The 68953-nt window shown below is 56.0% G+C and overlaps 2 protein-coding genes across 4 annotated transcripts; one reads left to right on the top strand and one right to left on the bottom strand.

The window, feature by feature from the left end:
* Positions 1-13871: 13871 nt before the first annotated feature.
* PRKCD (protein kinase C delta) lies at positions 13872-27234 on the top strand. Its single transcript, XM_081106084.1, has 17 exons — positions 13872-13994; positions 15118-15317; positions 16607-16667; positions 16832-16994; positions 17089-17120; positions 18193-18278; positions 18539-18668; positions 19274-19374; positions 19933-20029; positions 20224-20324; positions 20440-20613; positions 20803-20894; positions 21478-21540; positions 22980-23118; positions 23282-23470; positions 24019-24147; positions 26548-27234. Exons 1-17 carry the CDS (start codon positions 13880-13882, stop codon positions 26704-26706), a joined length of 2031 nt encoding a protein of 676 aa, XP_080962210.1. The 5' UTR covers positions 13872-13879; the 3' UTR covers positions 26707-27234.
* Positions 27235-41281: 14047 nt separating this feature from the next.
* On the bottom strand, positions 41282-67650 carry TKT (transketolase). 3 transcript variants are annotated; one of them, XM_081106099.1, is made up of 15 exons: positions 67481-67650; positions 67074-67202; positions 56524-56641; positions 55390-55503; positions 54486-54583; positions 50455-50646; positions 49405-49523; positions 48002-48195; positions 47094-47258; positions 45598-45754; positions 45341-45471; positions 44620-44703; positions 44421-44514; positions 42360-42482; positions 41282-41545 (listed from the first exon to the last, which is right to left on the bottom strand). In XM_081106099.1, exons 2-15 carry the CDS (start codon positions 67178-67180, stop codon positions 41370-41372), a joined length of 1872 nt encoding a protein of 623 aa, XP_080962225.1. In that variant the 5' UTR covers positions 67181-67202; positions 67481-67650; the 3' UTR covers positions 41282-41369. The 3 variants fall into 3 exon arrangements, with proteins under 3 accessions (XP_080962225.1, XP_080962224.1, XP_080962226.1); XM_081106098.1 differs by lacking the exon at positions 67481-67650 and having other exon boundaries at positions 67074-67301; XM_081106100.1 differs by lacking the exons at positions 67074-67202; positions 67481-67650 and adding an exon at positions 66220-66939.
* Between the last annotated feature and the right edge of the window lie 1303 nt (positions 67651-68953).

The raw sequence follows: 68953 nt of genomic DNA, 5'->3' as shown, positions 1-68953 counted from the left end.
CTTACAAAGCTAGACATTCTTTTCTTTGCGGCCAGCCTTGCCTCCTTCAGTTCCCATTGTAAGGAAGACAGCCCTGTGAACTTACCCATTGGGTGTCAGAGCCCAGTGAGCGGGATTCTGGGGCATGGTGGGAGATACTGAGGGCACAGAACCCAGGGAGTGACAGTGGGGAGGGGTGGCAAAGGTGGTCTTTTCTCCAGGAGTCCTTTCTGATCATTTCCCCATTCCCACGCCTCTGGCTGTCAAGCACCTACAAGTCTTGGGGGTCAATAGACAAGTGGGCCTTACTAGGGGGTGGGGTGCAGGGGTGGGAGTGGGGGGCTGAATGAAAACAGGGTCTCCACTAGGTCTTCTGTTTATTCGACCTACCTGCAAACCTGGTGGGGAGAAGGTGATGTGCTCTTGGCTGCTGGGCCTGTGCTATCTGAGTTCAGGGGCCCCTCCCCTCTGAGCACCTAGCCTCATTCCCTAAGAAGTGAAGTTAATTAGCCTTGGAGCCAGCCCACTTTCTTAAAAAAAAAAAAATATATATATATATATATATATATTTTTATATATATATATATTTTTAATTGATTTTTAGAAAGAGAGAAAGGGAGACGGTGAGAGAGAAACATCAATGGGAGAGCAAAATATCAATCTGCTGCCTCCTGCAGGTACCTCACTGGGATCAAGCCCGAAACCCAGGCATGTGCCCTGCCCAGAATCACACTGCCAACCCTTTGTGCACAGGACGAAGCTCAACCAACTGAAACACACCAGCCAGGGCAGAGCCAGCCCACTTTCAACTCTAAAATATTCCCGGCCTAGCCCTAGCTGGTTTGGCTCAGTGGCTAGAGCGTCAGCCTGTAGTCTGAAGGGTCCCGAGTTTGAATCCGGTCAAGGACATGTGCCTGCATTGCAGGCTCAACCCCCAGTAGGGGGCATGTAGGAGGCAGCCAATCAATGATTCTCTCTCATCGTTGATGTTTCTATCTCCCTCTCCCTTCCTCTCTGAAATCAATGAAAAAATATTTTTTAAAAATAATAAAGAAATAAAATAAAATATTACTGACCTAGTTGGCATAGACCAGCCGTGGGCAAACTACGGCCCGCGGGCTGGATCCAGCCCGTTTGAAATGAATAAAACTAAAAAAAAAAAAGACCGTACCCTTTTATGTAATGATGTTTACTTTGAATTTATATTAGTTCACACAAACACTCCATCCATGCTTTTGTTCCGGTCCTCCGGTCCAGTTTAAGAACCCATTGTGGCCCTCGAGGCAAAAAGTTTGCCCACCCCTGGCATAGACATATACTCACAAAAATTGAGGCTGCACTTGGCACCCATGCCCACAAGTGCCTGCACATGCACGTGCGCATGTGTACACAGGTGTTCACATGCACTCACCCACAGGCATGCTCCGACATGCACACAGATGCTCACCCAGTCACCATGCACTCAGATGCCTGCCCACACACCACACTGTGCCCATTCCGGGTCAGGAAGGGGGGATCCTTGGTCAGAGTCACAGCCCAGCTTGTATCTGGCACTGAGAGTGAGGTTTGAGGGCGGCTGTGACCACAGGTGCTCCAAGGGCGGGAACACAATGGAAGGTGGGCTCTGCCCAGGCATTCACGAGCTATCCTGCCCAGCTGGCCCAGTCCTCCAGGCTGATTAGGGCTTGGCAATGGAGTTGGAGCCAGGGTGTGGGGGAAGGGCCATGTCAGCTGTGCCGGCACCGTTTGTGGCTGCTGCCACAGAGGAGGAAGTGGGCTGCCTGTGGTCATTGGGCCACGGTGCTCACAGGCTGGGGGGGGGGGGGGGGTCCCACTGTTCTTCAGGGTCCCACAGCGTGCATGCCTGGTGGAAGTGGCGGGCGGGAATGCAGAAAGGGTCCTTCTCTTGGGCGGTCTGTGCACTTTCCAAGGACTGGGGCCCAGGGGACAGGCCCGTCTATCCGAGGGGTTTCCGGAGGCTCACTTCCTCTGGGCTGCCCAGGATGTGGTTTCATAGCAGGACTGACCAGCCTTCCATCTGAGGCTTGCCCTGCGGCCTTGCCTGTGAGGGAAACAGCATTTGGCCAGTGGATTAGGCCGACTGACCAGGCTTTCCAGTGCCAAGGCTGGCCAGGCCTTGATGGAGGCTCGGGGAGCCCTCTGCCATGAAACCCTCCACAATCCTGGCTTCAAGGCAAGGCTCGGAGCGTTCGGTCCGCAGGCACAGCCCCTGCGTGTGAGTGGCCATGGCTGGGCTGCATCTCTGGGATGAGGTGGCTCCAAGCAGTTGTATGAATGAACCCGGGCAAGTGGCTTTGATGCCCAGTGCCTCAGTTTCCCCCTCTGACAAATGAGAGAATGATAGCCTTTGCCTTTGTGGGGTTGTGCCAGAAACAGCAGATAATGCATGCAAAGTAGCCAGCACTGTGCCTGGCACATTGTTAGTAGCTATGTAAAGCACTTAGCACCCGGTTCATGTAACTGTTCACGACACAGCGAGTGGTGCTTGCTGGGGTTATTATTTCAGATGGCCTGGGCACTGGCCCAGTGTCACAGGGCCAGGTGGCTGAGAAGCCAGGCCCCTGGCTCCCTTACGCCCCCTGGACTCTGCCTTCAGAGGCCATGCTGGAGTGGGAGGGTTCGGTGGGTTCGGTAGGTTCTGTGTCCTCCGAGAAGAGGAGCTCCAGGGTGAAGCAGCTGTGCCCACTCAGGGGCCCAGCCCCCTCCTGCTCTGCTCCCCCTCGCTCTCTTTCAAAGAGAGAAAAATAGATCTCATGACAAATAGAGGGGAAAGGCAGTTGGAAGCTGCCTGCTGCCCCCTCAGGCCTTCCCCCTCCCCACTTCCCCGCTTACCTCATCCCCCTCCCCACTCCGCCCAGGACATTGGGCTTGGTGAAGCTGAGGCTGGCAATGAGGGGGTGGATGGTGAGCCCTCCTGCCAGCCTGCCTACACTTCAGACCCCTGGAGTCAGTCTTTGGACTGGGGATGGAGGCGGACATCTGGGGCTGATGGCAGCTAGAGGAGTGGGGAGAGCTAGAAATACCCGCCACACACACATCCTTGACAAATGCCAGTGGATGGCAGGACCCTGCCTGTCTCTCAGAGAAGGTTGAGCTGAGCTTTGGCCTTTGCTATTTGGGACCTCAGGTGTGGGAGTGGTAATGAAGGTGGGGTAGTTGGCAGGTGCTGGGAGGCTAGAGGGCTGGAGATTGGCATTTCCCCGGGCTAAGAGTGTGAGGGCATCCTGAAGGTTTAGGAGCAAGACCTCTGCAGGCATCAGACAGACCTGGGTTCAAATTCTTGCTGGATATGCACTGGCTGTGTACTTTTGAGCCAGGGACTGGACTGCAGTGAGCCTCAGTTGCCTCATCTGTGAAATGGGTCATTGTGACCAGGGCAGAGGAGTAAAGGAAGGCAGTGGCTGAGGAGGTCAGGGAGGTAATGAAGGAGGTTGGGTGGGGCAGGACAGGAAGCGGAGTCTGGGTTTATCAGATGGGGAAATGGGGAACACTGGAGGCTTAGACAGGGGGTGATGAGATCTTAAAAGACCCACCTAATTACTGAGGCAGAAGACTGTGGGGGCCAGACCAGAGGATGGAGAGCAGTGAACAGGCAGGTGCAGGGCCTGGGGCGGTGGGGGTGCAAAGATGGGGGCATCAGGCGGAGAGAAGAATGGACTTCAGGATTGACTGCAGAGGCAGAAATGATGGTGTGGCTGTGTAGGGAGGAAGGGGAGGAGGAAAATGACCCCCAGGTGTCTGGCCTGAACTACTGGGCAAGCACTGGTGCTGCTGGGAGATGGGGGGCACTTGGGTGGGGAACACCAGTAGGTCTGTTTGGGATGTATTTGAGAACCTCTAGATCAGTGGTTCTCCACCTTCCTAATGCCGTGACCCTTTAATACAGTTCCTCATGTTGTGACATCCAACCATAAAGTTATTTTCGTGGCTGCTTCATAACTGTAATTTTGCTACTGTTATGAATCGTAATGTAAATATCTGATATGCAGGATGTATTTTCATTGTTACGAATGGAACATAATTAAAGCATAGCGATTAATCACAAAAACAATATGTGATTATATATGTGTTTTCCGATGGTCTGAGGCGACCCCTGTGAAAGGGTCGTTCGACCCCCAAAGGGGTTGTGACCCACAGGTTGAGAACCGCTGCTCTAGAGCGTGGTGAGGTCAGGGAGGCAGGTGGTTCAGGAAGGTCTGGGCTGAAAGCCAGGAGGTAGCATGCACAGCCCAGGCTGGGGAGGAGAGGGCTCAGCGGGCCTTTGGTGGAGGCTCTGGGTCCAGGTCCAGGTGACTGTCCTTTGAAGGTCCCTGCCAAGGTGCCCGGGAGGGCAGGCTTGTGGTGGCTGAGCTGCCGTTTTCACAACAGCCCCGGAAGCTTTGGATCATGTCTGTGGCTGTGTTGGGTAAACAGGTGCAGTGGAGCAGCCAGTCGGCAAGGCCCCAGGCTGGCTCAGATGTCTGCTTGCGGTGGGCGGTGGGTGTTGGGGGCTGGTGGGTGGCGGGGAGAGAGGAGGATTGCAGGATCTTGTCGTATCAGGGCTGGAGGAAGCTTAGAAGTATTCATTGTCAAGATAGGGAAACTGAGGCCCTGAGAGGGACAGCAGCTGGCCTGGGGCCTGCCAGTGGACTTGGGCTTCCTTTGCCCAGCCCAGTCTCTTCCCAGAGCCGCAGACAAAGCAGGTCACTGCAGGGCTGGGTGGCTTGAGGGAGCCCCTTTACCCCCGGATCCAAAGAAGTTTGGAGGCTCCTGGGAATGGGGCTAGGAGCTGCACTCAGCACAGCCTCCTAGGCTGGATCATTCCCTTTTACAGATGACGCCAGAGCGCCATGGCCAAGCTCTCGGGGCACCCAGGGCAGACCAGATCTGAGCTAGACCTGCCCAGCCCACACCCAGGCCCCCACCTGCCATGGGACGGCACACCACAGTCCTGCCTTTCTCCAGCTTTCTTCTGATCCCTAAAGTGCGGGGGCATCATCTGGGCCCACTCCCCTTGTGGGGATTGACGACAAAAGCCTTAGGGGGCCATCTCCCCTTCTCCCAAACACAAAGATGATTGTCAACAATCAGGAAAATCATGGCACCTCTGTGGGTGCAGAGAGAAGGGCTGAGGGATAGACTCGGGGCCTGTCCCTGTGGGGGCTGGTGGAGGAGCCGTTCCCTCCCCCACCACGTGCACATGCCCTTGCCCCACTGGAGGCCAGATGGACAGTGCTGGGGCTAGAGAACCAGAGGGTCCCTCTCTGTCTCTCCCGGGAGCGGCCCTGTTGGCTTTGTGGCTTTGGGTAAATTGCTCCACCTCTCTTGGTCAGTTTCTGCCCGGTGAAGGTCATGTGTGGGGTGCCTGGCATAGCCATCCCACCTGCACAGGTTCAAGCCCTCCCCTTCTGTGTGCCAGGCCTGTGACTGCCTCATCCTCATCCTCATCCTCCAGCCTCTGCTGACTTCCCCTCAGACAGGGGGCAAGAAGGCGATGAGCCTGACCTTCCCACTCCTTCCCTGACCCTCCCACTCCTTCCCTGACCCACTTTGGACTTTGTTCTGGGTCACCAGGGACTTCCTCCGCCTCCCTCAGTGGGGAAGCCCAGCCTGCCCGACACCCAGCTGCCCTCCCTTCTCCCTCATCTCCCAGCCACTGTGCCCCAGGAGCTGCCTTAAGAAAAGCTACGTTTGGACTTTCCTGGGGCCAGATCCTAGTCAGACAAGTGTGGGTCTCTTCAAGGCTTGTGCTTATCTTTGAGCATGTGGGTCTCTCTGTGCGATAAATGCAGGAGTGTGGTAATGCCCTGTGTGGTCTGCCTGGGCCTGGATGTCTGTGAGTCGGGTGTGTTTCTCAGCGTGTGTGTCACTTGAGTTGTCAAAGGCGTGTGTATATGCCTGTGGCTGCAGCTGTCCGTGTGCGTGTCCAACTGCAGGCAGGCTCCTCGTGTGTAACTGTGTTTGGGTTGGTGGGTGTGCCATGTGTGCCATGTGTGTGGTTATTCTGGGAGAGGACCTGACCTGCCCCCACCCTGGCTCCTCACAGAGGCCCCCTTGTCCTCAGTCCTGCCATGAAGGGCCCTTTCTTCCTCCGTCAGAGGTACTCAGGGGTTTCTCCCTGTGGCGGAGCCAAGGGCGTCCCCAATCCTACGGCTAGCTGGGGGACTCAAAACCTGTGCCTGGTGTGGGCGATGCCCCTGAGGAGGTCCCCCCACACACACACACACATGCTGGCAAGAGCAGGTGTGAGCCGATGCCAGCCAGGGTTCCAAGTCCTGCTTCGCAGACTCTTCCAGACCCTCTGGCTGGGCAGGCCCATGGCACCTCTGCTCATCCTCAGACTGAAGCTCTCCTTGACCCCCCAGCCAACAGGACCTCCAGCTCCCATGCTGCCCCAGCCCTTCTCCCTCCCTTCATCCTGCTCACTGCCTGAGCAGTGGTCATAGCCTCCTCTAAGTACATATTTATGTGACTGTCCCCACCAAGCTGTGAGGTCTATGGGTCTGGCATGTCTTGTCATTCTGGTGAGGAGAGCTGGGACGACCTGGGGCTGGGGTGGGCTGCCCCCCATCATGTGCAGATTTCACCTGCATGTGTTTTCTGGGAAAGAGGGCCCAGGTCTTTCATTGGCTCTTAAGGTATAGTCACCCCTTTTGCCACTGCAAGTTTCAGTCACGCTGCCCACGCCTCTCCACGGAGTCCCCTCTAATTCCAGTGGGCTGGGCCCACAGTGGACTTTTTGAATGTCCCTGGGACAGTTAGGTGTTCTCTACGGGCTGAGAAGGGTGAGCTAGAGGCAGAGACACTGCCCAGACAACAGACCCAAGTCCTCTGCAGCAGCAGGATCCCAGACACCTGCACAGGGTCCCTGCTGGGATGCGTGGGTGGGTGTCGGGGGGAGTAGGGGATGGGCATGGTGCCAGGGGGCACCTGGCTTCTTGGGAAGTGGGGAAGGATCCAGGGCTTCTTTTAGAACTGTCTGGAAGGATACATAGGGATGCAGGGGTACATTCTGAGGGGACTGCATATGCAAAATCAGGGAGGCTTGAAAGTGGGGCACAGGCTGAGGCAGTGGCTTTCTCCAAGGTCAGCGGGAGCCAGGAGCTCCCAAGCTGTGGGGAGAATGAATGGAAAGGTGCCAGGAGTGGTGGCAGGGAGGAGGGGTCTCTGGGGAAAGGGAGGAGAGTCTAGACCAGCGGTCGGCAAACTGCGGCTCGCGAGCCACATGCGGCTCTTTGGCCCCTTGAGTGTGGCTCTTCCACAAAATACCACGTGCGGGTGCGCACGTACAGTGCGATTGAAACTTTGTGGCCCATGCGCAGAAGTCAGTTTTCGGCCTGGGCCAGTCTATTTTGAAGAAGTACTGTTGATATTTTGGCTCTGTTGACTAATGAGTTTGCCGACCACTGGTAGGCCATTAGCAGTTCTGTTTTGATTGAGTTATTGTAGTTTTCCATTGGCCTTAACTACAAGGCTCAGAGAGATGCCCTAAGGCAGTGGTTTTCAACCTTGGCTGCACATTAGAATCACCTGGGAATCTTTTTAAAATCCTGATTTCTGGGCTTCATCCTCCGGAAATTCTCTTTCTTTGTTACTAATGTTGTAGCCCCACCCCATAACAAAGAAACAGGATTTCCGGAGGGTGAGGCCCAGAAATCAGGATTTTAAAAAGATTCCCAGGTGATTCTAGAACCACTGCCCTAAGGCTGTGGTCGGCAAACTGCGGTTCGGGAGCCACATGCGGCTCTTTGGCCCCTTGAGTATGGCTCTTCCTAAGCCTTAGGAGTACCCTAATTAAGTTAATAACAATGTACCTTCCTATATAGTTTAAGTTTAAAAAGTTTGGCTCTCAAAAGAAATTTCAATCGCTGTACTGTTGATATTTGGCTCTGTTGACTAATGAGTTTGCCGACCACTGGTCTAGACAGTGGCTGGTGTAGGTGGGGTGAGGGAGCGGATGAGAAGGAGCCTTGGGGATGAGGCCCCTGTCCTGGGGAGGAGCAGGTGTGGGGAGCACCCCTTGCTGTGGGACCGTAGCTGGTCCTCCTCCCAGGACAGGACTGGGCACATAGAGGCTGGCGTAGAGGCCCTGGTGGGGGCCTTGGAAGGTCTTGCTTACCCTTCCTCCCCACCCCCTGCTCTTCTCGCTGGGCCCACTTCCTGGGTTGTGAAACCCTTGTGGCCTCCTCACTTGCTTCCGTAGGGGAAGGCCGCCTGGGGAGGCCGTCCTCCCAGCCAGGCTGCTACCCGCCTGCCCAGCTTGGCAGCTTCCGCCACACCCGGCCCCTGCCCTGTTGCAACTCTGCCAGGGCCAGCCCCGCTCCCTGCTGCTGATCACACTGCCGCTCACTCCTCTTTCCTTCCACCGCCTGGGCCTCGTGTGACTCCCACCCCCCCACCCCCGCCCCCTCCTTCATTCAACCTTCAAGGCCTTTGTGGGCTGGACTGCGCAGGTCCAAGCAGGGTCTGCGTCTCTAGGAGGGCCTAGTCCAGTGGTGACGAACCTATGACACGTGTGTCAGAGGTGACGCGCGAACTCATTTTTTTGGTTGATTTTTCTTGTTAAGTGGCATTTAAATATATAAAATAAATATCAAAAATATAAATCTTTGTTTTACTATGGTTGCAAATATCAAAAAAATTTCTATCTGTGACGCGGCACCAGAGTTAAGTTAGGGTTTTTCAAAATGCTGACACGCCGAGCTCAAAAGGTTCGCCATCACTGGCCTAGTCTGACACCACCGCCACCCAGTCTTGGTGGTGCTTTCTGTGGGCAGGCAGCAGGCGCCGCCCCAAGGCTGGGCAGGGGAGGGCTGCTTTAGAGGGGCATCTCTGCTCCTCAGGGGTCTGTTTAAGGGAGCAGAGCTCAGACCCCCAGGGGGCCTCAGCTGATGTCTCCTCACCCTGGTTTACTGGAGCTCTGCCGGCCACCTCTCACTTGCCTGGCACACTTTCTAAGGGACCCTCCCTCCAGGTTCACACACTCCAAAAGCCTGGCCAAGGCCTTTCTTCTCAGGCCCCCTCTGCTCCTCTGTCCAGTGGGTATCACCCTGTGGCCTGTGAGGCAGAATCAAATGCCAGGGAAGGGCCGGGGCGGAGGGGCGAGGTCAGCTCTGCGGGCCGGGGGACCCTCATTGTCTTTGGTTTCCCCGTCTATACGTTCACATCAGTCTCTCAAGGCCCATCTCTTGGAGATAGTTTGGCTTGCTGGGTTTTATTTTTCCCCTTTAACAAAGTCATTATCAAACAATTTACACACAATTGTAGAACAGTTAGAAAATGCATTCCTGTTCCTGGTGGTGCCACCCCTCAGGCTATGTTCCCTCCACGCCTCCTTTGCTGGAACACACTCATGTGCACGCATGTGGATGTGTAACATGCATATTTGTCCTCTGTGTCCTGGGCGCTCCAACCAGTCAGCCCGACTCTGGTCAGCTCGATGCCAGCCTTACCCACTGCCCCAGACTGGCTGGAGCAGGTTTCCATCGCCCTGAGGAGGTGCCCTGCTCTGGCCTGGCCTAGCACCACCTCTTCTCTCTGGTGCTGGTCTATGCCAGGGTGAGGAGCCTTTTCCCCCCGGGACTGGAATCCAGTATTGCCAAGCCTCCCCTGTTTTGAAAACGGGAAGCTGACCCAAGCAGCTGGGGCAGGAGGGAAGGCAGCAGTTCAGGGTCTGTACCACCTCATTGTATAGAAGGGGGTGTCCTCCAGGTCAGCCTAGGACCGGCCCGCAGGGGGCTGGGTGGATAGACTCTGGTCAAGCACAGGTACCTGTGCCGTCTTCACCTCTCTGTTTTCTGTCCTCATGAGTGTGCTGTGTGTGCTGCCCCTGGCCCACGTATTTCTCCACTTCTGCCCCCTTTCTCCCTTCATCTCCTCTTTCTGACATGGCACACTGGGAAGAAGGTGGCAGGCCTGGCTTCAAGTCCTCCTTCCACCATTTCCTGTCTATGTGATCTGAGGCAAATCACTTAGCCTCGCTGAGCCTGTCTTTTCATCAGTAAAATACCCATCCTCTGGACCTGCACAGGGATAGAAGATGCGGATGCCATTACCCGGCCTCAGAAAAGGACAGTCCTTATAAGTGGGGGCTCTGATATTGGCACCCAGACGCTTTGACTCCAAGTCCAGTGCTCTCTGCTTCATTGGGCTGCCTTCACTTTAGGTTAGAGAAGCAGCAGCATAGAGACTCAGAGCCCACAGGCAGCCGGGAAAGGCCTGGCTGGCCTCTGCTGGCTCCAAGGAGATGGTCCCCACGGAGCCCTGTGCGGGGTCCAGCCCCTGCCACCTCCATGGCCCTGCAGAGCGGTGATGAGGCTGAGCCAGTGGCCTTCCTCTGGGGCCTGTGAGCCTGGGCCTATTTGCATGGGGCTATAAATAGTTGGCACACCTTGCTTTTGTGCCGTTATTTTACCTCCTGGCCTTCCCACCAGTGTTCAGACGCCCTGTGAGGTAGGTGGGCGACCCTGGCTCCACTGTGCAGTGGGGGACTGGTGTGCAGGGCCCCAGTGCCCCTCAGCGTCACACAGCGATGGAAGGAGATACCGGCTCATGGGGTCTCTCTCCCTCCTGGGGTCCGGGGAGTAAAGTTGGGGTAGAGGAGGTGGTAGAGCCTGGCAGGACCCATGCTCTGGTTTTAGACCTAGGAAGTTTGGGCGAGGTGACCTAAGCATAGGGTTACTGCCAACGAGGCCCAGGAGGTCTCCCTCCATGTGGCACTGTGGCCTGGTGGTACAGGTTTGGGGCCAGGGCCCACTGTGGTTGTGGTTTTCCCCTGGTGGCTTCTAGCTAACTGTGAGCCAGCAGCTGCTCTGAGTGTGGCTGCAGAGAGCTAGAGGCTCAGCCCGGGCTCTGACACCCCCATTCTCTCCTCCGTGTAACTGGGTGGTCTCCGTGGACAGCTCCTGGCGGGCCACCTGGAGGCCCGGGAGTCATGGAGTCTGTGGGCCATCTGGGCTCGGCCCCACGGGGAGGCAGTGGGAGGAGGAGCCGCCAGCAGGTGTTTGGCACACTCCCTGCTTCAGGGCGAGCAGCTCCGTGTTCCTGGAGACTTGGCTGCCCTGCCTGAGAAGTGGGCTCAGTTATCAGGACTGTCTTCCCAGGCTGGCGGGTGGGTGGAATAGACGCAGTGGGGGATGTGAGTGCTTCATGCACTGAGAAGGGAGGTGCACGGGTGAGAAATGGGTGCTGCAGGCAAGAAGTAGTGGTAGCGTTAAAAAGACCCCCACCTGAGGCCCGTGGGGTTGATGTTGGCTCTTGTCCTACACAAGTTCTTGTCAGGATGGCCCTGCACTAAGGGACCCTCCTCATCTGGGAACGGGGCTGAGCCTCAAGGTGGCCAAGAACCCTGCATGGAGTCCCACAGCCAGGGCAGCAGTGGTGTTAGGGTGTTGCCACCAGGCAGCTTGACCATTATTTTGCCCCAGGGCCTGCCCTGGCCTCCTCTCCCCCAAGAGCCAAACCCCCTTGTCCCTGCCCACCTCCTACTCAACCCTCATTCCCTGAGTCACTTAGAAAGTCCAGTGTTGCCCTAGCTGGGTCTCCAGGTTATTGCTCCAGTTGTATTGTCCCAGCTGGGTCTCCAGGTTATTGTCCCAGCTGGGTCTCCAGGTTATTGTTCCAGTTGTATTGTCCCAGCTGGGTCTCCAGGTTATTGTCCCAGCTGGGTCTCCAGGTTATTGCTCCAGTTGTATTGTCCCAGCTGGGTCTCCAGGTTATTGTCCCAGCTGGGTCTCCAGGTTATTGCTCCAGTTGTATTGTCCCAGCTGGGTCTCCAGGTTATTGTCCCAGCTGGGTCTTCAGGTTATTGTCCCAGCTGGGTCTCCAGGTTATTGTCCCAGCTGGGTCTCCAGGTTATTGTCCCAGCTGGGTCTCCAGGTTATTGCTCCAGTTGTATTGTCCCAGCTGGGTCTCCAGGTTATTGTCCCAGCTGGGTCTCCAGGTTATTGTCCCAGCTGGGTCTCCAGGTTATTGCTCCAGTTGTATTGTCCCAGCTGGGTCTCCAGGTTATTGCCCCAGCTAGTCCTGGAGGTTGTCTTGTGAGGAAGCATGAGGCTGAGCCATGTTTGGTGGGCTCAGACCCAGGGAAGTGGGTACAGTCATGTAGCAGTGTATGCTGTGCAGGGAGGGCCCTGCTGGTTATTCTGGACTCTCAGGGAGCACTCACCTGGCTGCTCCACGCATTGGACGCTGGGGCAGGCAAGGTGGCAGGAGGGGCATGATGTTTTTTCTGCCTGGGGGTTTGGGACCCTCACCCAGACTCCTACACCCACTCCCAGCCAGACCCATGCAGCTCACTCTTTACATCAACATTACCTGAGTGCCCACCACCTGCCACCCACTCCACGTCCTCGCAGGCACACACATCTCCACAGCTGTGCAGCCACACCACACGCACCCTCACACACACTAACTCGCACACTCATGCGTGCTCAGCCCACAGCTGGCTCTCTCCCCTTCTACTGGGAGGTCATGGTGGCTGGCCTGGCTGGACTCAGGATGAATGAAGGCTTTGGGGCCTGTGCTCAGATGTGAGTTCACACCCCCCCCCTCTCACTCCCTCTGAGTAGGAGCCAGGCCCAGGCAGGGGACATGATGGCGTCTGCTCTTTACCCCCACCCCACCCCACCCCCGCCCCCACCCCCACCCCGCCAGCCCCTCCTCTCTGCGCTGGCTGCTGGCCTCAGAGGACTGGCCAGGCTATTGGGCTGGGCTGCAGGCTGAGGTCAGTGTTTCCTGTGAGCTCATCTGGCTGGGAGCTCCCAGCAGACCCGCTGCTGCTCTGGCTGCCTATGGAGGAGCCAAGGGAGCCATCCCGGGGCAGGGTGGCTGCTGCATGTGTGCACATACATGTGCATGGGTAGGGGTCAGTGTCTGAGTCCGCCACTCTGCGGCCTGAGTTCAGGATGGAGTAGGAGGACATATATGTCTGTGCACATACATGAGTGAGTGTTCCTTCAGCCAGGGCTGGGGAGCACCCTCCCCTGTGGTGCCTAAACCCCGAGCCAGTGTCCAGGTAGGTGTGTGAGTGTGAAAGCGCGGGTTGCGCATGTGAGCACCCCTCATGACAGCCCGGAAGACCCTCAGGGTCATCTCCTGAAGTGACCCCTGATCTGAGGAATGTGAGGAATGGAGGATCGTGGGGCCAACTTGTGTGGTTTACAAAGCAAACTCAGCATTACATTGAACATTGAAATAGTTGTATATTTAGGAGATAATTTGTTTGAAAGTGCAGGCAGACTTCCGGGAAGGCAAGAGGCCCCTGACCCCCAGGGGCTCCGGTTCAGAAGGGTCAGGCACAGTGCTGTGGGCGGGGCCTTTCACTGCCCCGGCCTCTGAACGAAGTGGGCGCTTCATCAGTGGAACTCCAACTTCAGGTTCTGGCTTGGCCTCACAGTGACTGTTTCCCCATTTGAAAAGTGGATGTGGTCGTTTTGGCGCTGCCTGTCTTCCTGGGTATTTAGGAGCAAAAAATTTTGAAAACCAAGAAGGGCTGTGTGAGGAAGGGGCACTGTCCTTCACATCTTGGCCAGCACATGCTGGGTACCAGGCACATGGCAGTAGATGTGTTCAGCTGGCTATTAAAGGAGGCATTGAATGACTTTACCAATGGTTTTGGAGAGGCGGTAAGGAGGTCCCCGCCTGGAGTGGGGGTCCCAACCAAGGGGGCTGTGCCAGCAGCTTTTGCCTGCTGTCCCACTTCTAGTTTTACCAGGGATGCCACAAATCTTGACTTCCATAAAACTTCTCAGCTTTAACGTTTTAAGCGCCATGTGGACCACACTCAGTGCTATGAGAGCTCTGGGGGGAGTGGATATCTGACCAGGGCTGCTCCCGCTGGCCCTGCCCTGCTGGCCTGCCTCACCCATTCTTTCTACACAACCCCATCACAGGCCCCAGCATGGCACCGTTCCTGCGCATCGCCTTCAACACCTATGAGCTGGGCTCCCTGCCGGCCGCGGACGAGGCAAGCCAGCCCTTCTGTGCTGTGAAGATGAAGGAGGCACTCAGCACAGGTAGGGCTGAAGGCTGGACCCTGGAGAGGTGCAGCAGCCAGTGGAGCTGGGAATCTGGGCCTAGTGGGAGGCAATGGCGAGGCCCAGCCTTGTGCCCCCAGAACCTCTGAGGGATCCTTCCTCATCCTCATCCTCATCTCCCTGCCCAGCCCAGCTATGGATGCAGGACAGCGGAGGCCACCAAGTACCTGTGGGGCCTCCGGCACTGGCTGCATGGAGCCCTCATTGGGCTCGAGGCTCTGGCTCCTCCTCACCCAACAGTTTCCACATGTCCATGTGCCAGGCCCTGTGCTGGGCACCGAGGACATCACAGGGCTCCAGGGATGGCCTAGCTCTGCCCTCGTGGGGCTTTCCTTCAGATGGGGAGCCAGACGATGAGTCCTGTGAAAGGGAAGCTGAGAGTAGGCACAGTCCCAGGCTGGAGTCGGGGACGTGGTCCTGGGAGAGAAGACCATTCCTTCTGGCGTCTGCCTTCATCTGGTGAGCCCTGGCTCATCGTTTAGGTCTCAGCTGAGCTGTCTTTTCTTCCAGGAGCCTTCCCACCCCTTAGGCCGGGGCAGGCCCCCTACACGGGCGGGTCTGGAACCGGCCTTACCCACTCCAATTCCATGACAGCTATGATTTAACATTTACTAGAGGCATGAGCTGGCCCATGTCTCTGCCTGCGACTGAGGCGCCAGGAGGGCAGGCACCAGGTGTAACTTTTCGTTCTGCCATGCTCCTTGCCTCCAATATAGTGGCTGGCATGTGGCAGCTCTCAGCATGTGTTCACTGAGTAAGTGCGTAGGGAAGGGGACATCTAGGTAGGACTGGAGGACGAGGGTCCCAGGAAGAGGGAACAGCAGGAAACAAAGGCCTGGCGATGGGACCTGGCAGGACGCCCAGGAGGAGCTGCCAGAGTTCTGTGTCCTGGCGTGTGTTGTGAGAGGAGGAGGCTGGTGAGGTGAGCAGAGCACAGTCGTGCAGGCTGAGCAATGGGACTCAGTCCCAAGGACACTGGGCAGCCACATGGGCCATCGGGAGAGAGCCAGGCGGATTCTATCGGGCTGAAGAGTCCGGCAAGTCTGGGACGGGAGGGACCGCGGGGCCCTTGCCTCATGTGATTGGCGTGGCCCCACTGCAGAGCGCGGGAAGACGCTGGTGCAGAAGAAGCCCACCATGTACCCCGAGTGGAAGTCCACGTTCGATGCCCACATCTACGAGGGCCGCGTCATCCAGATCGTGCTGATGCGGGCAGCTGAGGATCCCATTTCCGAGGTGACAGTGGGCGTGTCCGTGCTGGCCGAGCGCTGCAAGAAGAACAATGGCAAGGCCGAGTTCTGGGTGAGGGGCGCGTGAGCTGCGGTCCTGTATGCATGCGTGTGTGTATGTGTGCGTGCGTGCGTGCGCACACGGGGAGTGAGCATGGCTGCTGGGTGCAGCTTTGCAGCCAAAACAGCTGAGTTCGAATCCCAGCACTGCAATTTACCAAATCCTGGCTTTTCTGTAAAAAGGAGGAGCTGCTAAAAGACCCTACCTCAGTATTGGTGGCTCAGATGAAACGAGCAGCTGGATGTAAAGGGCTGATTGCAGAGCCGGCACAGGGTGGGTGCTGACGCGAGCCAGCCTTGTTATTGAAACGACCTTTTTCCCTTTTGATTCTGTGAAGGTAGGATGTGCCCATAGTAAAGCATGCCATCTGAAGGTAAAAGTGAGTCTGGCCCTAGCCCTGGCACCAGGCTCCCTTCTCAGAGGCACCCGTTGTTCCCAGTGCTGTTTGGAATCTTTGCAGATATTCCAGGCCCAGGCAGGCACTCGGGAACAGCAGTTATGGTCTTCAACAGCGAGAAGGGGAAGGCTGAGGGTCCACCGCTCACCTGCCAAACCAGGACTCTGCACACACATGTGGCCCTTGTGGCCACCGGTGCCAGCATTGGCAGAGAAGCTCCGCCCCCCAGGGTCACATGTGGTCCCCTGCCGCCAAGATGTCCCCGCTAGAAAAAGACCTGTGACCATCAGCCTCCAGGAAGGGCTGAAGGCATTGGGCCAAGCGAGTTGACTCAGGGCTGCACTGACCCTTGGCTAGTCAGGCAGCGGCACTTACTGAGCTCTCTGTCCACTACCCCGAGGGACAATGCCAGTCACCAGGCCTGGGTTCTGGGGAGGGGAGGGTCCTGCCCTTAGAACCAGCCAGTCTGTTGAGGAGACGGACATGCAGAAGCCCTGACAGACAGAAAGCCAGCACGTGTGAAAGTGGGCGGGTGTCGGTGCCTCTGCTTGTGCTAGGGGACGTGGGCTTGGGTTCTCATATCCTTGTGAAGGGGCAGTGGTGTTGAGGGTGGGGAGTTTCCCTTCCCACTCTGTTCCCAGGCCAGGCGGCCAGGCTGGGTGTGGGGTGGATCCTTTCACTTCCCCAAATGTAATAATACCCTGAGTCGGGGGTGGGGGCGGGGCTCAGGGGCGGGGCCTGTCCCTGCCCACACCAGGCAGACAGGTGCCCTGCTAGGCGGCCAGGACTCCCTTGGCCTTGGGGGACCAACCATGGGGGCGGGTTCTGAGTCGGGCTTGGCCCGGGCCCGCCCGCCCTCATTGATCCCCCACCCCCACCCCCACCCCCACCCTCACCCCTGCAGCTGGACCTGCAACCCCAGGCCAAGGTGTTGATGTCTGTGCAGTATTTCCTGGAAGACGGAGGTAAGACCTGCCCTACCTGGGCTGGGGATGTAGGTTCAGAGGCCAGAGCCAGGACAGAGGTGTAGAGAAGCAGCCCCCACCACCGATCTGTCCATGGCCACCTGGGAGGGACTGCGGGTTGTCCCCTGTGGCTGTGGCTGACCTCACCATTCCATGGCCCCCAGATTGCAAGCAGTCTATGCGGGGTGAAGACGAGTCCACGTTCCCAACAATGAACCGCCGTGGAGCCATTAAACAGGCCAAGATTCACTACATCAAGAACCACGAGTTCATCGCCACCTTCTTCGGGCAGCCTACCTTCTGTTCTGTGTGCAAAGAATTTGTTTGGTGAGGGCTGGCTGTGCCCACCAGGGGGCTGGAGGAAGGGAGGGCCACACCCAGAACCCCCCCTTCTCACCCTGCCTGGGGATTTGCCTTTCAGGGGTCTCAACAAGCAAGGCTACAAATGTAGGCGTAAGTGTCTCCACAATCTGGTTTGTATGTACACGTGTGTGCATGTGTGCCTGGCAGTGCCTGGGTGTGGTCACAGGAGAGCCTGTGTCTCCAGTGTGTGCACGTGGGAACGATAGCTCTGTTCAGCGAGGGCAGGAGTTGGCTTGCTCCAGTTCAGGAAGCCCATTCTGCGTAGCTCTTCCTAACTCTTTGCACTCAGTGACATCACATTGGTAGCCTGAAATAGGTCACAGTGGAGAATTCACAGAGAAGCCAGCCCCTGCTGCGCATCCGGCCCCTTTTCCCCCAGAGAGGCTGGCAGGCCTTGACCAGCACGCCCCTGGCTGCACGTGTGCTTCTGTTAGATGTGTGTGCATCTCGGTGCCCACCAGTGAGCACACCTTTCTCCACGAGGGTGCATACACCAGGCAGTGCGGGCTGGTCGTTAGGAACAGGCTCTGGAGCCAGACTGCCTGGGTTTGAATCTGGCTGCACCATTTCCTAGCTGTAGGGCCTTAGGCAAAGTTACCTAACCTCTCTGTGCTTCAGTTTTCTCATCTATAAAATAGAGATAATAGTGCCATTGTGGAGATCAAGAGGGATACAATATGTAGAGCTGTGTTTTAAGTGTGGTTGGCACATGGTAAGCATTCTATGTAAGAAGCCTTGTCATGATTGCACATGCTGTGTGTATATGTCTGTCTGAGTTAGGGTGCATCTGTCCGTGTATGCATGTGCACGAGAGAGCACTTAGGAGCTATTTGCTGTCCTGGCGCATAGGAGAGGGAAGGGGGGCAATCCCCCATGCCCCTCACTTCTGCCCCCCTCCCTGCCCATCGGGACCCCTTAACCCTTTCCTAAACTCTGAGACCCACGAGATCGGCCATCCTCCTGCCCCATCCGTCTCAGCCCCTCCTTTGAGGGCTGGCAGGAGGAGAAAAAAACCGAGCTCTGGGCCGAGGCCTCTGTGGGGTGAGGGTGTGGGTGGTTGGGAGAACAGTGGCTTTGTGTAGGGGGCTGGACTGGGCCTGCTCACAGACTCTGCCCTTCCCGGTGCCTTCCCATCCCCCGCCTGGGCCTGCGCCTCCTCAAGAATGCAACGCCGCCATCCACAAGAAATGCATCGACAAGATCATCGGCCGGTGCACCGGCACCGCGACCAATAGCCGGGACACTATAGTGAGGCTGGGTCCAGGGCGGGGGTCTGGGGGTCTGGGGGGCTTGGCCTGGTGGGAAGGGTTTGGGTTCTCCCTCTCTCTTCCCTGTGGGGCTCGCCCATCCCCCCATTTTTCTTGTTCCTTCCTTGGATCTCAGGGTTGCCCAGTCCCCAGTGGAGTCCTATTGGCATCTTGCCATGCATGGGGTTGGGGGAGAGCTAGGGGTTGAGGAAGGGGCTGGAGCTGCCCTGTGACCCTTGACCTGTGATCCCTCTACCCCAGTTCCAGAAAGAACGGTTCAACATCGACATGCCGCACCGGTTCAAGGTTTACAACTACATGAGCCCCACCTTCTGTGACCACTGTGGCAGCCTGCTGTGGGGGCTGGTGAAGCAGGGGTTAAAGTGTGAAGGTGCGTGCCACCAGCTCTTGGGCTTGGGGCGGGAAGGAATAAGGGATACTCCCAGCTGTGCCTACCCACTGGACCCCATAAACTCCACTTAACTGCTGCTGCCTTTGCCCTCTCGCTGGGGGATTTCACATGGGGAGGCTTTGGGGAGCCCTCCCCCCTGGCCCGACCGGCTCTACCATTTACCTGCTGTGTGACCCCTGGACAGGAGGCCCCACCTCTGTGAGCTCTGCAAACGCAGGTGTCACATGGGGCTCGTAGAGTCAGACCCAGAGTCACTGCTGCCGAGAGCGGGTGCTCCCCAAACGCAGAGGAGAAACGGGAGATCCCTGCGGGAAAGGGGACTTGTCCAGGTCGGCCCACACATTCTATGAAGGGTCAGAATTAGGTCCCATATCTTTGATTTTTTTCTTCTTTAAATAATGAACGATTTGAAGTGGCTTTAGATACATTTTCTTCTAAAGACAGGAAACCCAGCAGCCCCCACCAAAGCCCTCCTCCCGCCCCCCCCCCCCATCCTCTCCTCCACGCCTCCCTGCCCTTGGCTGGGCCCGCTGGCTGCCCTGCCTGGACAGGGGCCTGATGGGCCTGCTTCTCCCTCGCCCCAGACTGTGGCATGAACGTGCACCATAAGTGCCAGAAGAAGGTTGCCAACCTCTGTGGCATCAACCAGAAGCTCTTGGCTGAAGCGTTGAACCAAGTCAGCCAGGTGGGCAGCGCCGTGGGGACCCGGGACAGAGGGCCGTGGGGTTGGGGATCAGGGCTCACACCCTCTCCTGGGGAGCCACAGTGGGGGGCTTGATACCCAAGACCCCGCTTCTGGAAGGTCCAGCTCCAGGATTAGGCAGCAGAGGGAGGTGGCTTACCCCCTTAGAAATCAGTTATTCCAGCAGTTCTGTGCTTGAGCGTGAACCTGAAGGGGGGGGGGGGGGGGTGCAAGGTTGAAGCACTTGAAACAAAGCCGTGGTGTGTGTATGTTTTTTGCGTGTTGGGCGTGGTGGGGCTCAAGGGATGCCACAAAACTTTAAGGTAAAACTCTGGAATCAATCACAAGTGGAGGCAACACAAACATCTATTGAGTAACGGGTTGGGAAGGTGGTATCCAATTTACAAAATTTTTGTTTGTAATTACGGCCTTCCAGACCACCCAGGCGTCTCTGTGCCACGGGGAGAGTGTGTGTGAGTGTGTGTGTGTGTGTGTACTGCGTGGGGGTCCCGCATTGGTATGGCCAACTGTCTGGCCCATCAACTGTCACCCCTTTTCCAGAAAACCCCTCGGAAGCCAGAGACAGAGTCTGCAGAGCCTTTTGGGATCTACCAGAATTTTGAGAAAAAACTAGAGCTCATGGGAAATTTTTCCCTAGGTAAAGGGCCTGTTTCCCCAGGAAAGTCCCTACTTCCCACTAGGGCCCAGGATGGGGCCCGGCCTCCCTCCCAACACCCTGGGAAAGGAGCCCCTTCCTCTCTGAGGCCCCCTACCCATCCCACCCCTGGGTCCCCGGGGAGGGGACTCTGCCGCCGGAGACCTGAGTCTGAAGTGCCATCTCCATCTCTCCAGCAGACTCTGGGACTTACGGCAAGATCTGGGAGGGCAGCTCCAAGTGCAAAATCGAGCACTTCACCTTCCACAAGGTCCTGGGCAAAGGCAGCTTCGGGAAGGTGAGGGGACAGTGGCCCCGAGGCAGCTCCAGGGACCTGGTCGGGTGGGGCTCTGGTGCCCTGGCCCTGGGCCCGGGCCTGTCCTGCTCAGTAGCCCCACTCGCCCGCCCGCCAGGTGCTGCTTGCGGAGCTGAAGGGCAAAAAGGAGTTCTTTGCCATCAAGGCCCTCAAGAAGGATGTGGTTCTGATCGACGATGACGTGGAGTGCACGATGGTGGAGAAGCGGGTGCTGGCACTCGCCTGGGAGAACCCCTTCCTCACCCACCTCTACTGCACCTTCCAGACCAAGGTGCGGGGCCTCCCACTGTCACTGCCGCAGGGGCTACCGCTCCCCGCAGCCTCCCACTCAGCCCCTTACAGCAGGGTCGTGTCCCTGCCTCGTACTCCCCAGGCAGGGCTGTGTCTCCCCCTCTCATGTCCCCCAGGGCAGTGGCCCTCCCCTTTTCTGTGCCTCCGCTCACCCCCCTTCCCACCCTAGGAGCACCTGTTCTTCGTGATGGAGTTCCTCAACGGGGGGGACCTGATGTACCACATCCAGGACAAAGGCCGCTTTGAGCTGTACCGGGCCATGTAAGTACGGGCCCTGTGGGGGAAGAGCCACTGCCAGTCTGCCCTCTGTTCACTGTTCCCTCTCCCTGGAGAAGCCACGCTGGGCTAGAGCTGGGTGGAGAGATTGGGGGTAGCCGGGTCCCACCGTATGGGACACCTGGGTGGTGGGTGAGCTCTGGCTGGGTGCACAGCACAGACATGCTGGCTCCTGTCCCCTCCTTGGTCCTCAGCCAGGGCAGCCTCACACTCGGTGATCCTGCACAACACAGGAGCTGGTGTGACCCCCAGGCTAGCATGCACCCCCTAACAGTGTGTGTGCGTGCGTACGTGCGCATGCATGTACATACATGTGTACATCAATATAAATGCATACACTCTTACCACAGAAAATTGTCTTATTTGGAGCATTTCCTTCATAATTTTCTTTCCTGCCTTGGCTGCTAGCCTCCACTTGCCTGATACAAGATGTGCTCGATCAGGCCCAGGTTGTCCATGGAGTTATTTGCAGCATTTCCTGCCCCTCGAGGTGGGGATGAGGGACTGGGGAGAAGCAAGGGCTGGTCAGCAGAAATTCCAGAACACTTTGTCTCTCTCTCATATCCAGGTTTTATGCTGCTGAGATAATCTGTGGACTCCAGTTTCTACACAGCAAAGGGATCATTTATAGGTACGGGTTGATAGGGAGCGGGGGTGTGGGGTTGTGGGGTGTGGGCAGCTTTCAGGAAGGGAAGCTTGAACCCATCATGTCCTCTGTAACGCTCTGAGTGGAGTCGGCCTGGCTATGGCCCCATCTCCACTTGGAGTCAGTGTTTAATTGGGTATTTGCCTAAACCTCCTGCTCCATAGCTAGGATTCCTGGTGGCCCCTCAGCTGAGGCTGGCATGGCTCCAGAGGCTAGGAACTCACTGCCCACCCCATACTCGGCCCATTGGCGGGAGCGCGGTACCGAGTGGCACAGTGTCTCCCTCGGTGCAGTCACCTTGGTGCTGAAGCCATCGGAGCACTCTCGGCTTCCACCAATAGGAACTGGTTCCACAAATTCCCACCCAGTGAATACGATCCCATCCGACAGCAGATTACTGCGCACTCATCCACGTCTGAGGCCGCCGGGCCGGTGGCTCAGTGGTGAGAGCACCGGCCCGAGGACAAAAGGGTCCCGGGTTGATTCCCAGTCAAGGGCACGTACCTTGGTTGCAGGTTTGATCCCCGGCCCCAGTCGGGGCACGAGCAGGAGGCAACCAGTCGATGTGTCTCTCGCACACTGGTGTCTCTCTCTGTCTCGGCCATGCTCTGTGCCCTAATGTGGGGTGAAGTCAGGATAGGTTGTCAGGTGGATAGCCAGCCATGGGACAGTATATATTGCGTATTAGGGCTCATGTTTTAAAAGGTGAGGTAAGATGGGTATTATAATGAGCTTTTTAAAAAAATATATGTTTTTATTGATTTCAGAGAGGAAGAGAGAGGGAGAGATAGAAATATCAATGATGAGAGAATCATTGATTGGCTGCCTCCTATATGCCCCCTTTTGGGGATCGAGCCCACAACCCGGCCATGTACCCTTGACTGGAATCGAACCCAGGACCTTTTATTCCTCAGGCCAACGCTCAATCCACTGAGCCAAACCAGTGAGGGTTTATTATGAGCTTTGGCCATACCTAGACTCACTCTAGGGTGGGCCTGGCCATCGAGGTGAGTGGAGGGTGGACTGTATGTGCTGTTCACCTTTTTCTGGTACTTGTCACCATGTGCATAAATTATTCAAACAACCAACTACGTAAAGTAGATACGGTCCCTGCTCTTGTGGAGTCACACAGAGCTGAACCCAGGGCCACTTCCACGGTGACCAGTGAGGCGACCCTGGGCCAGTGACATCGCCTCTCTGAGGTTCATTTGGGGCTGGGAAAGCAGGTCGGCGTGTGCCCAGCCTGTGACACACAGTGGGTGGCTCGCCCAAAGCACCTATTTTGGTGCCTCTTTTTCTCCTGCTGCCTTTTCTCTTCCTCCCGCCCTGGTCCGCGTGGGCACAGTTCTTACGGGACTGAAAATGGGAGCTGGGTCAGGAGTGGAATTGACTCCTGATGGCCCCTCCCTCTCCTTTCCCCTCAGGGACCTCAAGCTGGACAACGTGATGCTGGACCAGAACGGCCACATCAAGATCGCCGACTTCGGGATGTGCAAAGAGAACATATTCGCGGATAAGAAGGCCAGCACCTTCTGCGGTACCCCTGACTACATCGCCCCCGAGGTGAGCTGGCACCCGCCCAGCCTCCAGCCCAGACACCTCATCTCAACAGGGGAGCCAGGAGGGCCTCCCTGAGATGATGATGCCTGCACCAGCCAGGAGGGTGAGGAGGCCTGGCCGGGCGCCTGCTCCCACCCCTCAGCTCCCGCACCTTCTCCTGCCCCAGATCCTGCAGGGCCTGAAGTACTCCTTCTCCGTGGACTGGTGGTCCTTCGGAGTCCTGCTCTACGAGATGCTCATTGGCCAGTCCCCCTTCCACGGTGACGATGAGGACGAGCTTTTCGAGTCCATCCGTGTGGACACGCCGCATTATCCCCGCTGGATCACCAAGGAGTCCAAGGATATCCTGGAGAAGGTGGGAGGCCTGGGCGAGGCTGGCTCGGGGCAGGAACCGGTAAATATGGGGTCGTGGGAATGCCAGGGTCCTCACTGACGCTCCGGTCCTGACGTGTCGGGGGTTGCTCTCTCGTCGCATTCGCCGGAACTCCTGTCTGAGTAGCCGGCACTGAATCGGCCTGTCATGGTGACTGTGAGTTAGGTCAGGACACAGACAGACCTGAGGCTAAACGCTCAGTCTGTCTCCTTATCTGCACAATGGAGCTATGCAAGAACCTGAGTTGTTGGAAGAAATCATAAATGTGTGATGCTCCGGTCTGTGTCAGGCAGACAGCAAACACTCAGTAAACAGCCCCTGCTTTTACTCAAGTCCCGGAAGCCCCCATCCACAGCCTGTGGTCTTGGGGGGACCTGGGAGCCAGAGACAATACCCTCAGCTCCAGTGGCCTGGGCAGCAGCACTGGGTTGAGCCACCCTGCCGGATGCCCTGGGTCTGCTTGGGTGTGTGCTGAGGGTCCAATTCCCTACCGCCCTTGGGTGCTAACTGGGGCCCTTGCTGGGTTGCAGCTGCTTGAAAGAGACCCAGCCAAGAGGCTGGGAGTGACTGGGAACATCAAAACCCACCCCTTCTTCAAGACCATCAACTGGACCCTGCTGGAGAAGCGTCAGGTGGAGCCGCCCTTCAAGCCCAAAGTGGTATGTGACCCAGCTTCCTTCCATAGGGGCCATGTGCTCCGTGTTGCCCGCTGCCTTCGGGGTGGGCACCTCCTTTGCCCTCCTCTCTCCTGTGTCATTCACCTGCTTTCTCCTCCCCCTCCTTCCAGCAAACCTGCTTCCCCATCCTCCCTGGCACATTCAGTCACAGCCTCTACCCTGATAGCCTCACCCTCTCTCCCTCACTCAGTCATTCAACAAACACTGGAAACTCTGGATCCAGCCATTCCTTTACCTACATTTTTTAGTGCCGCTGTGTGCAGGGGAATCAGGGTTGAGGCTTCCCTTCCTCCGTCCCTCCATCCATCCAATCCACTTTCCAATCAATACTGGAAACGCTGAGTGCCTGTTGGGTGCAGACTGTGCTGAGCTGCTCAGCAAAGTGGGAGGCCCAGTCCCAGAGCTGGAGGAGGCCCAGCTCCACAGAGATAAGAAACTGGAACACAGATGACCATTCATGATATGACACAACAGGACAAGAGCTAAGAGCTGTTACAAGGCCACACGTGATCAGCTGTCATCAGGCGGGTCTGTCAGCAGGAGCCCAGAATGCATAGAAGGCATGCATCTGAGAGGAAGTGGGACTGTGGGGGTATCTGGGAGGCGTTTCAGGTAGAGGAGGAGTGATTCACACGAAGGCCCCGAAACCGCAGAGGCCACCAAGGAGCCAGCAGCTGGGCCACCAAGGAGAAAGGCTGGGGCCAGAATTCTGAGCACCCTGAGCCCCTCGGGAGTTGGACTCAATGGCCCTTCTCTGGTCACAGTTCCACCTTCCCACTCCTTTTCTCTCTGCCTCCCCTCCTCTGTCAGGACACGCTGTCCCACCGGACAGCCTGTGTGAGGTGATGTGTCCATTATTGTCCCTGGAGGTCGCAGAGCACTTTTACTGCTCAAACTTGGTGCCTCCTGGGCTGGGCACGTCACTCCCAGGCGAGGCCGGCTGCAGGAGGATCAGCAGCCTGCTCTCAGACCCGCTATGACAGAAAGAGAGACGGGCCTACCGATTTCAGGCAGGGTGCCGATTGGCAGCTCGTCAGTGGAAAGGGTGGCCCTGTGGAGAGTGGCCCAAGCAGGCCTCAGCGCCAGGAGAGGATGGGCCCGGAAATGGGCCCAAAAGACCAGAAATCTGGGTTTTTATGTCAAATTGCCCAATTTAAAAATATTGGCTCAAAGGCCATTAAAACCCACTGCTAGTCAAAATGATGTACTTGCTACCAGCTTGGTTTGGCCTGAGGCCACCAGCTTAAGATCTCTGTCACCATTTCACTGTGTCCTCAGAGGCAGAACTGGCGAGCTTTTCCTGTGAACAGCCCCATAGTAAATACTCTAGGCCAGTGGTTGCCAACCGGTGGGCCACGGACCACTGGCGGACCGTGAGGTCCGAAAGGTTGGTGACCGCTGCTCTAGGCTTTGCAGGCCAGATTGTTTCAAAGCAGCCATAGGTGATATGTCGATGGGTGGGTGTGGTCATGTACTAATAAAACTTTATTGCCGAGACCGGTTTGGCTCAGTGGATAGAGCGTCGGCCTGCGGACTGAGGGGTCCCGGGTTCGATTCCAGTCAAGGGCATGTACCTGGGCTGCGGGCATATCCCCAGTGGGGGATGTGCAGGAGGCAGCTGGTCGAAGTTTCTCTCTCATCGATGTTTCTGGCTCTCTGTCTCTCTCCCTTCCTCTCTGTAGAAAATCAATAAAAAAAATATATTAAAAAAAAAAAAGAATTAAAAAAAAAAAAAACTTTATTGCCCGGCCGTGTGTGGCTCAGTTGTTGAGCATTGACTCATGTACTAAGAGGTCCCGGATTTGATTCCCATTCAGGGCACATGCCCAGATTATGGGCTCAATCCCCAGCAGGGGGTGTTCAATAGGCAGCTGATTGATGTTGATGCATCGATGTTTCTCTTTCTCTCCCTCTCCCTTCCTCTCTCTCTCAAATCAATAAAAACATATTTTTTAAAAGCAAAAAGCTTTATGCACATTGACATGTGAATTTCATTTCATTTTCATGTCATGAAATATTATTCTGCTTTTGGTTTTTTCCTAGACATTGAAAAATATAAAAGCCAGTCTGAGCTTGTGTGACTAACACGAGCTGAGAGACAGGTGGCGGACGGGGCCTGGCCCTGGGCTGCGGTTTGCCAGACGCTGCTCAGGACATGCTGCCCTTTCCCGGCCCGGGCGCAGGCTCCCTGCTGGCTTCCCTTGCCCTTGGACACAGCGGCCACTCTGGCTGGGCCTCTCTCAGGCTGGCGGCAAAGACTCCCTTTTCTGGTCCTGCGAAGGACAGCTCTGGCCTGCCCAGCCCGACGGGGTCCAAGGTGTGTGGGAACCTTGGAAGGCTGCCCCTTGGGCCCCGCTCACCCACCCTACCTTGTGCCTACAGAAGTCCCCTGGAGACTACAGCAACTTCGACCAGGATTTCCTGAATGAGAAGCCGCGCCTCTCCTACAGCGACAAGAACCTCATCGACTCCATGGACCAAACAGCATTCTCTGGCTTCTCCTTCATCAATCCCAAATTCGAGAGGCTCTTGGAAAACTGAGGTTCCCAAACACGCCACCCCAACACCCATCCCAGCCAAGGAGCCTGGGTCCGTCAGCACTGCCTGCCCACCCAGCCCGGGCAGAGCAGGCTCGGCCCCCTGCATCACCTGTCCTCCCCCACCCCGCCCACCCCAAGCAGCAGTGTGACTGTGGTGAGTTCAGCTGCTGCCTGCCCCCTCACCCCCAGGAGGGCCTCGGCTCCTGTCTGGCTGGGCTCTTAATGGTACTTCTGTGAACTGAGTGTGAATTTGCTTTTCCTCTGCCCTCAGAGGGAAACTGTAAATCCTGTGTTTCATTACTTGAATGTAGTTATCTATTGAAAAAATGTATTATATATATGCATATATATGTATACGCACGCACACATATATATAGCAAGCTGTATATATTGCGCAGTAGAGAGAAAAAACTTGGGGTAATGTGTTGATCTTTTAAAATATATATATGACAAGAAAAAAAAAGAGCACAAGCTGTTTGAACCACCAGGCTCTTTTATTTGTGTGTCTAAATAAACACCAAATGGTACCAACCTGGCTGTCGGGACGTGTTTGTCCCAGGAAGCTGGTGGCAGCTCCCACTTTTGGCTGCTGTGTCCTGGAAGCTCACTGAGCTGATAGCTGCAGGCACACACCCTGTGCTTTCATGCAAATGTGTTTGTATTTATGGGTTTCCCCTGGCTCTGGGGCCCTGGGTTCTCTGGGTGGCTTACAGAGCCCAGGTGAGTCATGGGGTGATGGGAGGGGGTGCTTGCAGACAGTTTCTCAGGAGGGTGAGGGGTCGATCTGAAAAAGCAGGGAGGTGAAGGCCTGGCCGGAAGGCATGAGCCAAGGCTTAGAGGCTGCCGGACTAGAAAGAAGGACAGAGAAGAGAAAGTTAATGCAGCTCAAGCTTCAAGCAGATCTGGATTCAAATTGCAGAACGGCCAAAAGACGTTGGCATGTCAATCATTTTAAGCCTGTTTCCTCATCTGTAAAATGGGGACACGGCCAAGTGATGTTAAATGTAATTCCCATCTCATTACTATGTATCCCTGTTCTTGCCACAGGGGCGTCTGTGTCTGAGTTCTAGAAGTGCCCTCTCAGGAGCCCTTGCCTACCTGGAGAAGGGGAGGGGAGCAGGGTAGGAGGAAAAGGTGAGAAAATGCCAAGTGGCTGAGAGCCATGCTCCAGGGTCCCCTGGCCTACAGAGTCCCTCCTGCCACCTCCGCGTCTCTCCTCTCCTGCTTCCTACTCCTCTCCACCTCTCTCTCTGCTCCCTCTTTCTGTCCCTGGGGCATAGGCCTTGAGGCAGCATGTTCCCTCTGGGGCCCCCCACCCTGGCCCCTCTGGTCCAGCCCTCAGCCCTTTGTCCTTAGAGATGGGTGAGGTGCCCCCGCGCCTGCTTGGCTGGCCCCAGCTGCAAAGCAGCTGACTTCCAGCAAGTTTGCTTTTCTGGGCTGAGGCACAAGTTCCCACAGCTGGAGAGGAGCAGGATGAATTGGGTTGGTGCTGGCCAGGGGAGGAGACTGAGGATGAGGGAGCCCAGTTCTCCCCAGAGATCAAATGTCCCCCTCCCCTCTCCACCCACCACCCTCAGGAAACACGGGTTGAATCCCTGCTGTGCAAAGAGCAATGCAAACCTCAGGGAAGGCAGCATGGCCTGGGGGATGCTGGGACTGGGGAGGCCCCTGGAACCCCTGTCCCCTTCCTGTGCTGCAGCACATACAGCCCCGTGCCCCCCCACCACCACCACCACCACCACACACACACACACTGGGGCTGTCCAGAGAGTTTAGAACAGAAATATGGTGGGTGTTTGCACTCAGAGCCTCTCACCACCCTCCTTGCAGCTCTGAGGCTCCAGTATCCTCCCGGGAAGAATGGGGAACTGAGTGTTTCATCAGCCAAAGGTAGTGGAGGGTGGTGGGAAGAACATGGTGCCTGGAATCAGGGGCTGACGGTTTGAGTTCCACTCTGTCACTCACACTCTGTGGAACCTCCATACATTTCTTTTTAAAAAAACAAAAAACAAAAAAAAACCCTCACCCAAGGATATTTTTCCATTGTTTTGTTTTGTTGTTTTTTTTAAGAGAGAGGGAAAGCCAGAGAAATATCGATGTGAGAGAAACACATCGATTGGTTGCCTCCTGCATGCTCCAGACCAGGGTCCAGGCCGGGGAGGAGCCTGCAACCGAGGTTACCCTTGACCGGAATCAAACCCAGGACCCTTCAGTCCCCAGCCTGACGCTCTATCCACAAGCCAAACCAGCTAGGGCTTCCACACATTTCTTTACCAGGCCTCGGGTTCCTCATCTGTGAAACAGGATCATTAATCCCTGCCTCCTTGTGGGGTGCCTGGCTCTGGGAGCCTGTCAGGCCTGATGCTGGGTACCCTATGGTTCCCGGCAAAGCCCAGGGAAGGCCAGCAGCCTGCGCTGGGGAAGCAGCTGTCGGGGACCCAGACTAACTGCCTGGGCGGCTCCAGGCCTATTCCCAGAGTTGGGCAGGCGCCAAGCCTGACCGGCTGCCTCAGGAAATGCTTCTCATGGCTTGGCTCAGAGCCACACTTTCACTGGGATCGGAGGCCCGGAAGCAGGCAGGCCTGCCCCACCCCACCTGCCGAGTAGGTACATGGAAGAACAGTGAGCTTGGGCCCCAGCAGGGCTGGTGGGAGCATCCCCACCCCACCCCCCCCATCTGAAATGTGTGCCAGGCAGAGCAACACGGCCATGTCCACCCTGCCAGGTCCTAGCCAGCAGGACTCAGCCCTGACTGTACATTGGAACCCAGTGCCCAGGTGGCACAGGTCTGACAACATGGTGATCTCTGAAGGGGGCCCAGGCATCCGGATTTTTAATTCTCCGGGGAGGGCCCAATCTGCACCAGGATTGGGGACCAGTTGGGGGTGAGACTGGGACTCTGCCTTCTGCCCAGTCTTCCAGGGGAAGCCAAGAAATCCTGCTCTGAGCAGGCCACAGCCTGGAAGGCGAAATCACCGCCCAGGCCCTGTGCTGGGCAGGATGTAACCCGAGGCCCCCTGCCCTAGGCTGACCACGAGCCAAAGATTGCTGAGAGGGTGTGGGCCGGGCTGCAGCGCCCTCTGGTGGCCGGAGGACGCAGGCCCCGGAGGACTCGCTTTGCACAGGTACAGTGCTGGGTTTTTCATCTATCTCCTGTCATTAGAGCCTGGGGGGAAATTCCTGCAAGGGACTGCTGGAGGACCATGTTGCAGAGACTCAGAGACACGAGGTGACACATCTAGACGGCTCCCCTAACATTTAAGAGGCTCTCTGGGCTAGTCCGTATCTCAACCCCATTCTCTGGCACTCACCCAACATTATAGTCGCACTTCCTTAATCTATTCTTTCTTAAGGTGGGAACAACTGATATGAGCTGGGAGGTCCCTGTTTTCTGCTGGCTTTAATAGCAGGAAATAAGGGGGTGTGCAGCATTTGCCACGGTGGGAGGGGCTCGTGGGCTTCAGGACTCGCACTGATGGCCTTGGCCTCATCCTGCGGGCTGGGGGTTTATACTTCTGCAGCCCAGCAGGCACCTGTCTCCTCCTCCTCCTCCTCCTCCTCCTCCTCCTCCTCCTCCTCCTCGGCCCCCTCCTGCATCCTGACTGAGCCCAGCAGGTGACCTTAGCTAGGGCCCTGTGTGAAGCCAGAGGCTGTTGGGCGGGTTTTGGTTTCTCTGAGTCCCGACCACCCTCCCAGGAACCTCATCTCCTTCGGGCTGGGGAGGGGGGAGATGCACACAACTGAAAACACGGAACTTGGTAGCAAAGAAGGGGAAGGGGGCAGAGAAAGTCTCCCAAATGTGTGAGCCAGGCCTGAGTCATGAGGTTTGGGGCCCTGAGGCCCTCCCTGGGTCTTTCACGTGATGGCATTCAACGCTCACTAGCTGTAGCCTCAGCAAGTTAGGTCTTTGGATGTTTAATACAGCCCCTGAATCAGGCTTCCTAAGGGCCTTGGAAGACCCCAGCCTCTCTTTTCCTGCCTGAAATGCATGCCCCGAAGGCCCTCCTAGTTGTTGCTCAGGAGGTGTTTTTCCTTTTCCTTCTGAGAGGGGCGTTGGGCTTTCTGTTGGTTTCACCTGTGGGGGCAGACGTGCAGGAGGTGGGCGGGGCAGCGGTGCTGGGCTCTGTTCCGAACTCATGCATTCCTTCGTGCACAAGGGCCTGCTCGGCGCCAGGGGGGCAAACTTCTGTGGAGTGTGCAGACCTGCAGGGCGAGGACGCCAGGCCAGGACTCTGGCTTCTTCCGGGGGAAGAGAGCAGGGCACGGGGTGCAGAAAAGGCCTGGGCCTCCCTCTGTCTTGCCTCTTGGACAAACTCTGAAGAAGGTAAGGGAAACCATGAGAGGCTCCTAGGCTCGGTGGAGGGTCCTGGATGCTTGTTTCCATCTCTGTGCTTTATGGTCAAAACGTTTCATAACTTTTAAAAGGTGCTTTTTAAAGAGCAAGTAGGCGTTCTGCCTCTTGACCTAACTGCTGGGTACCCGGCACCCCTTTAAAATGCTTTGTTGTCCTGTCCATGGTTCTATGTGCTTTCTCTATGGAGGTGGCATTTCACAGTTTTTAAAAGTTAAAAGGAATGAGTGGGCGAGAGGCTGGGGTCAGGGAAGTCACCCAGGCAGAGGAAGGAGCAGGAGCCAAGGCCTGGGAGCCGGGCGGAGCCCAGAGTGGGCGCCCAGGGATGTGGTTCCCCAGGGCAGCCCTGCTCTCAGCCCTGGCCTGCCTGGGGTCAGGGGTCAGGGGTCAGGCTCTGTGCTCCCCTCCTGTCCGAGGCCCAGGTGAGGCTGGTAGAACGTGAGTTCTCGCAGGAAGTGAGGTATGGGCTTAGTCAGTGTCTGGCTTGCGGCCTGCAGGTGCGGGTATTTAGAGCCTGGCATTTCTTGTTGGGGGGGGGGGGGGAGGGCTGCGCTGATGGGGGAACACGGGGCAGCAGCAGTGTGGCCCCGACAACAGGCTGGAAGGAGAGAGGGAGTGGCCTGCGCCCGGCCAGGCACAGAGGGAGCTGCCGCAGGCTTCCCCGGGCTTTTGAAGACGGGGGAGGCACAGCATGGGCAAGGGGGTGGGAAAGTTGCGTTTTTCTGGGACAAGCCCAAAACAAGCTTCCGGAAGTTGTTCCTAAAGCCATCCGGCGTGCTTTCTGCATCAGCCGTGGGAAGTCGTCCTCCGTGGGCGCTGTGCGGGCCCAGGGAAGGCGGGGACCCGACGTCAGGGGAGAGGCTGAGTGAGTCATCCCACAAGTGATCTTGTTAAGAAAACTCTTAGACGTGAAGCAAAGCACAGACTGGTGCTGCCCGGGCTAAGGAGTGAGACCTTAGCGATCAGTGTGCCACCCTCCGTGCCCCTCCCCAACACACAGCCCTGATTTCCTCTGTGTTTTTCCGGAGAGAACCAGCCCTGCTTGGCGTGGGGAGCATTCCTCTGCACCCGGGCCAGAGGCCCCTGAACATATCTAGGACTTGGGTTGCATGTTTTAAGCCTCTTGTAAACAGGTGTCTGTGCTCAGGTAATCCTTCTGCCTCCAGATTTCCTCCTGGAATGCTTTTGTTTGGTTTGGTTTTGTTTGTGGGGGAGGGCGATTTTTTTTTTTTTTTTTACTTTTTAAATATGTTGTTTATTGTTGATAGTATTACAGATATCTCTCATTTCCCCCCTCTGACCTCCTCCCAGCCCCTGCCCACTCCCCCAGGTCTTCACTACCCTATTGCCTGTGTCCATGGGCTACGCATATAAGTATATAAGTTCTTTGGTTTATCTCTTCTCGTCCCCCCGGCCCCACATCAAGGTGTGTCAGTCTGTGCCATCCTCTGGGCGTGCGTTTGAGACTGACTTCCGCACAGTCCTGTATCTCAAGTGCATTTGTTTTCTTTTTCACCCGTTTAAAGTGTACATGCCGGTGGTTTTCAGTGTGTTCGTAGAGTTGTGCAACTATTGACAGATTTTTAGAACTGATTCATCACCCCCAAAAGAAACCCCATACCCTTAGTCATCACTGCCCCCCCCAATTCCCTACAGCTTCAGCCCTAGGCAACCACTGCTCTGCATTCTGATCGCTAGATTCGCCTCTTCAGGACAGTTCATAAAAACAGAATCACACAATATGTAGTTTTTGTGACTGGTTAAGGCATTCCTTTTCATGGCTGTATGATATTCCATCACATAAACTTACCACATCAGAGTGATGTAGAATCCTGCTTTCAGCCAAGATGGAGTAAAAGGGACTATATTTACCTTCCTGCCAAAAAACAACAAAACACACACACACCATAAAATCGAAACAACAACAAAACAACAGTTCTCAAGCTGCTGGACATCAGTCAACAACAGGAATTCTCTGAGAGCAGGAAGCAAAGAGGGGAGCCCCAGGAGTGCCCCAGCTCTCCTGCCTGGAGACAGTCTCCACGCCGAGGCCAGGGAGTGGAGCCAGTGGCCTCCCTACATTGAGAAGACGGAGCCGTAAGTGCAGGGAAGCCAGGGCGGTGGACTTCACAGTGCAGCCCACAGTGTGGCGAGGAGAGAGCTGCAGAGGGGCCTCCTCCAGGGCCCGGCCGAGTGCTCATCAGTGCAGCAGGTGAGGAGACCCAAGGCTGGAGGAAAGCCATCCGGCTGGATGCGAGGGAACAAGCCTCAGCTCACCCGCGGCGGGAACAGTGCCTGTTCGCAGCAGCCAGGCTGGGCACCTCGCGATTCAGGGCCAATGTGCAGAGTACCCAGCGGGGGCTGCATCCCAGAACAACGCCCAAGAGCATTTATGGGGATACAGAAAGTATCTGCCACCCGATCGGGAAAAATTCACCATGTCTGGTGTCCAATCAAAAATGACCAGGCATTGCCTTAGCCGGTTTGGCTCAGTGGATAGAGCGTCGGCCTGCAGTCTGAGGGGTCCCAGGTTCGATTCTGGTCAAGGGCATGTACCTTGGTTGCGGGCACATCCCCAGTGGGGGGTGTGCAGGAGGCAGCTGATCGATGTTTCTCTCTCATCGATGTTTCTAACTCTCTATCCCTGTCCCTTCCTCTCTGTAAAAAATCAATAAAATATATTTAAAAAAATATGTTAGATGGGGTTAGCAGCAGATTAGACATTGCAAATAAAAAGATTAGTCAGCTCAAAGATAGCAATACACAGTATCCAAAATGGAACTCAGAGAGAAAAAATAATTTTTAAAAAAATGAACAGAGCACCTGTGAGTCGTGGTACAATTTTTAGCATTCTAATACAGATGTAAAAAATTGTAGGCAGAAGAGATGATGGTACACAAAAAATGAAGAAATCATGGAAGACAAATTTCTAGATTTGATGAAAACTATAAAATCTGTAGTATAGATGGAAGAAGCTCAATGAATTGTAAACATAATAGACACAAGGAAAACTACACCAAAGCACATCATAATTAAATTGCCAAAAAAAAAAAATGGTGATAAAGAGAAAAATCTTAGAAGAACCTAAGGAAAACATGTTACAGAGAGAGGAGCAAAAATAAGAATGACAACAGATTTTTCTTTCGAAACAATACGATTGACACAGTGGAGGCAAATCTTTAAAATACTGAAAGAAAACACACAGAGCCAATCCAGAATTCTACAGCTCCCCTTCGTCACTCTCTACTAGCTTTTTGAGCATATGGGATACAGTTATAATCACTGCTCTGATGTCCTTGTCTGCTAATGTTAATGTTTGTGTCGGCTCTGGGTCAGTTTTAATGGGTTGGCATTTCTCCAGTTTCTCTTTATGCCTGGTAATTTTTGATTGGACACCAGACATTGTGAATTTTACCCGATTGGGTGGCAGATACTTTCTGTATCCCCATAAATGCTCTTGGATGTTGTTCTAGGATGCAGCCCCCGCTGGGAACTCTGCACATTGGCCCTGAATCATGAGGTGGCCAACAGGGGTGTCAGTTTTCCAGACGTCTAACCCAAGATAACTCATTTCCAGCATCTACAGAAAATGTTGAAGGAAGTCCTTCAGGCAGAAGGAAAATTATTCCAGATGTAAATGCAGATGTGCCCCAAGGAGCGGAAAGCACCAGAAGCAGCCACCATGTGGGCGAACTCCTATCTGGAATTGCAGGGGCCGGCAGACCACCTCTGGAGGTCACATGATGGGACATTCCTTTGTCAAAGTAAATGTCATGACTGCCATAGGGGTGGCCACAGGCAGGAAAACTGCTTCTGTGGCGATAACGAATTGCAGGAAATCTTCAGCTGGCTGTGTGGAGAAATCAAGATGAGCCAACGAGCCAGAAAACCCCTGAAGTTTTACGGATTTCACAATCTACAGTGGACTGCCATGACAGAAGGTGGTGGATACAATTGCCTTAGGAAAGAAAAAAACACACACACTTCTCTCAACCAGATGGAAGGAGGGCCTTTTCTCCGTAACCCTCCGAGAAGCATGAGAATTTAGAAATACTAAGTTTAGAAATACTAGGTGTGCCAGTTAATAATGCGGAGAATTTAGAAATACTAGTATGTAGGGAAGAAAGGCTGCATCTTATTTGTCACTTGTTGGCAACTTCTAATTAAAATGTTACATTTCTGGCCCCGCTGGCATGGCGCAGTGGCTGAGCATCGATCTGTGAACCAGGTCAGAGCCCATGCCCAGGTTGCTGGTTTGATTCCCTGTCAGGGGGCGTGTAGGAGGCAACCGATCAATGATTCTCTCTCATTATTGATGTTTCTATCTCTCTCTTCCTTCCTCTCTGAAATCAATAAAAATATATTCAATTTCTGGTTATAATACTAAAAGTTCTGCTTCCTCCCCCCTTTCTGTTACTCTGCTGTGTTTGAAACTGGAGAGAGGGAGAGGGAAGGCAGTGCTCAGATCCTAGGATGTGCAGGGCAGAGCCGAGGAAGAGCCCTTGCGCCATAAAATGTCTAGATCAATAAAGGAGGCGGGCCGCGAGTTTGACATGCTTGGTCTAGATTGGAATCCAGATGAACAATCTCTGGGAGTGGCTGGGGGAGGGGGGTGGCCTTGGGGACTGTGACTGCCCTTGGGCTTGCCTGCAGATTTCTCTGGGGAGGACAGAAAGGAGATGTTTTCGGCTTGAGAGGGAGCCTGGGAACCTGCGGAAAGTCTGCCTTTCTAGTTCAAGTCCTCTAGGAGCTGGTTTCCATTGTTTGCTCTTGGTTTAGTAGACCCTTCTTGGAGAATTTTAGCCCGTCTTGTCTTGGCTAAGAAAAGCCACAGAAAGGTGGGGTTTGGGACCCGTGGCCATCTCCCACTCTGGTCCTCAGCCCGGTCTGGGAAACCCCGGGCCTGGAGGACACGAATTAGGGCTGGTTCGTCTTTGGATTCCTCTGGGCCACGGCCTGGGCCGTGGAAAGCGTTCAATAAAACATTGGTCGGAGATGGAAAAAGAGAAGCTCCTCTTCCTGCAAAAGTGAAAATGAAAGTCTTTCCAGGCGTAATTGGGGCCTAAATGATGAAGGAAGCATCACCCCAGCCCCCACAGGTCCTCTCCAGTCAAACTGGAAGTGCACTCCCGCCCAGGTAGCTGTGCCCTCCTCCTGGAGGCCCTGGCCCGCTGCCCACGCACACGCAGCTTACCCTCCGTCAAAACCCAGTCTCGCCCCGCTGGTGTGGGTCAATGGTTGAGTGTCGTCTCATGAACCAGGAGGTCTCGGTTTGATTCCAGGTCAGAGCACATGCCCGGATTTCGGGCTCGATCCCCAGTGGGGGGGCGTGCAGGAGGCAGCTGGTCAATGATTCTCATTGATGTTTCTCTCTCTCCCACTCCCCTCCTCTCTCTCAAATCATAAAAACAACAACATATTAAAGTCCAGTCTACACCCAAAGGCTTGGCCTAGAGGCCCTCTTCTCAGACTCTTCTGATCCCCTCCCCTGCCGCCACCATCAAGCTATCCCCCTTGGCCCCCATGTCCTTCCTATTGCCAAACTGACTTGTGTTTTCTTCTGCCTTAAGGGTCAACCACCAGCCCAGACTGGGGAGGAATAGGAGGCAGAAGAGGAAGTAGGAGAGTCGAGGAGGAACTGAGAGAAGCTGATCTGGGGCCTTTTCAGCAAGCAGAGACTGGAGGGGGGCAGGAGGCCATTCAGGGCCTCGGCAGAGATTGGGCTTAATCCAGCGAGTCAGGGGGAGGGAATGTGTTTGAACAGGAGAGAGCGTGTATAAGGTTCTCGCGGGTTCCCTGGGGCTGCTGCAGAGAGAATGGGCGAGGCCAAGAGGCAGCTGGAGGTCATTAACTGCTGCTCCGTGCGGGGCAGGTGATGGGGATATGGACAGACAGGAGGGCAGAAGGAGGCACATTTGAGATGGTTTAGGACAGTGGTCGGCAAACTGCGGCTTGTGAGCCACATGTGGCTCTTTGGCCCCTTGAGTGTGGCTCTTCCACAAAATACCGACTTCTGTGCATGGGCCATGAAGTTTCAATCGCACTGTACGTGCGCACCTGCACATGGTATTTTGTGGAAGAGCCACATGTGGCTCGCGAGCCCCAGTTTGCCAACCACTGTTTAGGAAGTAAAATCTACAGGACCTGGAGTTATTGGGAGAGAGCCCCGTCCAGTAGCTCATGGGTAACTGCATCTTGCAATGTCTCTGCTGTGTGACCTCCGCCAGGGTCTCTGGTCCACGAGTCCACCCATCCCTAGCCCTACAGGTAGGGTTAGGTTTCTCCTCCACATGGGCCACTGCCCACTGCAACTTGGGCCCCTGAGGATGATGAAGAGACCAGTTAATTGTTGAGGCCTGTGTCCCTGAGACCAGCTGAAATGAAATTTTTGGTGGGGTTTAAACTTAGATTGTGCACTTATAATAAGTGAATTCTATCTCAACAAAGCTGTTAAAAAAACAACAACAGCTGTGGCCCTGGCCGGTGTGGATCAGTGGTTAGAACGTGGGCCCATGCACAGGAGAGCCACGGGTTTGATTCCTGGTCAAGGGCACGTACCTGGGTTGTAGGTTTGATCCCCGGCCCTGGTCGGGGCCAATGCAGGAGGCAACCAATCTCTCTCTCTCTCTCTCCCTCCCTCTCCCTCCCTCCCTCCCTCCCTCCCTTCCTCTCTCCCTCCCACCCTGCATCCTTCCCAATCTTCCGTGGGTGAGGATTAACAACAACACAGCAAACCACAGTTGTTAGCAGCATTCTGAGCTGCTGAGTCCCATGCTTCCTGGGTATTGATTGTTGTCACTCAGAACCCTGTGCTGAATGCCACCAGCCCTGCCGGGTGCCCTTGCCTATGACTTGTTAGGCATTGCAACTGTCTTCCCAGCCCTCATCTCCCTACCATTGTGCTAACATTCTTACATCCCTTATTTCATTCTCACAGCAGCTTTTAACAGATGTGGAAACTGAGGCTTGGGGACATGACTCCCCCAATGGCACCGAGTGGAACAGTGACGGTGGGACCAGAACTCGGTTACTCCATAGAGCTTTGGTCTGTGGAGCTCTGTGAGGTGCCTCCCGCCCTGCCCGTCTCCCTTCCTGCTCCCTGCCAGGCTCAGCCTCCCTTGCGTGGCTTGGGACTGTGAGAAGTGACCAGGGTACCCACACCCCACACCTCCACGGCCACGTCACACGCACGGCTGTGTGGGGGTGTGAGAAAAGGTGGGCTCTCTCTGACCTCTCCTCTCTTCCAGCTGAGCGGGGAGGGCCTTTCTTTGGGTCCAGGAAAGTGTGTCCTGAGGCTGCTGCCGGGCCATGCTGACCTCCCACTCGGCTGCTTCAGCCACGAGGCCTGGCTGAGCACCAGGCCATGCAGAGCCCCGGGCACTCTGTCCTGCCTTCCCTGCTGAGGGAGAGATGACAGGTTCCTCCAACTCCCATGAGGGCCCAGCTGACTATCTTCTAGCACATTCTGCACCAGGTGTACTCTGCACTAAGTCTTCTCAGCAGAAAAAAAAAAAGAAGATAGTTTCAGGGGCTCATCATAGCCCCTGGATGCCTAAACGTCCCAGCTTCCGGTGTGCTTGCTGCCCCAGGACTGCGGGTGACTGCGTACGGGCCTTGGGAGTATTACCACTCCCCCTGGCCTGCGCTCCCAGGCCTTACCTTCTCCTTCACCAGCTGTGTGGGCCTATGAGGCGGGCAGGCTGGCGTGAGGGCAGCTGCCCCTCCTGCCCAGGTCCTGGGACCATGGCTGCCCAGGGTACATAGGCCCAGCAGGCCCACCCTCACCTCCACGCAGGCCGGGGCCTGTGCCCATGGTTCAGGTGCCCTTGTCCCCACTTGCTTCTCTGCGAGGGCCTGTAGGCTCTGGGGACCACAGGCGACTTGCCTGATGGTCCTACACAGGATCTGAGCTCCCTCCACATTCCCCATGGCCATTGCCCTGTAGGACCTAAGGCCCTTCTACAGGGGCCCCAAGGCAATAGGGTAAAGAGGCTGGGCTCTCTGAGGTAATAGAGACCTGGGTTTCGATCCCAGCTCTGTCCCTTACTGGGCTGGGGTAGCTGGTGTGTCCTGAGCCTCAGTTCTAGCTCATCTGTAAAATGGGGATAATTCTGGTGTGGGGACTAAATAAGACGTGTGCACAAAAGCACTGGCTTGCAGGTGTTCAGTCATGTCACCTTCACCTCCCAGTCCTGCTGCTCCGTTCCCTGCTGGCTGCAGCCCAGTCCTGACAATAGCCCTTGCCCACTGCCCTCTCTCAGCTAGCTCCACCTGGAGGCTATTCCAGGCATTGCAGTACCAGGGGAGACCACCAGGCGGCACACACTCTGGCTTCCTCTCTCAGGACTGCTGCCTATAGACCTTTGTGCATTTCCTTCCTCTTCTGTGGTTTACTGTTACTTCGGATTATGGTCCTGTGGCCCTTAAAGCGATGCCTTCTGAGACATGCATCCGTAGGTGATTTCGTTGTCGTCGTGCAAACATCACAGATTGTACTTACAAAACCTAAACAGTATGATATACTACTGTACTTCTATGTGCTATACTTTTCTATGACTGGCAGCTCTGTTGTTTGTTTACACCCATATCACCACAAACACGTAATTCGTTGGTCTGTGAATGTCACCAGGTGATAGGAATTTCCAGCTCCATTAATCCTATGGGATGACTGTCATATATACACTCCACTGCTGACTGGAACGCTATACAGCGTATGACTATACAAGGGGCATCGTAATTGTCAGGACCCAGAGCTCTGGCTGAGAGTTGTGTCCGCGCCCCCCCCTCCTCCCCCCCGCCAGTGGCTCATGCAGAAGAGAGGGCTTGCCCATTCCCTCTTCCTCCCGCTGTGGGCTCCCTGGAGCTCAGGCAGACCCCCAGGCCTAGTGCTGAAGTCACTTCCAGCTACTGTTCGCAGGCCAAGGAGCCCTGGCCCGGAGGTGAAAGGCAAACAGCCTGCCAGCCCAGGCTCTTCTCTGTTCTTCCCCTGCCCGCTGTGGAGTGTTGAATGCAGACACACAGCCCCTGGTACAGCCAAACCTGGACCAATCAATAGTGGAGTGGGAAGCAGCTTGCTGTTTGAGGGTTGGACTGGTTCATTGTCTAGAGCAGTGGTTCTCAACCTTCCTAATGCCGCGACCCTTTAATACAGTTCCTCATGTTGTGACCCCCAATTTCATTGTTACAAATTGAACATAATTAAAGCATAGTGATTAATCACAAAAACAATATGTAATTATATATGTGTTTTCCGATGGTCTTAGGCGACCCACAGGTTGAGAACCGCTGGTCTAGCGTGTCAGGTGGACATGTCTCCAGTGTGTCTCCTCCTCCCCAAGGGCTCTGAAGACTTCCTGGGGACCCCACCAGTGGTCAGCGGCGTCCAGCCTCTTTTCTGGCATTAGTTTGTCCTATGCTCATCCAACGGTCTCTGCAGTTGGCCACAAACAGAGCTGACTCAGGCTGAGCCCAGGTAGCAGGGCTGTGGTCACAGGAGTGAGGGAGCCAGCAGTGGGCGGGGCTGGAGCTGAGGCCTGCACACTACGTGTGACATCAGAAGCTCCTGGGCCCGGGGTCCAGTGCAGAGTCCCAGGCTCTGAGAGCAAGGCCCAGGGACCTGCATTTTAACAAGGTGAGGGGGGCAGTCCTGCACACTCAGGATTGAGGACTTCTGGTCTATGGTGCAAGGTGAGAGCTGGACCTTCTTGTTGACCTGCCACCTGCAGCTCTGAGGCCAGCCTGAGGGTCACCTTCTTCCCCAGGACGGGGCTGCCCTGTGCCCCTCTGCTTCTGAGGTTACCGGTTAAGAGGATGTGGCCAGGAGCAGGGACAATAAGCACATGCGCTTCCCCACCCGTGGAGACCTCTGATTGCAGGGCTGTGGGTCCTTGGGGAAGGTGGGGTGGCCCTAAGTCACCCGGACAACTCCAGGCCTGTGGCAGCTCCCAGCCTTCCTGGGGCAGGCAGCTGAGTGAGTGTGAGTGGTTTGGGTTGTAACCTCTGGGCCGGAAGGCCGATTGCAGTCCAGTGTCACCTGGGGGTGCTGGGGTGGTAGCAGCAGTTGTGGCGGGTGAGGCGGGTGCCAGGGGAGGTGATTGCAGAAGGCCTTGGGACACCAGGTCCTGGCTCACAGCCAAGGGTGCCAACCTGCCCCCTCTCCCTCTACCCTTCTTCCCCAGAAACATCACTGGCTGCATCCACAAAGATGGATTTTCAGAGGCTGATGGATTTTTCACAAAAGATATATTTGCTACTCCTCTCAGTGCATCTTGAGCACCTGCCAGAATCTCTCAGGAATGTGTAGAAGCCCCCTCCTAGGCCTTGGAGACAAGGCCCTTCACAGCTTGTACAATGGCATCCTTGTCAATGCCAAACATCTTCAGCAGTTCAGCTGGCTTCCCGCTTCTTGGAACCTGGCTGACGGCCAGGCGGGTGACGGTGACGCCGGGCTCGCCCACGACTGCAGAGGCCACTGCCTCACCTATGCCACCTGGGCCAAGGAAAGGGAGGGAGTCAGGGGATTCGGTCTCAGGCTGAGCAGTGGGTGGGGTCCCCTGCCCCTCTGCCAGCCTGAGTTTATTCCCTAACCCAGTGGTCAGCAAACTGCGGCTCGGCAAACCGCAGCTCTTGAGCCACGTGTGGCTCTTTGGCCCCTTGAGTGTGGCTCTTCCACAAAATACTGACTTCTGTGCATGGGCCACGAAGTTTCAATCACACTGTACGTGCGCGCCCGCACGTGGTATTTTGTGGAAGAGCCACACTCAAGGGACCAAAGAGCCGCATGTGGCTCAAGAGCCGCAGTTTGCCGACCACAGCCCTAACCCAACGATGACAGAGACGGCATATACACTACCCCTTCGCCCCTATAGTAGCCGTAACAGACTTCATGAATCAATCACTATATTTTCTTTTCATAAGCCCAAATGTGGCGTCTGAGTCATTTTATCATCATCTGGGCAGCTGTCACCAATGGACTAGCGTCTGCCCTTGTCCCCAGAGTCCAGGCCCATCTCCTCCCTGTGGGGAGAAGGTGGTGTGGGTTATGGAGGACTGCTCTGTAAGGACTCATGAGACAGAAACTGTGTGTGGCTTTCCCAGTTTGATTCTGCATGGTAACTACTTCCGGGACACAGACCACCTGGTTTCCACTCTTAGCAGTGAGATGGGACTCCCCACTGGCTTCCTGGGTGGCAGGGCCTCCGTGGAGCGATTCCAGCAGCTGAGCTGAGTCTCCCCTACGTTACCAGTAGCTAACACTTCACCCCCTGCCCCAGCAGCCCTGGCTCTCTGGCGAGGCCCCTCACCTTCGTAGTAGTGGTCCTCCACCGTGAGGATCCTGCCCTTGGTAGCCCGGGCACTGTCAAGAATGAGTTTCCGGTCCAGGGGCTTGATGGTGAAAGGGTCCAACACGCGAATGTTGATCTTCTCTGTGAGGGCAGAAGATGCAGGGACGTGCTGAGGGAAATGGGCTGGATGCTGTGGGTCTGCCCTTTGATGAGCCCTGAGACGGGGACTGGCTGGGCTGTCCTGAGAGCTGTCCCAGCTTGCGGCCAGCCCCTGTCCTGGGGGCCAGCTGTCCTGTTCCCACTGTTCATGCTTACCACCCCCAGAGCTTGTCCCCTTCCTCTGCTGACATGTGGTGCCAAGTACTCCAGCACCCTGCACCCACCCCTCCTCCCGGGAGCCTTCCCAGCTGTTCCAGGAGTAGCTGGTCCCTCTTCCCTCACGCCCAGGGCCAGAGGATCTCGGCCTTGGACGGTCAAGAACACCGAGGGGCAAGTGTGGGGCCTGCACAGCCTCCTTTCCTCCTCCAGACGCCCTTGCAGATGGAGGGGAAGCCAGAGAGCTCCGGGTGTCTGATCTGAGATAAGCCATGTACTCATGGGTGTCGGGGACGGAAGCTGTGGCTGCAGGCAGGCCGCCCGGTGTCAGGTCAGGTGACGACCAGCAGAATGACCTCAGGAGGACCAGTCCAGCTCCGCCAGGCCTTCTTCATACTCCCCCTGGACTTCCATCCCTGCTGGGGCCGGGCTTCCCCGGCTTCTCCAGCCCATCCTGCTCCTACCCCCGCCTTCCTCCAGCTCCTCCGAGCTCTGTACACGCAGTTCCTTCCGCCCAGGCCTCTTGGCTCCTGTTTGCTCATCAGTCCTTTGCATATCTGAGGTCACTGCCCTAAGGATGCCCATATCGGCCTCTCCTTCATGCTCAGCATGAGATGTGACATCTACTGTGATTCTGCCGTAGGGGAGGCTAATGCCTGTCTCCCCTACGTTACCAGTAGCTAACATTGTCAAGCTCTTAATGATGATAATAATGAGAGGTTGCCCAGCTGGTGTGGCTCAGTGGTGGAGCGTAGATCTATGAACCAGAGTTAACGGTTCGGTTCCTGGTCAGGGCACATGCCCGGGTTGTGGGCTCGATCCCCAGTGTGGGTTGTACAGGAGGCAGCCATTCAATGATTCTCTCTCATCATTGATGTTTCTATCTCTCTCCCTCTCCCTTCCTCTCTGAAATCAATAAAAATATATTTTTTAAAAAATAATAAGAGGTTGCCTGGCTGGTGTGGCTAAGTGGTGGAGCATTGACCTATGAACCAGGAGGTCATAGTTTGATTCCTGGTCAGGGCACATGCCCAGGTTTCAGGCTCCATCCCCAGTAGGGGGCATGCAGGAGGCAGCCGATCAATGATTCTCTCTCATCACTGATGTTACTCTTTCCCTCTCCCTTCTTCTCTGAAATCAATAAAAATATAACAATAATGCCGAAACCGGTCTGGCTCAGTGGATAGAGCGTTGGCCTGCGGACTGAAAGGTCCCGGGTTCGATTCCGGTCAAGGGCATGTACCTTGGTTGCTGGCACATTCCCGGTGGGAGGTGTGCAGGAGGCAGCTGATCGATGTTTCTCTCTCATCGATGTTTCTAACTCTGTCTCTCTCCCTTCCTCTCTGCAAAAAATCAATAAAATATATAGAGAAAAAATGTATAACAATAATAACACCAGGTTATTATTTACTGAATCCCCAAGACAGCCCCACGGGGAAGGTGACAGTATTTCAATTTCACGGATGAGAAAAGGAGGCACAGTGATGCTAAATAACTTACTAGTGCCCAGCTGAGTGGCAGCTCAACCCCACTGACAGGCCCCAGGGCCTCTGATCCGACTACTGTGCTGGGCACCTTGACTCCAGGGCCACAGGGCAGGGACTGTGGCCACTGCAGCCCCAGAACTTAGCATCATGCCGGGCACAAAGCAAATGCTCATGGGGTAGCTATTAACACTTAATTGGACAAAATTAATTCCTACCCCCAAGACCTAGTAATGCAGTCAGCGCCGATTTAAGACTCTTTGGGTCCCTCCGTCCTCACCTTTCTTCAGCACGTCAGCAGCAGCCAAGGCCTCGTGCAGGGTCACCCCGGCTCCGATCACAGTCACCTGGTCATCCTGGCTCTTCAGGACCACCTGGGGGTGACACGGGGCCAGTGAGGCTCGGGGACTGGTGGCCTGAGGTGGGCCCTGGCCTCGGGCTCGTTCTGTGGGGTCTCCCCGGGCACGAACCACACTGACCTTGGCTTGTCCGATTTGGAAATCCTCGTTGTTGCTATAGATGATGGCGTTCTCGGGGCGGCTGGTCCGGATGAAGCAGATGCCCTGGAATGAAACAGTAACCGAGGATTACGGGACGCAGCCCATCCCACCTCAAACAGCAAGGTTGTTCTAGAAGGCTGTCACCTCCCACCCACAAACGTCCTCCACCCTCCACCCCCATGGAGGTGTCTGTCAGTCACCTCGTGCGACTGCTCCTCCAGGAGGAAAAGGACTCTTGCCCTCTGCAGCGTGCACCTCTCCAAACACTCTTCCCAAGGGACAGTGGCCAACGACTTTGCCAGCCCCAAGCCCCAGAGGGAAAATGAGTTTTCCACCAGGCAGAGTGGCCACCCAGTGGGGCCGCTCCCCAGGATGCTTCCAGCATGCCTGGGACCATGTTGCTCATTATGTCTTAGTGACTCCAACTCAGGGAGGCCAGACAGGCATCACCTGCCACACTGGCAGGGCCAGGATTCTCAGTGGAGAAAGAGCATGGTGATCAATTAGCAATGCCTGCTCTGTGGCAGGAAGGATGGTGAGTACTTCACTGTTCCTAGTCTAACTTCTACAAGCTACAGACACCAGGGGAAGGTCAGGAGACACCACTCTGGGGCAGTGAACGACCAGCACTGCCCGCAGGCTGGCCTCTCCGCCCACCCCCGCCCCCTCTAAGCAGAAAACAGAACAGCATGTGACCAACCTTTGTATTGGCTGCTAGTTCCACCGCCTTCTCTGTAGACACCCCATCACTTGGGTAGAAGACAGTAGACGTGGGGACTGATCGAAACATGGCCAGATCTTCCAGGGCCATCTGAGAGGGCCCGTCTTCCCCTGGGATGTGGGAAAGGACATGCTGAAGCAAGACCCCCACCATGGTCCCACCTTCCCCCTGACCACCTGGCCCAGAAGTCCAGGGAGAGTCCAGGGGCTAAGCAGCCTGGCCCCGGTTCAACTCACCAATGGACACGCCGCAGTGGGAGCCACAGAGGTTGATGTTGCTCTCGGAGATGGCTGCCATGCGAATCTGGTCGAAGGCCCGCGTGTAGAAGGCCGCGAAGGTGCTGCAGAAGGGGACGGTCCTGTTGCGGGTGGCACAGCCCACGGCGATGCTCACCTGGGGGCAGAGCAGGGAGAGGGTGGCTAGGGGTTCTGTCATCCTAGTGACGTAATTCTCCTCCTCTCCAAGTGATGCCTGCACACCATGGACTCCCAAGTCTGTTTCCAAACACAACTCCTTCCACTTGAAATAACCATGTTATTTGTCTTTTCTAAACCCTCACCAAGGATATATTTTATTGATTTTAGAGAGAAGAAGGGGGAGAGAGAGAAAAACATCGATCACTGCCTCCTGTACACACCCCCACCTGCAACCTGGTATATGCCACAACCAGGAATCGCATCGGCAACCTTTCCATGCATTGGACGGCACTCCAACCAACCAAACCACACCAGCCAGGGCTGAAATAACCGTTTCACAAGTTCTCTGAAAACTACTGTCCCGGGGAACATTTCCCCTGAGCAGCAAGCAAAGCCTTTTCCAGAGCAGGCTAGTCAAGTTGGGTGCAGATGGTCCATCTTCCCAACCTATGCAATCCCCTCCCCCATCTCCTGGCCAACCCCGAGGACTCTGCAGAGACCAGCCCTCCCACCCTGAGTGCCAGTGGAGGCTCCGCCCAGCAGCAATACAGGCATTGGTTCCAGGTTGGCTGTCTCTGCGTAGCTCCGCAACCCACCGCTGACGTGAGCCCTTCTCCCCCAGATCCTGGGCCCCCTCAGCCTCCACATCCTGCCAGTCTAGGCCGGACTCTCCAGCTGCCAAGGCTAGAAACCACAGAGAGAGGACTTCAGTTTTTGCTGGAAAAACGTTGGTGTGAGAGCCAGTAGCCTCCAGAGGAGGAAGCTCTCGGTCCCTGAAGGCCTGCAGGCCCGGCTGGGCTGCTCGGCCAGGAGAAGCGGATGTTTTGACAAACAGGACAAAACTTCCTTCCTATTTCACCACCTCCGTTCCTGATAAGGCGCTAACCCAACTGTGTGCATGGCAGGGGCCCAGAGCCTGTGCACAAAAGGGCTCAGCAGATGTGACTGGTGGGCCCATCGTGTTCCAGCCCACCTTCCACTTGGAAGGCCCTCTGCCCCGAGAGCCCATCCACCCCACCTGGCTCACGTGCAGCGCCCCTGTGCACACCTGGGCCCATTCAGCTCTTCTGTGCACACTCACCCAGGACACTTACACCCGGGCGTGGCACGCCCCACAAAGTGTGGCTACTTGAAGTCAAGGTCAGTGCTGAATCCCAGCTGTTCTGAGGTCTCCCTGGGTACCTAGGAGGAGCCTGGCACAGCCAACGTAGCTGCCCAAAGGGGCAGAAGGGCTCTAGCCCTGCCCCTGCACCCCTCAGACCTCTCCCCCAAGGCGGTGGCTGGCCCTGTGCCCACCTGCCCGCCCCGGCACCCACCATGTTCTGCTCGGCAATGTAGCACTCGATGAAGCGATCGGGGTGCTCCTTTTTGAAGAGGTCCGAGAAGGTGGAGTTCTTGGTGTCCCCATCCAGAGCGATGATGCGGTCGCTGGCGTGGCCCAGCTTGGCCAGGGCCTGCCCGTAGGCCTTGCGGGTAGCTATCTGTGGGGAGGAGAGTGGGAAGGCTGAGCACCGCCCGGGCACCTGTGAGGTGCAGCTTAGAACCCTGCACAGTCTCTGGGGGACACTTTTTAGGGAGGAAAAGAAGAATTGGGGCAGAAAAAGGAATATCAACAACACACGACCCTGTGAAGTTCACTTCTACAATGAACTTGGGAGTCCCTGCAGTCCCTTGGCCAGCCCGGCGAGGGGTTTGTGCTGCAAAAGATGTCCTAATAGCACCCTCCCTGCCCCCCTCTGCACATGAGAGAGACTGTGAACTTGCCCCACTCTGGGCAGGAATACACCGAGTCTGGGAGTCAGAAAGCCTGAGGCCAGCTGCACAGATGGACGCCCCCAGGGGAAGCCCCAGAGCAGGGCAGGCCTGCCTAGCCTTTGCCAGGCCAGATGAGGCCAGTCCTGAGCTCAGGCCAAGGCTGAGGGCCAGGGATGGGGGAATTCAGGAGCTGTGTGCTTTGATCCCAGTGATATCTGTAGCTTGCTGTGTGACTGTGGGCAAGTCCCTTGCCCTCTCTGAGCCTCTGCAGGTAAATGATTCCTGAGCTGGTTGTTTCCATGAAGGAACTGGCAGGAGCAACCCCGCAGGGTCCCCCTCACCCTGAAATAACCCCTCTCCTCCCTTTCCCAGTCCTCTAGATTAGACCCATGTTGGCCCCAACCTTGGGGAGCCGGAGAACCACGGCCACCCCACCCAGCTAGTCTAGAAAAGCGAAGCTGGACTCTACCTTGTCCCCAACTTTGTAGCTGGGTGGGGTGGGCATGCGGATGTTGGTGATGTCCACCGAGGGCGCGTCCTCCTGCGGGGGAGTCGCCAGGATCTTCTTTTTGCTCTGGATCTGGCTCTGGATCTCCTGGATGACCTGGTCAGCCATGTTTTTGGGGAGGGGCTTCCCATGCCAAGACTCCTTATCTTCTACCCCTGCGGGTGCCATGCAGGAGGGCAGAGGGCCAGGTAAGACGGATACTCGCAGAGGGCCAGGAAGCTACTCCGGGGGCCTGGCCCCCCCACCCGTCCAGGAACAGTCAGGGGAGAGGGAGGAACAGTGTCATCACAGTCAAGCAGAGCCCTGTGCCAGGCACCACGGGGGGCAGGACTCTACATGCCTCATCCCCACAGACCAACACCTCCTCCTCCAGCAGCTCACAGCCAGGTGGGGAGGGAGCAGGCACAGGCAGATCGCCCTGTCCCATTCGCTTCTGTGCCACCACCCCAGCCCGGGCCCACGGAGAGGCACGTGCTGTAGAAATCCTATTCAGTTTCTTGGCCGGGCTGGGATCCTGGCCATCAGGAGGGAGAGCTGAGGCCTAGAGCAGGGCAAGCACTGCCAGGTCCCGGGAACAGCTGTGAGCCATGGAGCAGGCCCGCCAGAACCACCAGGCGCTGTGCCCTGCGGGGACCTCTGAGGTCGCCTCAGCTGGGCAGAGCCACGGACTGACCCCCAGGTCTCCCCTCGGAAGCTCCGAGGTTTCCAGAGGAGCCACGGCCCCCAAGTGGGGGCACAGCCAGGGCACCTGCCACAGGAAGCCAGCCCAGAGCCTGCAGTTAGGCCTCCAGTGCCATAGACTCCCTGTGTCCACAGTCAAGTCCCCGACCTCTTCTAGCCCCATCTCCCACCTGGGTGCTAGAGAGCCACATGCCAGCATCACGCTCACGCCTGGCGCAGAAACGGTCTTCTAGATCCTCCAGGCTCTCCACCCGCACAGGCCTCTGCTCAGCCCTTTTCTACGGCCAGAGGGCTGTCCCCAGCCCTCAGCTGGGGGAACCAGGTCTTCCCAGGGCCCTCCTGGCCCACCAGCTCAGGGCAGACAGCTGGGGCTGTGGAGGGTGCTCTGAGAGTGCCAGCCAGGAGGGGAGGTGGGATGCTCTCCTTTCCCCTTACCCACAGGCCCTCCCGGTCCCTCCTCTCCTTCTGCCTACACATGCCCTCAGCAAAGGCCAGCCTGGCCTGGATTTGAATCCTAAGCTCAGCCATGCTGACCACTGAGTCCCCAGCCAAGGTGCACTCACTACTGCAGCTCCCCAGACACATGATCTTAGAGGAATGCCCCCTTTTGTGGAAACCCCCACCCGCTCAGTTAGCCATAGGGCCCATTCCCAGGGGTGGCAGGGAGACTCATGCATACAAACCCGAGATCCCTCGGCCCTTGAAGGTCTTGGCAATGATGGCTGTCGGCTGGTGCTTGGCCTGGCTAAAGGCCTTGCAGAGCTCCTCCACGCTGTGTCCGTTCACGATGACGGTGTGCCAGCTGGGGATGGAGAGGGGGCAGTGAGGGGCAAGGACCAGTGCCCAGGGACCCCGAGGGACTCCTAGGGGAAAGCCTTGGGGAGCCGGGGAGTCTAAAACATTCCTGTTTTCTCTTTTCACATCCTTTCACTTCCTCTTGTTCACTTGGTACAGATTTTCCTCTCTCCTAAGTCATTCAAAGCTTAGTTCAATTATTGCCTCTTTCGTTCCTGATCTATTCATTTCCTACTGAGAGCTGCTTTTGGGACGATGCACTGGGTTTGGAATCTGTTAGATTATTGATGAATTTTTTGGCCTAATTTTCATTTTTCTGATCACTCCACAGATACTGGGTGTGGTGCTGGAACTTTTAAACGCATCCGCACAGGGCCCTCAGAGCCCTGCACAGTCCCGCCCAGAGTCCTCCAGTCTCCGCAGCCAGGACTGAGTCCTGACCCTGGGCCCTCCGAGCTCTAACTGCAGAGTGCCTTGTACTTGAGGTGACACCTGCTGGCTGACACCCACTCACATGGCGGAACTGAATTCACAAACCCTTTCTCCCCTTTCACCAGGAGAGGGGGCTGGTCTCTTCCACAGGCTGGCTGAAGCTGGGCACAGGAGGCAGCCAGTGGACCCAGGTTCAGACCCCTTCATGCCCCTTAGCCTCACGAGCAAGCGTGGTTCACACCATGCACCCCCCACCCACCCAGGAACAAAGTGAGGACGTGTGAGACGTTACGTGCAGCCTCTGAGAGCTATTGTGCCGCACGGCCACACAGAGGAACTCACTTAAAACTGGGCTTCGCCCACAAATCCACGAGGTGCCCAAAGTCTGAAATTGTGTCAAAACCTGAAAAAAGGACTCATTCGCCTCCGGCCTCAGCCCCTGCACCTGCAAGCTTCCAGCACTGTGGCTCCCAGGCTGGGGGTGCCCGGCCACGGCCTGTACGTACCCAAAGGCCTCGCAGCGCTTCTGGTAGACGTCCAGCTGGTGCTGCAGCGGGGCCGGCTCGCTCTGGCCCAGGCGGTTGATGTCAAGGATGGCCACAAGGTTGTCCAGCTTGTAGATGCCAGCAAAGGCCATGGCCTCCCACACGGAGCCTTCCGACAGCTCCCCGTCTCCCAGCAAGCAGTAGACACGGTAGCTGCAGACAGGTGGTGGGGATGAAGCAGGCACCTGCCCTGGGCCACCTCGCTCCAGGCCTGTCCCTCCCCAGGAGCCTGCGCTCTGGGTCAAGGAGCACCCCCTCCCCGTGACGTGCAATGACGCCGGCAGGTTCCTGATGCCCACGCCAAGGTCCACAGGGTGAGGAAATGGCTGTGGAGGAAGCTGTCAGGAGCTCCACAAAGTACTGGCTGCTGAGACAGAGCTCCGAGAGGCAGCAGTCTGGTCGGTAAGATGCAGAGCATCGGGGTTGTCAGGGCACAAGGAAAAGGAATGTCCACCAGGGCCAAGGCCTTGCACGGGCAGGAGGGCCTTCAACTGCCCACTGCAGGGGGGCCCATTCCCTCCCCCTCCCCCTCCCATGCACCAGGAGTACTGGGGGAGCCCGGGACTCGCTGGAGGGCCAGAGGGAAAGGGGGCCTTTCTGCTTGAAGAAGCTGGGCTGGGGGGGGGGGGGGCGGGCCTGGGTGGTGTGCCAAGCAGCACCCTAGAGGGAGGCCTCAGGTAAAGAATGAGCACCAGCTCCCAAGGGGACTCATGCTGCAACATGACCTCACATGACCTCTCCCCAAGCGTCTGAGGCTGGTTCCTGCCCAAGATAGGAGCAGCTAGGCCTGCGCTTTCTCCACCCCAGGGCCACTCCTGCCCTTAACAGAGGCAACCACGGTCTTTTCAAAGGCAGAGCGACATGGTCAAAAGAGCGCTGGACTGGGTGTTACCCAGCTGACGGAACCCTCCCTGGATCTGGGGAAGGGTGGGGCCAACGGGGTGAGGCTAGAGGTAGGAAGACCAGTTCAGGGATCCGCCCCCCCATTCCCAACATCTCCCAGATGTGAGGAAATGGCTGAGGAGCAGCAGCCACAGGCTCAGAAACAGGAAACCCACCCACAGGCTGGCATGTGGCATCTAGGGTTCCTAGGGGGCTCTAGCAAGGTGCTGGGCCCTACACTCACTAACCCTCCAGGGAAGGTAAATGCAGTTGTTATTCCCAGAACACAGACAAGGAAATAGGCTCAAATGTGAAGGGACTCGTCTGAAGGCAATGCAGTTGGGAGCAGCTACGCGGGGATTCAAACACAGGTCTGTCCACTGCTTGCTGTCTAGGGAGGCAGGCACGGAGGGAGGAGCCGCAGGACTTGCCCAGTGTCCAGCTGCAAGGCCAGGGAATGAGGCTGGTTCCTGGCTGGGCTCAGAAGGGACACAGCTGCCCTGCTGCTGCAGCAGGAACCGGTCCTGGAGCCAGAGAAGGGGCGGGCACAGCCATGGCACTGTCAGCATGACTCAGCACCTCCACAGGCCAGCAGGTTAAGAAGGAGTCCCCCATATTTTTCCCTTCTGTGGCTTCCAACAGGCCAGGCCACCAGTTCCCTGGCTGGGAGCAGAAGGTCCCAGGGCCCACACTCAGGGGCTTATCTGAAGCTGCGCCCTGCGGGTCAGAAGCTCCTGGAGTCTCCAGCCGGATGGGGCGGAGCCAGAGGCCTGCAGGGACCCACTACCCCAGAAAGGAATTCCAGGGAAGCAGGCTGGCTGCTTTCCCAACCCACCAGCACTTCCAAGGAAGCCCGACTGGCCTTTGGGGCCAAAGCTCAGGTCAGGAGGGCAACCTGGGCTCCTGGGGAAAGACACTGGAGCCCCACAGAAGTCAGGGTCACCCCAAGCTCTGAGTTACCACCACACAGGGAAGGGACCCTCAACAGAGGGCTGCTTGTGGCAGAGGTGTTTGCAAACCTCCCCAAATGTCCAACCAGAGGACTGTCCGAACGGGGTACAGCAGGCCCATAACACAGAACGTCAACGGCAAGCAATCACTGTGAGAAAAGGCTCACAACGTTCAGGTTTTTCTAAAGAGCAGAATGTCTAGGGCTGCACATTTGTAAGTTTCTTCTCGCGATAATGAGGAGGAAATACGATTCGCTGAGATTTAAATGGGGGAGAGGTTACGAATAAAGAATCCCGGCTGGCGTGGCTCAGTGGACTGAGCGTCCACCCATGCACCACGAGGTCACCAGTTGGATTCCCGGTCGGGGCACATGCCTGGGTTGTGGGCTCAATCCCCAGTAGGGGGTGAGCAGGAGGCAGCCAATCAATGACTCACTCTCTCTCTCTCTCTCTCCCTTCTCTCTCGCTCAAACCAATAAAAACATATTTTAAAAAATAGTGAAGAAAATGTCCATTTCTTTTTAATGCTTTTCTGTATTTTTCAAATGAGCATTTCAATCAAAACAAAACTATTAAAAAAGAAACAAAAGAGTCAATGTGATGCATGGTCCCTGCCGTGGCTGGGCAACATGCTTGGAGGCCAGGTACGCTCTATCAGGACACGGCCTCCGGGAGCCTGGCATGGCCTGGTACTCCCCTCGACACCCTTATCTCTCCCACACCCCCTCCCTCCACGCACAGTCCCAGGCCCTGAGCCTTAGCCAGGCCTGCTGCTGGGAACCCAGCCGAACCCCTTCTCCCTACACCGGCTCATTCCATTACATTAGGGCGAGGAAAAGACCCTTCATGGGGAATTGCTTCAAGCAGCTTTTGGGATGAATTAACTCGCATCTCTGGTTCTGTGCCAAACAAAATACTCTTCAACATACACCCCATTCCTTGTGATTTTCTTCACTTCACAGTGAATCACTTCTGGGGACTGAAGGCAGAGGCTGTGCTGCCAGGTGACACTGGCCTGGGAGGGTCTGGGACACCTCACAGCCCCAGCCACCTCCTGAAGGGCAGTCTCAGGAGCCCCTTTCCCTGCGCACAGTAGGTGCTCACCGCAGCGTGGCATCCAGCCAGGCTCCCTGCAGCCTCCTGTCCTTGGAGGGCTGCAGTCACCACCACCTCCCACTGCCAGGGGTGGGCTGTAGGGCGCTGGGGAAGCCATGGCTGCACAGCTGGGCCCTTCCTGCCACCTGCAGGCCAGGCTCCATCAGCCCCTCCTGTAGGGAGCGTCCTACCCACTGGGCTCCCTGAACCTCCTAGGCTTTGCTTGGGCCCCTCAGAACAGTCTGAGGATCTGAATATGGACTCAGGAAGCAGGGGTGCATGCCCTGGGTTTAAATCCAGCCTCCACCAATTTCCTCAATTTCCTCATCGGTGGGAGGAGTAACTGTTCAGTCACCACTCAGCCCGCAGGGGGGCTATCAAAGTGAAAACCCACCGAGCTCTGAGCACCGAGTGCAAGGCCCCCGACGGGAATGATGCAGAAACCAGCTGACAAGTGATCTCCTTAAAGCCTGCAGCCAACACTTCCCCACCCCCCAATAGAGACCGGGCTGCAGGTCCTAGGAGGACACGTGGACAGCCTTGTGGCTGAACTCTGCCTCCACCACCTGGCACTGATGCAGCAAATCTCTGTGATCGGTCCCCTTCTCCAGTGTGTGTGTCTTCCCTGGCTGACAGGTGGGGTCAGGGAAGCCCAGAACCCTCCAGAAGCCACCATCTTCTCCTTTCCCAACGCAAAGGCAAGCAGCAGGGCCCGAGCTTGTGGCACTCAGACACCGAGGGTGGGGCCCATGGAGACTTCCAGGGTCCGAGAACTTGGCTTGGGGGTGACACAGGAGCTCACCAGCCAAAGCACTTTGGACAAAGAGCACATGCCAGGAGCATGGGCTCTGGGCTCAAATCTGGCCCCATCAGTCACTTCAAGGGACTGAGGGCGGTCCCTTCACTCCCTGGAGCCTGTTTCCTCCTCTGGTCATGGGCCAGCCTTAGGCCACACACGTACTATTACTCAGCTCCGACTCAGGTAAGAGGGAGTGCCTGGTGCCAACAGTGAGGGCTGGACCCCTCCCGAAACTCCCGAGGGTGGGTGGGGAGGGGGAGCATTACCTGGCTTTGTCGAAGTATTTGCCCGTGTAGGCCATCCCGCAGGCGGCCCCAAGGCCCTGGCCCAGGGAGCCAGTGGCCACATCGGTGAAAGCTTGTTTCTGTCACAACAGAGAGCCACAGTCACTCACAGGGGAGAGAGGGCAGCAGCTTACCTCCCGGCGTCCTGGAGAGTCTGCCTGAGCGCCACACGCCCACGCAGGCGTAGCCACGTGCCGAGGTCTGCAGAAGGCTCTGCCCCAGGCCAGCCTCCACCAACAGCAGTAAGTGGGGCTGAGGTTCATATACGGCTCTGCCACCAGGCGGTGTGACCTCAGGCCAGAGACTGAACCTCTTTGGGCCTCAGTTCCCTCATGTGTAAAGGGAGCCCACTCGTCCAGCTCACACACAGCAGCCAGAATTCATGACAAAACTGACAGAATGCTTGGCCCTAGTGGGTGCCCAGATGGGGGGTGGGGGTGGGGTGGGGAGAGTGAGTTCCCATGGTAACCCATGAACTCCAAACACCGGCAGGGATTAGCACCCTGAGGAGCAAACTGGGTCCCTTCCCTGGTGCACCACCAGCATCCTGCAGCCCCCTCCCTGACACCGGGACCTCTTCTCCCGCGCTGTGTCTGTATGGCCAGGGAGGCCCGTGGGGAAGGGAAGCTGGGCGCCTGGTGCTTCAGGAGAGTTTATCTCTGCAGTCGACGCAGAGCACCTCGAAAGGCCTCACCCTTCAGCACCAGCTTGGGGTGAATGGAGCGAGCCCCAAAAACACCCGCTTCTTTCCTTCCTCCTATCAATGCCCTTCTCTACCTTTTAATAGCCCTGGTTCTTCAGTGGGCACCCCACCCCCTTCTGACATGCCTCCGGAAGCAGGAAGTGGAGCCAGAGGCCTGTGCAGCTCCTGGTGGGGTACACTTACCGGGACAGGGTGCCCGTCCAAGTCGGAGCTGATCTTCCTCAGGTTTAGCAGCTCTGTCTCGGGCAGGAAGCCGGCTTCAGCCCAGACGGCGTACAGGATGGGAGCTGCGTGACCCTGCCAGGGATGGACGATGGAGGGAGGGGTCAGGTAGCGAGCTGTGCCCACCACACACTGAAACCTGGGCCTGGCGAGCCTGCCGGCCCGGGGATCCATTTCCAGGAAGGAACCAAGTGAAGGCCGCTTCCCCCGCTTTCATCCTCTCTCCAGCCAAGGCCGCACAGGCCCCAGGACAGGTGCAGGGAGAGCACAGCTGTGAGGCCGGCAGACGCCAACACCCCAGCAGGCAGCTCGCCGCCCTAATCCCTGGCTTCTGGCGCGTGAGCAGGCTTGGACAGACTTCTAAGCTAGGATGCCCCAAGAGACGAGGCCACAGAGCCGGGCCTGGGTCCTGGCGGATTCCAGGGTGTGTGGCATGGCTGCGATTCTCGTGCAGGAGGAGGGGCAGGACCAGGTGCCCTATCCCAGACCCTGCTGCAGCGCACCACCACTCCCGAGGGAGCAGGCTGTGGTCCAGGGATGCTGGCACAGCACAGAAAAACGTGTGCAAAAAGCCGCAAGCCCTGGCCGGTTTGGCTCAGTGGAGAGAACGTCAGCCTGCGAATGAAGGGTTCCGGGTTCGATTCTGGTCAAAGGCATGTGCCCAGGTTGCGGTCTCGATCCCCAGTTGAGGGTGTGCAGGAAGGAGGCAGCCAGTCAATGATTCTCTCTCAACATTGATGTTTCTATCTCTCCCTCTCTCTTCCTCTCTGAAAGCAATAAAAATATATTAAAAAAAAAAAAATAAGCCACAAGGCTGCACCCAGACCTGGACTCAAGGCCTGCCTGTGGCAAACGGGCACAGCACCCGGCAGACCACTTCCATGGTCCCCTATGAATTCAGTCATTTATTCCATAACTTGGGTTAAGTTACCAGCTGGGCCTGCTGTGTGGAAATGGAGCGTGAGGGGAGGGTGGGCCAGGGCTGGGCTGACGTGGGTGGAGGGTCCCCTCTGAGATGGCTCACTGCCAGCACCTTCTCAGGGTCCAGGGCCCACGACACCCACCCCCGGAGAAAGGCGCGGGCTGGGCGCCTACCTTGGAGAGCACGAAGCGGTCGTTGTGAGCGTTCCGGGGGTCCTGGGACTTGTAGCGCATCGTGTGGAAAAAGAGGACAGACATGATCTCCGCGGCGCTGCAGCATGACGTGGGGTGGCTGTGGCCCAGGGGAGAGACGGACACGTGCATTATGGCCCTGGACCCCTGACCTCCAGGGCTCACCCATGTTAGAGGCCTGGGGGTGCAAGTCCCAAGGAGTCACTGAGAGCCACATGCCCCTGCTCCCTGGAGGGTGACACAGGGTCTCAAGGAGGCAGCTGCTGGCCGCCTGGGGTCACACCCTCCCAGGGACAACAGTTCATGCCTGGGGCTAGACTAGAGTAAGGAAGGAGGACCCAGGAGACTGGGCAGGCTAGCACAGACCCAGTGCAAGGCAGAGGTGTGGCCCGTGCCGGGGGAGCCCCGTTCTGGCCTTGTGGCTCCTAGCGGAGTTAGGGCTCAGCAGCTGAGGAACTGTGCTCCCTCTGTGACTAACCGGTGAGCTACATACCAGTGGGACTGCCCATCACTCTGCCCTCCCAAGGCCAGGGGTGCTGGCCCTGAGGCCACAGGCCAGGGGTAAGGCACGGAGGCTCATGGAATTACCACAAACCTCCTAGCAGCCTCACGGGGCTGGCAGTCTGACAACTCGGGCTCTAGGCTCTCCGACAGCATCCTCCGGCTACTTGGCAGCTTTTTAATGGCATTCTGAGGGCTGGGGGAGCCATTAGGAACCATGCTTCAGTGCAGAACTTAAAAGGCAAAACACACGGTCTCATCTCCCAAAGCTACAATCATACAGATATAAAAATCCCTTCTGCCTGTGACAAGAGCTGAGGCGGGGCTGCCCTTCCAGCCCTGGCGTGGTGGGGCCAGGGGGTCCCCCTTGTGTCCTATTAATCGCACAGCTATCTGAATGGCTACTGAGCAAAGGAATGAACAAGATGAAGGACATGCCAGCATTACATCCCAGGGATGAGACATGTGCAGGTTCAGGTCTCTCAGGACCCACGTGACTACTCTAGTCCCTGCCCCCAGGAATGGGGCCAGAGGTCGGGGTTCCTGCTGGGACATGGTAATCCCCGGCTAACGCTGCCTGAAGCCCTCCTGCCCACAGGTTCATCGAGGGAACGTGCCCCCACATCACTCCACCATGCAGCTCAACGAGGTCCTCACGTTAAAACACGTCCAATGCCAACCCAAGGGCACATGCAACATCTGGAGCTCACATATGCCTCCCTGCTCCCCTGCCAGTCGCCCCCGCCCCCACCCTGCACCGGGTTAGGGGTGAGTGTCACTCCCAGCGCAGACACATTAGTAGAGAAATTCAGAACTGTCCATGCTGGTTTAGTACCCCACTCCCAGCACACAATCGCCTCATACTTAACCATTTCTACGAGCTCCTTGGTCATGGGGAAAAGACACTAGACCTGAAAGAGGGAGGTGAGGAATGTAAACGAGGAACTTCTCTGCCTGGCAGGGACCCAAACGCCGCGTCCCCCGAGCCAAACTCCCGCCGGAGGACATCACGGTCAACACCGGTCAGGCCGACCTCCCGCCCTTCCTGCCTCCAAGAGCAGCCCTGCCCCTGAGGAATCCCGTTTCACAAGCCTTGACCCCGTTACGAGAGCAGTGGGGGAAGGATGTGGGCAGACGGTGGGCCAAACAGCTCCAAGGAGAAGGAAAGGCAGGTGAGCGGCTCTGCCTGCCCTGTCCACACGGTGCTCCCGGGTGACGTCCGCACTGCTGTCAGAGATAAACGGCGAGATACAGGCACACTGCACGTGGCGAGAGCGAGCTGCAGTATTTTATCCTTCTGCAGCCTGCATCTGGCCACACTGCTTCACACCCACCGAATACAAACATACAGGATAAAGGATCTTAGGGGCCAGGTGTCCGCCTCGCTCTTTCAGGGACCTTCCTATGCCAAGTGTCCCAGTGCAGGTTTGAGCTGTGTGACCTGAACAAGTGCTTCACCTCCCCAAGGCTCAGCTTCCTCACTCGTAAATGGGGCAGCGATGTGTGTGTGTGTGGAGGGGGGGGGGGGGCAGGGGGCCCACGTCTAGGAGTCCCAGTAAGATAATGCATTTGAAATGCCCAGGTTCACCAGTCCCCACCATCGGCTGCAGGACCAGATGCCAAACCTCTCAGAGCCTCCTCATCTGCAGGCTGGGGCTGGGACTGTGACACCCCCACCCCCACCACAGGACAGGCAGGAGGGAGGAAATGAGCCAAGGATTGAGGCAGGGCTCTATAAACTGTAAAGTGTTGAGCACACAGGAAATGCAGTTTTTTTTTTAAGTATAACATACTATTTAATTCAATTGAACAAACACTACCTATGTGAAATGCATTGCTGCATATACAAAACTGACTAAATGTAGTGCTAATATCTGGAAAACTCACATACAATATAATTCTAATGAAGCCCAGACAACAAAAAGCTCTAAAGTAGGTATAAGAATATACTAGAAAAGAGAAATTAAATCTGACCAAGGACAAAAGGGAACTTGTCAGTGTATTATAGAAATAAAAAAATAGTATAACAGTTACTTTACACTCAACCTGTTAGAGGGCCTTCAGGGCTGGCAATGTATTGAGTCTGCAGCCTCAGGGCCTGGAGGCACCATTCTATAGTGCGTGTATGCCACACCCATGGACACACACTGGCTGGATACAAGTGGGGGTGGAGTCAGGGCGGGGGCACTGCAGGGTACTTTACCCAAGACACATGGGAGTTACAAGTGTGTTCAAAACCCCTGCCTTGGCCTGAACAATCCACTTACAGTGCCAGCTAGTTCAGTCTCTGAGGGTGATGCTGAGCTTAGAGCTGGGCCTAAATAAATTACATTTCTCAAAGACACCCCCACTGGGGGGAGCGCACACATCCTTCCAGATGTTCCCTGGCCAGGGGGGGGTGTCTCTCATCTCATCAGCACTCACTCTGCCTGCTCACAGGTGTCCCTGCAGGAAAAGTGGAGAGAAAATCCCTCACCCCTCTGCTGGGTTCCCCTCCATTCTCAAGATACAAGAGCTGTCAGCCTCCACTAACAAATTAACAAATGGAGGCTGACAGCTCCCACCACACACACTACTGAGTCACAGGGACTCATCACATGGCTTCTCGGCAAACGAACGAACCAGGAAGACCAAGCACCTCCAACAGCCCCAGTGAGGTCACCCTCCACGCTTACAAATAAAGGAGAAAAAAACCTGTTATGTAGAAGAAATAAGTACCTTAAGGATAAAGTAAATAAAAAACAGAAGAGCGGAAAACCATTAGCTAAGATCCAACTCAAAAAGTTAGAAAAATAAAGTGGGCTCAAAGACAGTAGAAAGAAGATAAGGAACAGAAATACAGGGAGTGAATATACAATTAAAAAAAAAATCAGCCCTGACCGGTTTGGCTCAGTGGATAGAGCGTTGCCCTGCTGACTGAAGGGTCCCAGGTTTGATTCCGGTCAAGGGCCTGTACCATGGTTTCGGGCACATCCCCAGTGGAGGGTGTGCAGGAGGCGGCGTATCAATGTTTCTCTCTCATCGATGTTTCTAACTCTCTATCCCTCTCCCTTCATCTCTGCAAAAAATCAATAAAAAATATTTTTAAAAAAATCAAAGCCAAGAGTTAATTCTTTAAAAAAAAAAAAAAGAAAGAAAAGCCTAAAATTTAGCAAACTTCTGATAAGGCAGGATCCAGGAAAAGAAAAAGGCAATGTTAGAAATGAAAGAGAGGGCATAACAATAGACGATAAAATACTCTGAACAACCTGATACAAAAAAAATGTAAAAAAGGAAAAAATAACTTACCAAAACTGACTCAAGAAACAGAAAACCTGAGTAATCTTTTAACCATTACAATGAAACCAAATCAAGAGCCACAGATGCGCCGAAACCGGTTTGGCTCAGTGGATAGAGCGTCGGCCTGCGGACTGAAAGGTCCCAGGTTTGATTCCGGTCAAGGGCATGTACCTGGGTTGCGGGCACATCCTCGGTGGGAGATGTGCAGGAGGCAGCTGATCGATGTTTCTCTCTCATGATGTTTCTAACTCTCTATCTCTCTCCCTTCCTCTCTGTAAACAATCAGTAAAAATATATTAAAAAAAAAAAAAAAAAAAAGAGCCACAGATGCACATTCCCTAAGGCCCAGCAACTCAGCTCTTAGAATGTGCGTCACGCAGCTATGAGAGACACACACTGGAAGGTCCCTGCATGGTGTGTGACGGCCAGACCTGGAAACCACCACTGTCCATCAACACGCTAAATACTCACAATATCTTCAATAGTAAGTACTAGGCAGCAGTGGGAGTAAGCGAACTACACAGCCCCAGCATCAACACTATCTCAGCAATACATGTGAACAACGTGCACTGAACAAGGATCTGTGCAGCAGAAAAGACCACTGCTGACCAATTCGTACAAATGTTATAAAAAAGGAAAACAAAGGACTGATAATGCAACATTCAGGGTGCAATTCGCTCTGGGGGAGGCGGGTGCCCGCCCAGGAGTTCCTCAAGTCCTGTAACGTCCTAGTTCTTTTTCTTTTTTAATCCTTTTTCTTTTTTAAACATATGGATATGTTTTTATTGATTTTTAGATAGAGAGAAAGAAAGAGAACCATCCATCAGTTGCCTCCTGTATGCGCCCCAACCGGGGATCAAACTGCACTTTTTTGGTATGTGGGTTGATGCTCCAGCCAACTGAGCCACCCGGCCAGGGCTGTAACGTGCTAGTTCTTAAGCCTGGTGGTAGGTACATACAGGTGCATTACTCGTAATACATGTACAGTATTTATATTTTTATGCATATATTGATTAAACACACACACACACACACACACACACACACACACACTCACTCACTCAGGCTAGAGTCCCAGGATGCCAGGGAGGGAGTGAACCTCAGAAGCAGCCCTTGGGCTTTGAAATGCCCTGACTCCTGCCTAGAAAAACTCCGCCTCCATACCTCAGAAGGTTTCTTCAGAGCTCTGCCTCATGCCACCTCCTCCAAGAAGCCCTCCTTGACCACACTTCCACACTTGCCACCACCTGACCTTATGTGGCTACTTATTGTCCGTCTATCTTACTGCAACTCAAGCTGCAAGAGGGCAGGAGGGCCTTTGAGCCTTTTCACTGCTGTCTCCCTGGGCCTTAACAGCACCTGCACCAAGTGCACAAATGAATGGATGATATATCCCGGCTCCAAGACCCTAGGGATGTGGCCTCTAGAAGCCTCGGTTTCCTCACTGTAAAATGGAGACCTTAATAGAATCTGCCTGGAGGAGGTCGTGTGGGCAAAGAGCTTGGCACAGTGCCCAGGCAAATGGCAACTGCTCAGTCAATATTAGCTCTTCACATACCAGAGATGAGGTCTAACCTCTTCGTTCTGAGGATGGGCCCTGCAAGGTCCAAAGGGGGGAAGTGACGTGCCCAAGGTCACACAGTCTGCCCGCAGAAGAGCTAGGACAAGAGCAAAATGAGGAACTGAGGAAGGGATAAGCAGAATGTGGTCCATCCACACGGTGGAACAGTTGGCAGTCAAGAGAAATGAGGTACAGATTCATGCTACGGCCTGTGTGACTGTCCAAACCTCATGCTAAACGGAAGAAGCCAGGTCCCCGAGACCACATTCTGCCTGCCTGCATTTACTCGAAATGCCCAGAAGAGTTCCATTTATAGAGACAGAAAGGGGATGAGTGGTTGCCTGGGGGCTGGGATTGAAGGTGGGGATGGGGAGTGACAACACATGAGCACACAGGGATCTCTGAGGTATAAAGTGCCCTAAATTAGACGTAGTAAATTCTCTCAAACTTACTGTAAAAATCGCTGCTCACTTACTAAAGCCAATGAACTGTAAACTTAAAATGCTATGATTTGCACATTAGACCTTAATAGAGCGTTAAAGATTTGTTTTTAAAAAGAAAAAAAAAGCCGAAATCGGTTTGGCTCAGTGGATAGAGCGTCGGCCTGTGGACTGAAAGGTCCCAGGTTCGATTCCGGTCAAGGGCATGTACCTGGGTTGCGGGCACATCCCCGGTGGGGGATGTGCAGGAGTCGGCTAGTCGATGTTTCTCTCTCATCGATGTTTCTGACTCTCTATCTCTCTCCCTTCCTCTCTGTAAAAAATCAATAAAATATATTAAAAAAAATAAAAAATAAAAAGAAGAAAAAAGGTGCTGAGAGCCCAGCTGTGCAGCCTTTAGGGCAGTGGTTCTCAACCTTCTGGCCCTTTCAATACAGTTCCTCATGTTGTGACCCAACCATAAAATTATTTTCATTGCTACTTCATAACTGTAATGTTGCTACTGTTATGAATCGTAATGTAAATATCTGATATGCAGGATGGTCTTAGGCGACCCCTGTGAAAGGGTCGTTCGACCACCAAAGGGGTCGGGACCCACAGGTTGAGAACCACTGCTTTAGAGGTTACATCCAGCCCATGGGTGCCACTGACTCGTGAGCAGGAAGCCCCAACAGTGTGAGCCAGGTCATCCCGACTCCCGCCTGTCCACCCCTCTGAGTGGACTCCACCTCACGACTCAGGGTAAGAGCAGAGACTGCCTAAGGGCGCGGCTCTGGTCTGTGACAATGGGGAGCCCCGGATTTGTGGGAGCAGGCTCTAGGGGCAACAGGCCTGCCTAAAGCAGGAGAGTCTAGGAGTCAGAGCTGTGACAGGGCCACAGTGTGGTCAGCTCATGAGAACGTCTCAGCCAGACCCTAACCCGGGACGGCACCTAGTTTTCAGCTCCAGGAAACACTGGCCATCAGGCCTGCTGAGTTAGAGCCACCCGAGCAGAGGACCGCGTCCCCACAGGGCAGCCAGGTGTCTTCACACCGGTTGGGAAACGCTGCTGCTGGAGCAATCTCAACGGGCGTCACTCTTGCCTCATTCAGGATGGGGACAAGGCAGCCAGAATGGAGAAGCAGCCCCCCCCCGACCCCCCCTCCCGCCCCCGACTTCGCATGGTTTTCTGCCCAGAGACCTGGAGGGGCCTGGGCCATGAAGGGGCGCTCTGGGCACTCGGCCAAAGCATCCCTATATGCCAGAGCTAAGTACAGGGATGTACTTCCAGCCACTTCAAAGTCACATGGGTCACCGAGATGCGAAACCTATAGCCTGGCAGGCGTGGCTCGGTGGCATCAACCTATGAACCAGGTCACGGTTCGATTCCTGGTCAGGACACATACCCGGGTTGGGAGCTCGATCCCCAGTGTGGGGTGTGCAAGAGGCAGCTGATCAACGATTCTTTCTCATCATTGATGTTTCTCTCTCCCTCTCCCTTTCTCTCTGAAATCAATAAAAATATATCTTTAAAAAAAGTGAAACCTACAACAGCAGGGGGTAGGACCCCAAGCTTGCTCACTCTGCTCCCCCTGTCGCGCTCCCGACGGACCCAGTTTGAAAACCACCTATCTGTGAACTTCTCCTTTAAAATGGGGAAATCAAGGCCCTGGATGGGAAGGTCCTTCCTGACAAGGGCATAGCCCCTCGGAATGGGGCTGGAGCCGGGGTTAGATTCCTGCCTCCGAGTCCACCAGACATTAGCTCCCAAGTACCCTCCCACACGCTGTGGGTCAGAGCCCTGGGGACACGTTAAAAGCACAGTCCGCATCTCCCCGCTTCTGTCCTCGGGTGACACTTAGCCCTATTGGGACAATGCCACAGTCTAGCCCTGGTCAGTGAGAACTACAAAAAACTACAAAATCATTACCACCAGCCCCAGCAGCCAGGGCCCTTCTGATAAAGCCAGTGGGTCTCATTTTTTTAAACCCTGATGAGCTGGACCCTAGCCACGGTTCCCTCAGCACGTGGAGGAAGATGACCCCGGAGGAGCTTGGGCCACTGTGGGTGCTGCCTGCACAAAGAGCCCTCTGTCCCTCAGCTCCCCTGACACAGAAGCCAGTGTCCTCGCTCCCTGGGCCCTGGTGAGGTCCACTGGCCAGGGCCAGTGATGGCACAGGAATGGGAAAGCTACTGAGAAATCAGGACCCCACCGAATGCTGAACCTACAGCCTGCGTGGGTCCTCACTGGCAGGTAGAATGTCTGAGTCCAGCCTGTGTGGGCGGCCCTGAGAGACTCGACCCGTCCCCGGAAAAGGGGCACCCTGACAGGGAGGTCAGGTGCCTTTGAGGGCCGCCCACACGGGGCCAAGGCCGCAGGACTGAGCCTTCCCTTGATGGAACTCACTCCCTGCGGTGAGTTATTAGTGAGCCCCCAAACAAACACTCCTCTGCTCTCCAGCCTCCCAGAACTGTTTTTGTGCACACACACATAGCTCTTGTTAAACACCTTTCAAAATCTGTGACAGGGGTTGCACAGCAATGTTACTTCCGTCTTCAAAATACGTTTTCTCTAAGTATTTCCTCCTTACAATTTTTACCACACTCGCAAACATGAAGAAATCAGTCTTTTGTACTTTTTTTTTCCCTTTTTGCACAGGGACATTTTGAGTTAAGTGAGTTCCTCCCTAAGACTACAATATAAACCTGGGTGTAAAGTCTCAGTTGCTACATAGTAAATCCCCCCCACCCCCCCAAATCAAGAGTTTAATTACCTAACAAAGACCCAGGAGGCCCACTCTACAGCCGCTCTCTCTGGGAGCCCCATAGTTGTAAACGTTTCATTTCCCAAAGTGCCTTCAAACTGATATCTACCATCAATCCACCTGATCTTCCCATTTCCAGTTTCTCTCCATTCTGCCGCCCGCCTAAGAAGTCATCCTGATCATGCATGCCCCTCACCGGGCGGCATGGAACAGCTACCAATGACCAGCTTAGGCAGCTCAGTTAATATACTAGCCAGTTTCCTCCTCTATAAAATCTGTCATAGCATCCATCTCACAGGATCATTCTCGGAATGTACGACAATATTAGCCATACAGAACGCTCTGTGTCACAGCAGAGACACCAGTGTGGCTCGGGAATCCTACAATTGTCTGCAGGTCTCTCATCTGGCCGTGTGAGATGCTCAGAGTGTAACACTATTTAGATGGTAACTGCTATGCCTCTCCAGCTAGACCCCCCCGGAAGCCTGGCTAGACAGCTCCTAGCACACAGTAGGGCTTAACAAGGCCCTGCAGGTCAAATCACTCCCTGAAATGGTCAAGGGAAGGGATCTGTAGCTCCCAGCAAGCAACACAGTGTGCAGACCTACTGTGTTCCAGGCTGGGGAACGGGGCATGGAGACTAAGCTGGGTCCCTGCCTGGGCAGGCATTTCCACACAATGGGTAGGACCCATATAAACCCAAAGCAGATAATAGGTCCAAAGTTTGCATGGGGGTGGGGTGGAAGGAAAGCACCTGCCAAGAGAGGTCTAATCCCTCTGAGAACTGGGTGTCTTAAAGGCACATACTCACCCTTAAGGTTAAAAAAAAAAATGGCGTACTTATTAATAATGTGTCCTGTATAAAATTGGCCAGAAGCTAGAATCTTGTCCTTGTTTTAAGCACACAGCTCGGTTGGGATGGCTCTTGGCAATCACCTCCACCCAGCCCCCAAATCCATTTCATGAACCCAGCACATTGCTGTCTCTGCAACCTCACGCCAGGCCCCCAGGGAGCGGCTGGAATCCTTGAAACCGCCCAGTGTGTGGGAGCTACTATTGTCCCCATTTCAGAGTAGGAGACACTGCCCCACTGAACGCCTCCAGCTGTACAGCGGCCCCTTTATTACCGCTCTCCCTGCTACTAGCCACTTACCTTGGAGGTTTCTTGGGATCAACAGTCTTTCTCCGCCTCCAGGCCTGGCCCCGCTCCTGGCTGCTGGCCCAGGGTCTAGGCCTGTTCTCTTAGCCTTGAAAGTCTCTCTTCCCCAACCCTTACCCCCACCTCCCGCCGAGTCCGACCCAAGACCTCACAATGGGTGCCAGGGTTCTGCATCCACGTGGCCGCATTCCTCCCCATTCCCCCTCTCCCCATCCCCCTCGCCAGCCCCGGGTCCCAGCAGTCCCCTGCTGCAAAGTCGGACCCTAAACCTAGGTGGCAGGAATGGGAGGTGGCGACGGGAAGGGGCAGTGTGAGGTGGAGAGCGGGCCAGGCCCAAGGATCCCTGCAAGATACTCTCAAGTTGGGCAGGTCGGGTTCAAATTCCAGCGCTCGCCGTGTGTGACCTTGGGCAACTGACTTAACTCCGAGCCTCGGTTTCCCCACTCAGGATGTGGAAAGGGTCCCGAGGGCCGCGCGTGCAGGGCGCACGGCACATGGTCTGGTTCTCCGCAACAGCGCAGTAATGGTGGCCTCGCCGGCGGAGCCGCAAAAGGGTCGCGGCCCCGGCGCCGGAGCGCAGCCGGGTAGCCGGAGTCCTGCCGGGCAAGAGCCGACCAGAGGCGCATGGGGAGCCGAGGCCCACAGGGCGGAAGCCAGGCCGACGGCGCGGCGAGCAGAAGGGGGCCTCCGGCCCGGCCGCGGCGCACCAAGCGCGGCGCGCGTCTCCACCACCTGACCTGGCCCTGCCGCCTCCCTCGCGGTGGCTTCGTGCACGGAGCCCGCGTGCCCGTGGCGACCGCGACCGCAGAGAGCGGCTACCCCCAGCCCGGCCCGCCCCCCGCGCTCACCCCGAGCCGGCCGCCGTGGTCGCCTGGATAGAGCTGATGCGCAGGCGGTTGGCCGTGTCCTTCAGGGCCTGCAGCTTCTGCTGGTCAGGCTTGTGGTACCCGTCCATGGCGCGGCCGGCGAGCTGGAGGCTGGAGGACGGAAGACGCGAGGCTGCACGACGATCCGGCAAACAGGCAGCGGCCGAGGCCGGGCGCCGCGCGGGGGCGCGTTAAGACTCCGGGCCCGCCCTTGGGGGGCGGGGCGTCGGCATCACCCCAGGCCGCTGCGCGCCCGAAGCCCCGCCCGGCCCGCCGCCCCGCCCCCGGGAGCGGCCGGCGCTTCAGCCCTCGGGCTCCGATCAGGTATCAGGAGCCCTGTTTAGTGGGTCCACCTGGAGACCCAGCCGGATGCTATCCGCCAGCCTAACCTCCGCCTCCTCCAGCTCCGACGTTTGCTGGCAGCTGTGGGCTGCCCGGCTCCTGTGACTCAGGCGGCACTGCTTTGCGGTATTAACCAAACACAAATAGAAAGAGCTCCAGGTTCCAGGCGTGGCTCAGAGTTTGCCTGCTCACTGCAGACCACTCCGTCTCCTTCCTCCTTCCTCCGCCCGGCCCTGGGTGGAATAGAGCCGGGAAGCTTCTTGGGAATCAGTTTGCTACATGTGAGCAAATTGAGACTGGCAAAGTCAACGAGGTCACAGGGCTGGTGGGTGTGGGGTTCTGTCCTGGCCGACCAGCCCCGTCCTTAAGCACTGGCCCCAAGAGAATGAGCCCAGGACTGTAGAGGCCTGAAAGGGGATGGCGATTATGAAAATGAGAGTAATAGTAATAGTAATAGTAATAGTAATAGTAATGATCATACCAGCTAATGTTAACTGAGAACGTACTAGAGGCAGGCCCTTCACAAGTTATTAGGGCCTAATAACACGGCTTAGGGAGATTTATTGGGTCTGGTCCCAAGTCTGTAGGGACAGTAACACCTACCTCTGCTGTTGTCAGACTTCCTGGCCCTCAGGGGGTTGGGAGTACCCAAAGTAGGGAAAGGAAGGGGACCTGCATCACAGACACTGTCTACCCCACATGCCCCGTGAGGTCAATACCATGTCTTACACAGGAGGAAGCTCTGATATACCGAGAGATAAAGGTAGGCTCCTCAAACCGGTGCCTGAGCAGGGGCCTGCACCAGATCTGTTTCATGCTGAGCCCGAGAAAGCCATGGGAGGCACCAGTGGCCAGGCCCTGCCTGTGTTCCCTCTGTGTCCTTTGCATAGCCCATACTCAGAGCTCTGCAGCATGTGGGACATCTACCCCACCCCTAGGTGCCCCTCCACTTCTCCTCTGCTGGCCTGGCTCCCAGATGCCCAGCCAGATCCCACGTGTGGCACCCTCCAACACTTGGCTCCTGCTGGCCCAGCCATCAGAGGTTGGCCCCCACGCTGGCCAGCACTGCAGGCTGGGTCAGAGTGAGGTAGCCCTGGGGTATGCCACTGCTGCCCTCAAGCTGCTCACAGACTAAGAAGAGGACGCACCTTTGAAGCCCTCTGGAAGCTCTGTGCCTTCCAACTCTGCAGCACTGGGAGCAGAGGTTTCCTTTTCCAAACCTCCATTTCCCCATCTGCCTGATGGGACTCATCTTTGTCCCTCGGCACCCACTCTTTGATGGTGGCACGGGGTTCGCTGTGGCTCTGGGAACCCATTGTGGTGGAAAGAAAATGTCCTTTCATCAGCCATGCCATGGGGCTCTGGTGACCCCTCAGGTCGCTTTTCCTCACCTCAGGGTTCCAAGTGAATGAGACCCAGTCCATCCTGGAGAGTGCAGGGTGGCATCACCATAGCACCTGCTTGGCCTGCAGCAAAGCCTGTGTGCCTTCGCCTTAGCACAGGGCAAGCCCAGGCCCAGC

This window comes from Myotis nattereri (assembly GCF_964212035.1).
Source record: "Myotis nattereri genome assembly, chromosome: 14".
Lineage (NCBI taxonomy): Eukaryota > Metazoa > Chordata > Mammalia > Chiroptera > Vespertilionidae > Myotis > Myotis nattereri.
Note: the sequence above shows the minus strand (reverse complement) of the source record. Positions and strands in the feature narration are given on the sequence as shown.

Excerpts from the sequence above, each read along its gene's own strand:
- PRKCD (XM_081106084.1), top strand. The coding sequence starts at position 13,880 with ATGGCACCGTTCCTGCGCATCGCCTTCAACACCTATGAGCTGGGCTCC. Across the intron at positions 13,995-15,117 it reads GAAGGAGGCACTCAGCACAG|AGCGCGGGAAGACGCTGGTG; the intron begins GTAGGGCTGAAG and ends GCCCCACTGCAG. Across the intron at positions 18,669-19,273 it reads GCAGGGGTTAAAGTGTGAAG|ACTGTGGCATGAACGTGCAC; the intron begins GTGCGTGCCACC and ends CCCTCGCCCCAG.
- TKT (XM_081106099.1), bottom strand. The coding sequence starts at position 67,180 with ATGGACGGGTACCACAAGCCTGACCAGCAGAAGCTGCAGGCCCTGAAG. Across the intron at positions 56,642-67,073 it reads ACCACGGCGGCCGGCTCGGG|CCACCCCACGTCATGCTGCA; the intron begins GTGAGCGCGGGG and ends CCTGGGCCACAG. Across the intron at positions 44,515-44,619 it reads TCCAAATCGGACAAGCCAAG|GTGGTCCTGAAGAGCCAGGA; the intron begins GTCAGTGTGGTT and ends TGTCACCCCCAG.